This window comes from Ceratotherium simum, chromosome 25, assembly GCF_057802395.1.
Source record: "Ceratotherium simum simum isolate JZ-2026a chromosome 25, ASM5780239v1, whole genome shotgun sequence".
Taxonomy (NCBI): Eukaryota; Metazoa; Chordata; class Mammalia; order Perissodactyla; family Rhinocerotidae; genus Ceratotherium; species Ceratotherium simum.
Genome location: NC_141924.1, coordinates 3,139,333 through 3,211,421, shown reverse-complemented (window position 1 = coordinate 3,211,421; position 72,089 = coordinate 3,139,333).

The window sequence follows — 72,089 nt, the reverse complement described above, 5'->3', positions numbered from 1 at the left end:
TAGTAAAGGTGTGTAATGTTTCAAGCAGTGGTTTATTATGATTTAGGAGGCAGAGAATTGCATAGCATATGGTCAATAGAAGCTATTTGCTGCTTTCATAAGCCATTTTTCATATCATTAATTTTTTGTATATGTTTCATTAATTTTCAGGGTAATCCATATTCCCTTTTCCTGTGAAATACATCACTGCAGACTTAGATGTCTTCTCCATGGAGCCAGGGAGGGCTATGCCATCTATTGCTTATCGTATGACTAGTTGTCCAGTAATTACAGACACACAAAACTTCTCCAAACTAGAGAGTAGTGCCACAGCCATCAGTCCATCCATCCATCCATCCATCCATCCATCCATCCATTCATCCACCCACCCATCCATGCATCTATCCATCCATGCATCCCTCCCTCCCTCCCTTGTGTATTTATTCAGTACACACTCACTGGGTTTCTACTATGTGCCGGGGTCTGTGGGAGGCACTGGGATATAGAGATGAATGGGACACAGTCCCCACCTCCAGTGAGCTCATGACCATGAAGGAGAGAGACAAATCAGTTCTAATTCACCCTAAGTGCTGTAGCAGAGGTTGGTCCAAAGCGTTTTGGGAACCCAATGGAGGATGCACCAAAGGAAGTGGTTCAATCACATTGCTGTTTCCTTTGAGGAGAAATGGGTCATCAGTCTCAGCAGGGAGCAGAGACATGAAAACTCAACCGGGCAGAGCTCTTTTCACTCTGAGGAGTAGGACACTAGGAATTAGAGTGAAAGTGCGAGAGGAGAGTTGAGCGGGAGCTGATGTGGAGCATGCAGGGGAAGCGACAGAAAAAAAAAGGAAAAGGTTGATGGCCAGGTGGAGGCCACAGATGGGACTTGACGTGTGACTGAGTGGTGGGTCAGCATCCTCCCCCTCCGTTCCAACGGCCCCTGCCTCTCTTCCACCTCTCTTCTGTTCCTCATTCTGTTATTCCAGTGACCAGTGGGTTGGGTCTGACTTTCCTTTGGTCAAGTTTCCATGCTGCACACAGAGAGACCAAAAACACAAATACGACCATATCACCCTCCCCATTTGGGTGTGTCAGCAGTTCCCTTTGAGTCTGAGGATAAACCTGAAACTCCGCTCCAGGCACAAGCGCCTTGTCCGCCCGGCCCTCTCCTGTTGTCTCCCGTCACCTTCCCTCAAAGTGCCCTTTGCTTCAGCTACCGTCACCACTGGGCTTCCCCGAGCATGCCATTCGCGTCACATACCCGTGCATCCATGAGTTCACTCAACAGATCTGTATACAGCATCTCCTGTGAGCCAGGCGGTGTTTCAGCGTGGGGATACAGACGTGACAAGAAAAAGAGTGCTGCCTTTACGTGGCTTGCAGTCTGGTGGTGATGGTGGAGGGTAACTAATTTACAGGAGGAATAAGTGGATTATAAAGTGTTTCGTTGGACGATGAATTCTATGGAGAAAAATAAAGCTTACGGGGGCGGGAGCTCTGGGGTGTGGGGATGGCAGTTTGAAAGAGGGGGTCATGGAAGACCCCACTGAGATGTTGGCACTGAGCACAGACCTGAAAGAGGGGGCCAAGGGGAGGGAGCTGTGGGGACGTCTGGGGGAGGGGTGTTCCGGGCGTGAGAGCAACAACTGCAAAGACCCCAGGTTGGGAGAGTGCCCAGCGTGTTTGAGGAGCATCAGGGAGACCAGGTTTTCTGGACGAGAGCTGGTGAGGAGATAATAAAGGGAAAGGATGAGGTCAGGGCAGTAGACAGGGGCCAGACCTCGGAGGCTGTAGGCCGGCATGAGAACCCGGCTGTCTTCACGTGAGAAGGAAGCACGGAGGGGTTCCAAGCAGAGAAGAGGCGTGATCTGGCATGCATTTTAAAAGGATTGCTTTGGCTTCAGTGCTGAGAGTGGGCTGTCGGAGGAGGTAAGGGGGGAGTCGGGGAGACCAGATGGAAGCTTTGCAGAAATGAAGTGAGAGACCACAGGCTCAGATTCTTAGCCTATTTTAAGGTAGAAGCCACAGAGTTTGTGAATAGACTGCATATCGAGGATTTTGGTCTGAAGAACAGGAATGATGGGGTTGACCGTTCCTGAGACAGGGAAGAGCGTGGGGGGCCCTGGTTCAGTGGGTGAAGAGCCAGAGTCAGGTTTGGGGCCTGTGCTTGTAGATGCCCAAGGGACATCCCCACGGATGTTAAGTAGGGAGTTGAATGTGCGAGTCTCAAGTTCAGGGGAGAGACAATTGGACATTGTCAATACTTGATGGCCCTTACAGCCATGGCTGGTGAGACAGTGGAGGGAGCAAGTGTGACCAGAGAAGGGTCCAGGCCAAGCATGGGGCATTCCAGCATCCAAATGGGAGCAGGAGATGAAAAGAAAACTGACAAGGAGTGGCCAGTGAGAAATGGGGAAAACAGGAGAAACTAGAGTCTTGGGGGCCAAGTGAAGACTCGGCAAGGCTGATGGTGTGACCGTGGGCAAAACGCTGCTAAGGACTGACCACTGATTAGCCACTGGGAGGTCGTGGGTCACCTTGACAAGAGCCTTTTGTGGGCGTTTTTGGGGCAATGGCCTGACTGGAGTGGGTTCAGGAGAGAGCAGCAGCAGAGAACTGGAGAAGCCAGTGTAGACAACTCACTTGTGCCACTCCTCTGCCTGGGTGGGCTTTTCCTTCTTTCCATCCAGCTCAATCCGTGTTTTCCATCAGCACTCTGCTGCAGCCGGGCATCCTTGGCAAAGACTGTTTTGATCCCCTTCTCCTCCCCACAGAGGTCTACGCCCCCTAAACCACAGGTGCACGCATCATGCTGTGTCCTCGCTGTGGAGATGGACTTCACTTCTCTCCAGTGGGCTCACGAGCTGCTCGAGGGCAGGCCTCGTTTTCCTCTTTGAACCCCTGTACCTGGTCCTGCCCTGGACCCCTGGTAGATGCCCATCAGATGTCTGGCACGCAGCCAGAGATGATGCCCAGAGGCAGACTTGAGGATCGGTCCAGGTTCCTGACTCGGAGGGCTGGTGGATGGAGCCGTGCTGGGTGGACGCGTCGATCTGCACACGCAGGGAGTAAACGACGCTTGTCAGTCACTAATCAAGTGGGAGAAATGAGTTGTCCAGGAGTCAGACTGAGTAATGAGGGTGAATAACACAGGAAAACGAAAACTTCCCAGAAATGCTAAATCTGTCTAGGAAAAGGGATGGTGGACAACATATTTGGAAGACAAACATCTCTTTCTCAAAATTTTGCCTGAGGCCAGCTCTAATTTCTGTCTGCGCCCACAATTGTTGCTTTCAGTAGGAGAAAACCACGAATCCATTCTGTCTGCCGTGAATTCTGAAGGCTGCAGGCGGGCGTCCTTGGTGACTGAGAGGAAACAGACTGTTTTCAATTGTTTATTTGACAAATATGACTAAGTATTCAATAAGTTATCTTTCAAATTATCCTGTCAAAATAATCATGACACAGGATAATGATAAAACAGTTCTTAGAAGGAAGGATGGATGTTCGCACGAAGCAGCTGCAACCGGCCTCTGGGGTGTCGCTGATGGATGAGGCGATCGCTGGGCAAGGGAGGGAAGTTAATTCTGTTATGAGTGTGGATGCGTGCACACACTCAGACGTGCACCGCCCATCTGCGATTTATCCTCCGCGAGGGGAGGCAGGAAGCACGGGGCCGCGCTGTTGTCTGCAGTTAAGATTCCTCTGCCTGGACCACACGACATAGGCTGCCGAAGTCTGCTGTCACGTGTGGGAACAAGTGTGGCTGGATACTTTGCATAAGGGTGGGTCAAGGTAGAAATGATGTGTACCCACGTTAAATAACTTGATTGCAGGGGTATGACTTCAATCTGGAGGCTACCTGTTAAGTGCACGTTGTCCAGCATTTTAAAACCATGACTCTCCACCCAAGTCTGCATTGGATGCTGGGGGTGAGTAGGAAACAGAAATTATTGTAATGAGCATGAAATTTGAAGTCTGAGACAGCTGTTTTCATCCTCATTCTATGTTGTACTGTGTCACACTAAGTCACTGACTTTTGCTCCCTAACCTGTGAAATGGGGAAAATATCAGCAGTCCAGTATCCTAGTCTGCTGGCCAGTGAGAGGGTAAGGGACCCTGTCAAGGTTTTTCCTGGTTTATGGCCATGAGGATTCGTGCTTTGCTCTGGTGCTCAGTTTTCTCTCCTCCGCTCTGCTTTGTGGGCCAATTCCACATCCTTGTCTTAGAAGACAGAACGGCTTACTAGATTTAGTATTCTAAAAGGATGTGACAAAGTAGATGAGGTGCAAAGGCAATGTTTCCGATTGGCAGAGTCTCCTCTTCTGCCCCTGTCCACACTATGCCCCCTCAGAATGCAGCCAGCAAAGAGACAGACAGACCAGGTCTCCATGGATCGGGCACCTCCAGAGAGGTTCTGTGGGGCTCTGAGCAGTGTGGGTCTCTGGGACTTTGTCATGGGCTGGGGCAGTGGGCAGTGTGAGAGGCAGGACAGGTTTCTTACTGGCTGTCAAAGGAACCGGACTGTTGATGGTTTCCCTCTGAGGCTTCCTCCAGGAGATGAGAGGTGGGGGAGGCTGTGGAGACAGGGCATGACCCCAGCAAGCTGAGTTGAGAGTGGGGGTCAACTGGGTTGATGCTGAGTGAGTTGACGTTGGTTTTCCATGAGTGAGATGTCACGGAGTCTGCAGTAGATGCGTGGTTGATGAGTAAGTTTGGTGCTTGACTCATCAGCATTTTGTAGAAGGTCCCCTGGGAGCCATGCCTGGTACAGGCACTGGGAATTCAATAACACAACTCACCCCCACCCCACACTGGCCCTTTGGAAGCCTTCAGACCCATGGGGAGGAAGACAAATGTAATTTATGGTAAATGGGGGCCTGCATTTGAGCCCAGAGAGCTTCCTGAGCATTGGTGTCTGAGCCATCTTAACTAGTTATCAGGTCCACATAATAAAGGAAAGCATGCTTATTTACGTGGAAACCCATGTCATTCGTCTCCACACAAATGGAACTGTATACAAATGGGACCATGTTGAATGAATAGCTCCACGACTTGCTTTTTGCACCTAACAATGCCTTCGAGAACTGTCTACGTCCTTAGATCCATCCCGTAGTGCCCTGGAGCAGGCTCACACTGGCTGAGGAGAGCCGTCTGTTAAACTTTCGGGAATTTTGTGAGCTGATTGAAGTCAGGTCGGTAGCTTGAAGTCTGTTGTGGTGGAAATATTTACACTATGGAAACCATCAAACCCTACAAACCCTTCCCCAGCCTCTCAGGAGTGCCCGCGGTTAAACATTTACCAGCCGTCGCTGGCTGGATCTCATTCCTTGTGACAGCTGTGGGGTGTTCACTGTACCGCAGAGCAGAGCTCCTTTACCCCTTCCTCTCTCAGGGGGCGTCCCCATTGCTTCCCAGGGTCTGGCTACCACATGAACATATGTGTGTGGGTGTGTGCGTGTTGGTGCCCACGCATGAGCTTCTCTGTGGAACAGAGAAGTTGGTGTGACCTGAATGTGAAATGATGGGTAAGAGTTAGCAGACAGTGTGTCATGCTCGGGGACATGTTAACACTTAGATATTGGTAGAGAATAACGTTCAAAGGCAGCGGGAGATGAGACTGGAGATTTATGGAGGGACCAAACCATCAGAAAGAACGTGGCCTTTATTGGGGGTGGGAGCTACTCAAGGGTTTCATAACAATAACAATTATTAACAGTAACAATGTTAATAATAACAGTAACATAACAATAACCATTTATTATTATTAAAGTAATGTATTATTATTATTAAACCTAATGTTTGTTGGCTGCTTCCTAGGACAGTTACTGTTCTAAGTAGTTTTACGTGTATTAACTAACTCGATCCTCAGAATGCCTATGTGGGAGGTGCTATTACTAGTCTCCACTTTATAGAGGAGGAAACTGAGGTTCAAAGAGGATGGAGAACTTGCCAAGTCGTATAGCTCATAACGGGTACGCCCAGGAAGTCTGCTGCTTAATTTTAGCATTGCAGTCTATATTTTAGAAGGATCACTCTGATTTCTGTGTGCAGAGTGACTGGAGGGGATGAGGAGAGAGGGCTTTGGTGCCTTTGAATCAGGGCATTGATTTTAGGGTCAGCAAGGAAGGGAGACAGGAGATACTGAGAGGTTGAGTTGGCCGGTTTGATGATGGACTGCATACTGGGAGCAGGCAGGAGGAGAGGGGTGCCACAGAAGAGTCAGGTTTCTGTCGTGGATGTGGGGGCGGCTGTAGGGCCAATCAATCACAGACGTGGGGCTGGAGGAGGGCTGCGGTTTGTGGGAACGTAATGAACTTGGTTTTCGATGTGTGGAGTTTGAAATGCTGTTGGGCAATTCAAGTAAATCTGTCCATTGATTAACTACATGAGCCTTAAGCTCAGGGGAGATTTCGAGGATGGAGATAAAGAGTCAGGCACCGTCCTCAGCAAGAAGGCAGTTCAAACCAGCAGGAAGAGTTTGATTTCCCAGGAGTGACAGGCAGACTGAGTAGAACTGTGGGCTAAAGGTGATACCACGGGGAACACGAACACTTAAACAAGAGATCAATCCAGAGAGACATATCTTTCTTACTAATGATGCCATTTTTAGTTAGACACATGGCCTCCCAAATAGAGAGATTCCACTTATCAAACTCCTTTTTGACCAGGTGTTAAGATCAAGTTTTGGAAAACGGAATGTGAGGAGAAATTTTATGTACAGTTTTCAAATAGTACTCTCCATTCTCCATGTTCTCGGTCCTGGTGATTGGAATGCAGGTGTATTTGCAGGAGCTGTGGTAGCTGCCTTAGATCTTGAGTCAGATGCCACATGTTGAGGACAGCTTCTGACTCAACAAGATGGAAGGAGACTGAATCTGATGATTGTAGATTCCTTACATCAGCCCTGAAGCATCAACCCAGGCTTTTATGTAAGAAATAGATAAAATGTTTATCTTATTATGACACATTTATATTTGGGTCTTTCAGGTGTAAAAGCAATCTATATTATAACAAATACAAGAACCTCGAGACAGTTGTGTCACAAAATCCAAGTGTACTTATAATGACATATTTATAAGTGACAGGAACCCATTCAAATTTGCTTGTTTTTTTAATGTAAAGGAAACATTAGCTCATATAACTCAAAAGTCTGAGGGTAGAATCTCTTTCTGGTGTGGCTTAATCTGGGGACTCCATTAAAGTCATCAATTCCCAGTAATATATGTAGATACTCTGCCCTCCAAGAAGTGAAGTTTAATTTTCTCCCTACTTCCCTTGAGGATGAGCTAGATTAGAGACTTGCTTCCAAAGAACAGAGTATGGGAAAGGAGCAGAAGTAACTTGACAGAAGTGGTGAAGGTCCACATCACCCATGATGCTGTGCAGACATCAGGTACTTCCAGGTATGACGGGGTGAGAAGGCACCTCCCCTCTGTGGTCTTCTTTCCAAAAACCCAAAACCCAATCTAATCATCAGAAAAACATCAGACAAACCCAAATCCAAATTGGGAGGCAATCACGGGACACCTGGGCAGACTCCTAAGACTGTCAAGGTCCAGAAAAACTAGGAAAAACTGGGGCTGTCATAGACCAGAGGGGAGTGGGGAGAGGTGGCAGCTCAGTGCAGTGTGGTGCCCTAGACTGGATCCCAGAATAGAAAGAGGACACTAGCGGAAAATGGGTGGCATCCAATAGTCATGTCCCGATGTTGACATCAGCTGTGAGAAACGTGTCATGGGAATGTAAGATGTAACAGCGGGTAGACTGGGGGGGGGGGTTGGTATGCAAGAACTCTTTGTACTGTCTTTGCAACTTTTCTGAAAATCTAAATTTATTTCAAAATACAAACTGTATTAAAAATGCCATTGGTCATTTATTTCTTCTCATCTCTTGCTTTTGACTTAAAATTAAGCTCATTCCAGGTAAGCTTTCCCCAATGGTGGCTCCATGCACCACCACTCTCCCCTGATGCTTGCAAATTACCCATCTGTCAATCTTGGCCTAAAGGATCCCTTTTGTCGCAGCTCCAGCCCGGGCCCCAGGGTTGCTTTGAGTTGACTCCTTCTGGGCCAGGTGTCCACACTGACCCGGTCGCCACGGCTGGGGGATGTCTGCAGATGGGCCAGGCCTCTGGCACATGGCGACCCCAGCACAGCAGAGAAGTCAGCTCCACAAACCACAGAGGTCAGAATTGAGAGGGGCGTCCCCCAAAGGGAAATCAGGGCAGTGTTACCAGAAGAGAGAGTGGTGCAGGACAGGCAGCAACAGTAGCCGTCCACTATGCCAAGGAAGTAGAAACTTCCAGGAGGCCTGTGTGGTCAGCAGTGACTCGTGCATCAGAATGGCCAAGAAGGTGAGGATCAAGACATGTCTTTCAGGTGGAGTGGCATGAGGTGGTGACCTCCCTGGGGGTGGGCAGCAGAGCTGTGCTGTGGTGGGCTTCGGGATGGATGGGTGGGGCCAGACACTGGGTGTGAGCCCACAACTTTCACCAGAAATGTGGCTGAAAAGGGAGGAGAGCGGAGATGGTAGATAGTCATGAGGGCAAGATACTTACACAATGCCTGCTACGTGCCACACGCTGTTCTAAGCATCCACATACATTAACATTAATTCTCATGACAACTCTAAAAGCTAAGTATCAGGACTGGCATTATGGTCTTCATTTTTCAGGCAAGAAAACTGAGGCCCTGAGAGGCTCGTGAATTTGCCCCAGGCCACGCGGATTGTCAGTGGCAGAGTTGTCAGTCCTACCTGGGCCGTCTGGTACCCAAGTCCATTCTCTAACCACTGTGCTGCTTCTCTGAGGGGAGCCACAGTGTGAACCTGTGCAAAATCTTGGGGGAAAGACTCCTTAATGTGAGGATGAAGATGTGAGAGAGGGAGGGGACAACTGGTGGAGGGTGGTCACTGAACTAGGGGAGGGGAAGATTGGTGGGGAGTGCAAGGGGTCTCTTTGGCCTTGCAGGGGAGGAGGGGCCAGGCCTCTGGGGGTGGCTGTCATGATGCCCAGGGGTGATTTGGGCTGAGCAGGGTGACGGGGCTCTGGGAGGCTTTTGGTGGCCCCTTCCAGCTGCCCGGTCAGAAGCAGGTTGTAGACCAGGCTCCCGGTCACCCAGGGTGCATTACTTCTTGACTGTTGAACCTGCTTCCAGGACTGAAGGCCCACAGGAGGCTGCTGCTCTCAGCGCTGGGCCCTGGAATGCCGCCTGGAAATTATTGCACTTCTCCCTGTGTCTCGGCTCCTTACAGAGCGCAGACCCTGAGGGTGAGGGTGGGAGCTTAAACTCTTCTTTCGTCCTTCTCAGGGGCCCGGCGCTGTCCGGAAAGGAGCTGCAGTTGAACTGCATTGAATCAGAGGTCCGGGGCTCATGGTAAGGCTGGTCCCTGGAAACGGTGGGTATATTAGGCTCAGGTGGGTATATTAGGTATATTAGGCTCAGGTCTTTTCTTGTGAGTAACAGCGACCACCCCCAGGCAGAGACGCAGCTTGCCCACCTTCAGGAGGACTGAGTCCCGTCCCTGCCTCCTGGCACTCCAGACTGTTGGTGGTAAGAGGACCCCTCACCAGCTTCTCTCAGCTCTTGGCCCTTGTCCTGGGTTTAGGAATATGTCGTTTATTTGTCCTTCAGGACCAACTCAGGCACCCATCCTTTGCAAAGCCACTCCCAAGTCCTGATCACAGCCATCGTATAGTCTCCTGCAGCTCTATGCCAGGCTGTTGGCTATGCGTCCACCCCCCTCCACCAGAGACCCCGTCCGCAGGGCTGTGAGCTCCTTAAGTGTAGGTGTGCGTCTTTTCATCCCTGGGTGCCCCTGGGTGCCCGTGTGGGATCTGGCATCCAGAGGTGCTGAATCGCCTTCTCTGCTGCATTGAATCTGCAGGCTGCAGCAGGGACCCTGCAAACTGGGGCCAACACAGACGACATTTTCCAGATCATAGATATTTTTAATGCAAATTCACAGGAGCCCCATCAAAAACATCTACGGGGATGACGCCTTCCATCAAAAGCATGTCATAAAAATAAATAACGTGACAGAAGCCACATTGAGAAATCACTTCACTCACCATGAAGTGCCATTAGCTCCAGGGTGAACACACAACAGCTGACACCACACAGCCACCGACAGATGGCTTCCTGAGAAACAGGAGGCTGCGAGGAGAGGCGGGAAGCTGGGTCAGAGTGAGAAGGTTCCAATAAGCACGGGCGGAAGGCTCAGTGTAGTTCAGGCCCTGGAATGGCAGTGCCAGCCGGGCCCTCCTGGCTCAGCCGCATTTCTTAACAGGGCCAGGAAGCGTTACTGGTGAGGGCAGGGGCCAGACCTGCTGGCCTGAGCCCTCCGGGCAAGATCCCACTGCCTGGCTGGCCCCAATCATGGTCTTCATGATTCCCTCACTGCTCTCCTGACGGTGCCTCCTTCCAGCCGGGCCTCCTCCAGCCTGTCTGCTGCAGGCCAGAAAGTCATCCCCCAGACAAGGATCTGAATGCTCGCTCCTCCTCTCCGCCCAGGTCTACAAGGATGCCCAGGGCTACAGAATCAGGCTCGCCACTGCTCTGCCAGCTCCATTTTCAACCCATCTCTTCGATGATAAGCCACTGGAAGTCGCTGACCCATCAGGGTAGTTCATGTCTTTGTTGGGGCCTCCCTGAGTCTGAGGTGCCGCCAGTGTTGACCTGTGGAGGGTCAGGGGCTCCCCCACATGACACCCTCTGGGTGGTGGAAGCGACTCCTCCTCCTTCTGGTGCCCTCCTGTGGTTGACCACAGCCCTGATAACATTTTCTTCTGTGTTATCTTGTTTTCCTTTCCTTTCTAAGACCCTTGACTTGGTCGTCTTGGTAATCCTAGAGTCACGGGGGGTAGGGGGGTGGTCTTAGTGGCTGCTCTTTACTGTGAATGAGTGTCGGTCATTGCTGGCCCACCCACGTAGACTGTGACAGAAACATGACCCTGTTGTGGAGGGGGCGGTGGCTGAGCAGTGGCTGGGTGCTGGTGTTTCCTTATTCTGGGTCAGTGTCCCCCTCGCATTGTCCCCTTGACTGCCCGGCGCTGGTCCCTGGGCGCTTCCTGCTCTCAGGGCTGATTTGCTTGTGGCAGGAAGCCGTCTCTCCACCTGGCACCTGTCCATGTCACCTGTCCATGTCACCTGTCAGTCTGAAGGCAGGAGCTCCTGCCTCTGCTGCACAGAGCTCAGCAACTGCACTTCCACTCGTCTTGTTATTTCATACCCACATCGTTGCTGCTGATGCCTGCGGCCCTGGGGCGGGGCAGGACCCGAGACTGTCGCCTGCACTGAGAGGTCCTGGAGCAACTGCCCCGTCGCGTTTCTTCCAAGGTGCTTGCTCATCTGTGGCTGCGTTGGTCTTCACAAGCATCCTCCACCTCCAGTGGCTGGCCACACGACTCGTGTTCGTCACCGAAACTTTTACACCCACGTTTGGTTATCACAAAAAACTGCCCCCACGGGGGCCTTGTTTCACTCCCATTTTGCAGATGAGGAAACAAGCTCAGGGGAAATTCGCCATTTGCCCAAGGAGGTGCAGCCAGCAGGAGGCTGAGCAGGGAGGCACGCCCGCTCCCAGATGCCACCGCTGGGGTCTTTCCTTTTTGCCACCACAGCGTGTCTGTGAGTCCCCCTCTGTCCGTCTGTCTTTCTGTGGCCTTCCAGGTTTATCTGTCTCCACCTTCAGATGCTGGGCGGGCCGTGTCCCAGGAACTCAGCTGTTCCTCTTGATGTGGCAGAAAACACATGAAGGAGCTTTCTTTTCGCGACAGACATGTCTCTGCTTTCGTGTCTGTGAGCACAGCGGGATGACCAGGCTGCATTCTCAGTCTCCTCCATGGCTTCCCTTTCCAGCTCCCCCTCTCTGCTGGCCTGGCTCATCCCGGAGCTCAGAATCCCTCTGGGAGCTGAGTGTGGTCTAAAGAGTGTTGGATTTAGAATCAGAAGATCTGGGTTCAAACTCACATTCTGTTGCCTGCCAGCTTCATGGCTAGAAGGAATTAGCCAGCCTCTATGAATCTTGGCATCTGCATCAGTGAAATGATGGATTATGAGGAATAGATCTGTCCTCACAGGGAGGTTGTCAGCCCGAAGTCCCTGGCACAGAGCAGGCACTCAATATACCTGTTGAATTTGCATCCACATCTCTCCCCCACGCTGGTCCCAAACCAGGTCTGTCTTCCTTTCCTGCTTTTTCTGGATTTGGTCCACTTCCTCCATTTCGTTAATACTCAAACCCAGAACTTATCTTTGGCCCATTGGAGAGAGGACTGTCTACAGGAGGACCCTTCTCTGTCTGGGTTACTTGGTTACTAGCCAGGCAGGACCAGAGGCTCCTCCTGTCCAGGGAGAGGGGCTGACCACCCACAGTGCCAGCTTCCAGGAGACCTGCTGCTGGTAAGCGGTGGGCAGTGGGCACCCAGCTACAGGGGCTGGTTTGCATAGCAATGCAACTCTCAGGCTCAGCAGGGCCCCAAGGCCACTCGCTCCTTCTGAAAGGGGGAGGGGCAAAGGCAGGTCCGCCTTCCTGGAGCACTGCTCGTGCTGTGCCCACCTGTGCCAGGCCTGAGCACACACCGTACTGGAGGGGAAGACAAGAGACAGGGTGGTGCATCCTGCTGCCAACCCTCTGCCTCTGAATTCCAGCCCCTTATGCGTTTGCTCTGCCTGCCTCCCACCGTCACACTCCCCTGAGCCTGTTCCCCACCATTGGCCACTGCCCACCCAATGCATTAGAAAAAGAGGTCACAGCACACCCCAGGTCAAGTGGAGTCGACCTGCCCTCCTCGCTGTTGCCCAGTCGCCACCAGCAGGACAGGACCAGACGTGATGAAAAGTCCATTTCACTATTCCACTGCAGTCCATTTCCCTAACTGTTTTACAAGAAAATAACTGCTTATATGGACTGCAATATGTTTTTCTCCTCGTCCTCGCGTGCCCAACGCAAGCTGCTCAGCAGATCTTCACACCAGCCTGGGCAGCTAGTGTGCCAATGAACTTCCCATATGTTTGGGAACCCCGATCATGAAAATCGTTTGATTAAATCTTTAATGAACTGAGAATTTATTCTTCGCACTTCCTATGCTCTGACAGGCTCAAGTTCTTTAGGAGGACAGCAGAATCAGCCCACCCACAGGGAGATCTCGGAGGCGAGGTTCTGGTGAAGGTGCATGAGATTGCTAAGCAGGACCCTGATTCTTGAACCCTGGTCCTCCAACAGCCCAAGGATGGCGAGTCACTGGCAGCATTCTTGTTCTGGAGTGAATCCAAACTGAAGGCCGTGCTGTGGGCTTATCTTGTTAGTCTCTGGGAAGGATCGTCCGTCCGATGGGAGTTCTGGGCACTTCAGGAGCTGTCCCTCAGCAGAGGCGGTAACCAGACTGGAGGTAGTCAGCACAAGCTGCCTTGTGGGACAGCCATTTCATTTAGGGCTGCGATTCCCAGGCAGCTTCACCCTCTCAACGATGGGCAACCTGGGGAGGGACTGGATTTCAGCCACACAACATGGGGTTTCTTTTTTTTTTTAATTTTTTTTTACTTTGAGAATGGCTGGTCAATAATGATTAATTTTTCAAAAACACAGCAGCAAGTTTCAGAATACAAAGAACTTTAGGTACTGCTTTTAATTAATTGTGGAATATTTCTTCAATCATGAAGAACTGAAATGTCTTTCTTCAATGTGTGTGGCACACATTTTTCATTTTTCTTTAAAGCGGATCAGCCTAACCAGCTCCCCAAATTCTCCATAAGCATCCCGCTGCGACAGCTCTTCTGTTCTGACCCCGTTCCTGGAAGCTGTCATGGGAAGCTGTCGGTCTACCCACTCTCCCTTCTGTTCCTCGCGGGGACCGACTTCGACGTCTCGCGTGAATATGTCTCATCCCTGGCTCTCTTTTCCATACTTATCTTTGTATAATTCCCAGAATGTGTTATGTTGCCCATGTTCTCAGCTTACGTTTTTACATTTAGAAGAGTTTCGCCTGTTTCCTGCAGGGATAAGACATTTTGAGCCAACTTCAATATTCTGGCTCTGAGTTTGGAAATGAAACTTTGGACTAAAAGCTGAGTTTGTCTGAGGTTTGTCAGTGCCCTAGGTGGTTGGGTTCTGAATCCAGTAAAGAGAAAGTGTCACATACATCACATTGTCCCTCCATATTTTGGGCACTTTTAACATATTGAACTATTTTGACTGCTGGCAGTTGGGAAGATTGTTGCTTTTAATGTGTGTGTGTGTGCACGCACATGTGTGTATGTGTGTGCACATGTGTATGATGTGTGTGCATGTGTGTGTATGTGTAGAGATATGTTTTCAGTGTGTGCATGTGTGTCCCCACATGTGTATATGTTGTGGTGTGCATGGGCGTGTATGTGCATGCGTATATGTGTAGATATGTGTGCACTTGCACATGTGTGTGGTGTGTGTGCATACAAGTGTATATGCATATGCATGCACACATGTGTGTTTTTCCTGGGTGGCATGGTGAGATGCTGATGCTTGAGGTGGGAGAAGAAAGAAACAGTTAAATGGTCATTGATGATTTACAGCAAAATGGAAACTCTACACCCCCCTGGGAAGACCTCATTCTCCTGCACGCACAATCAGGAGCTCTTGTAAATATACAAAATTGCCTGTTAGATGAGAACAGCCCAGAGAATGCTCTTGTACAGAATTTTTCTCACAGAGCGTTTGCAGTGGCCAGATGGGCAGCATGCTGTGCCACTGGGTGGCCCCTGGAGGGATGCTCCCGTTCAGCAAGGCTTCCTGTTGATGGAAGGATTGCTCTCAGTCTGGCGATGGGGCAGCAGGAAAGGCCCATATGCTCTTCTGGGCTCCCAGACAGTCGGTGTCCCTCCATCTCTAGGGACCAGCCTCCCTTACAGCGTCCACAGTGGGTTCCGAGAGGGCAGCTGCCACCCATGTATGAGTCTGTCCCCGCTGGTGCAGGGCAGGGCATGCCTGGGGGTGTGGGTTGAATGAATGGCAAAGGGTAAGCATCAGTGGTTACAGGGTGCTGCTGGGAGGCTCCATGTGAAGATGGCGGTGTTACCTGCAGGCTCATCAATGTGACCAAAGCCTTCGGTGACTCACAGAAGAGATGGAGTTGGTGAATGAAAACGGCAAATTCCGTGTCAAGCCGCTGTGAAGTTGGCGGGGCAGTGAGTCTCTCCAAGTACTCAGGGTAGCCCATGGAGGAGCGCCTCTTCCCTCTTGAACTCGGGGGAGGGGGGATGCAGAACCTGGAGCTGGAAAGGCCCCAGGGAAGGAGAGTAAGTTCACTCTGGGACAGGTCGCTGGGATCCTTGAACAAAAGGAGCAGCTTCCTTCGGGTCACAGCCTGCACGTCACAGACATGCTTGGGACTGTGGTTGCTTTGTTCTTTCCCGCATTCGAGAAACCATTTCCAGGAACGAGGCCTGGCTCTTCCTCCAGGCAGCTCTGTTCACTGGGTGCAGCTCTGACTGTGAGGCAGGTCCCCCAGGGCTGACTTGAGATCTGTCACAAATACAGAGCCAGGTGGGTTCTGACTCGCCCAGGAAACGGGGGGCACGTGTTTGTGGGAGCCTGGCCCTGCCTTCCCAGGTGAGCAGGCAGGATTAGGTCGTTATTATGTGTTAGACTATATTATTATCACTTTGTTTATCATTATCCTTTGTATTCTGATCATTTGTTTTTATTTTTACAATTGTAAGTGTGTGGTTTTTTTCTGATACCAACCAATTCTCTAGTTCTCCAATGCCAACTGGGAGTCCCACAACTCAATTGCATGCTGAGACCAACTGTGCAGACCCCACAGATTAAGGGCTCAGCCCCGCAAACTGTCCCCATTTCAGACACCAGCCGCCAATGGGGTTTCCAGGCTACCCTCACTTCCACTGGGCCAACTACAACTTGGAGGGTTCCCATGACCCCCTCCTGGGGCAGTAATTTGCTAGAATTACTCACAGAACTCATGAAAGCCTTTTATTTACATTAACCGCTTTATTATAAAGGGTACAACTCAGGAACAGACAAATGAAGAGAAACGTAGGGCAAGGCATAAGGGAGGACATGGAGCTCCCACGTCCTCACTGGGCACGTCACCCTCCCAGCACCTCCATGTGCTCGCCGACCCAGAAACTCGTCACATCTCGCTGTTCAAGAGTGTTTATGGAGCCCAATCTCCAGCCCCCTCCCCTCCCTGGAGGTTGGTGGGGGCGCTGAATGTTCCAACTCTCCAATCACTCGATCTTCCCGCGACCAGCCCACCCCGAAGCTGTCTAGGAGCCCATGTGAGTCACCGAATTAGCCTAAGCTCAGATGTGATCAAAGGGGGCTTGTGATGAATAACAAAGACGCCCCCATCACTCGGGAAATGCCAAGCGTGTTAGGAGCTCTGTGCCAGGAGCCGGAGACAAAGGCCAAATATATATTTTAATACATCGCAGTGAGACATTTCTAAAACGTGACAAGAGATTTTCACATATTGGGGTAAATGAGGTAACTATTCTGATTTCAAACTGATTCGGCTTGAACTAAAAAAAGCCTGATTTATAGTCTATCAAACATACATTGTACATCTGCTTTAACCATTAAAGTAAGAACGCATACTTCCTCTCCTACAAAGCCGCTGACACCGTTTGGTAATGCCCAGATTAGTACTCCTAAAATACGTTCCATTTCTGACATCCGGGTCCTGTTGACCTGCTAATTTGCAACTGAATACCTCTTTGAAACTTTGATGAATATGTATCCTGGGTGTGTTTAATGTATGTTCTTTGTTCTAAAAAGGTATAAGACTGTACTGAAAACCATGCTTCTCCGGAATGCTTTCTTCCTTTCTGGAAAATGCCTTCCAGGGTTGTAATCCTCACTCTGGCTCAAGTAAAACTCACCTTATCTCTCTTATCTATAGAATAGTTATTGGTTATTTTGCTTTGACAAATGTTACCATGAGTTCTTCATTGTAAAATGAAGCACCCTGCCTGAATTGAGAGGTTTATGTGGACAAAAGAGAAGATAGATTTGGACACCTCTTCCCCATCCCCCTTCCAGGAACTCATATTTCAGCTCCCGGATCAACACCAGACCCTCGATTTCCTTTGATCCCCCGTGATCCGGGTGCCAAATGGCCCCATTAGTCAACGAGTTCCTAAAAATCAATAGTGAGAATGCTGGGTGAGATCTCCAGGCTCTTGCCAACTCTCTCCTCCTGTCCGAGAATGAAGAATGGCCATCAGGGAGTATTGAACCGCAAATAAGTCACGTTGATAGGGCACAAACCATTTGCCCAAGCAATTTTTTTGAAAAAAGTTTCTCAACCACCCGCCTTAGCTGCTCTCCTCTGATTTCGCTTGCTTGGCGAAATTGCTTTAAATTGCGCCTTTGCGAGCGACCCGGGGCCTGCCTTCTCCCTGAGTTTTCTCTCTCTTTTTTTTTTTTGTGAGGGAGATCAGCCCTGAGCTAACATCCATGCTAATCCTCCTCTTTTTGCTGAGGAGGACCTGCTCTGAGCTAACATCTATTGCCAATCCTCCTCCTTTTTTTCCCCCAAAGCCCCAGTAGATAGTTGTATGTCATAGCTGCACATCCTTCTAGTTGCTGTATGTGGGACGCGGCCTCAGCATGGCCAGAGAAGTGGTGCGTCGGTGAGCTCTTGGGATCCGAACCCGGGCCCCCAGCAGTGGAGCGCACGCACTTAACCGCTAAGCCATCGGGCCGGCCTCCCTGAGTTTTCTGTGGGTCGTTCTGCTTCCATTCTACTTAGGCTGTAGGAGGAAGCGAAGGAGGGAGCCCACCGTGTGGCAGAAGCTCCTCAGCTGTTGCTTCCAGTTTTGCAGGGGAAAGTGGAGATGCGCCGGGCAGCGCATTTGGGCGGGACAGACCTGGACCTGCTGTCTGCAAGCCCCGTGTTCTTTGTCATCTCTTTCCTCTTGCATAGACTGTAAATGTGGCTTTGGGGGTCCCTGATGCAGGGGTTTAATCACCATTCCCACTGTGTGGCAGGCAGGTGGTCTACGCCAGGACACGCGGGTCCGGCTGTTGCTCTGCCTCTCCCCTGCTGGCTGTCCTGGAGCCCGGTCCTTCCCTCTTTGGAGGCCCCTCCAGCTCTGACGTGTCAGGACTTCTATCCAGGAGGCTGTTGCATCTGTGGGCCATCACCCAAATCTACAAGCATTCCAGAGAATACTTCTGGGTTGGAGCCCATCACCCACCTTGCCCTTGACCACCAACGCCAGGATCTGGAATGTCATAGGGCCTGGGAAAACTGGTTGCCCCACTGGGTCTCAGCAGGCAAGCCCACAGCCCTCAGGGATGCTGACCTTGGCATCGGAGGAGACGGCCCAGGGTGTTGGGATGTCTCCTTTCCCCTAGATTAGCATCATATCTTGCATCCAGGTGACTCACCAGAAAGACCCCTACCCTGGAGATAACGCTCAGGACTCATGGTGAAGACGAATCAAAATCACGCCGGTGGAAATGTTTTGTCCCGAGGATCCCTCTGTAACTGAAAGGATTATTGTTCAACTGTTTCCAGAATAATGAAGGGACTCAAAAGGAACCTATCGTTCCTTTCATTCAAAACCGCCAGAGGAAACTCAGGAAATTCAATTACACTTGTTCCCACAACGAGGGGCAGGTGAAAACCTAATTTATTTCAACATTTCATATGGGTTCTCCAAGATTCTTCTTGGCACCAGGGGAAGAAATATAGCAATAACAGCTCACGTTTGCAAAGGAGTTTACAGTTAGCAAAAGACTGCGGCCAACTGAGGTCATGGATTCTATGACGCCCCTGGGAGGCAGGCTTAAGGGGCTTGATTCACAGATAAGGCTGGGAGACAGGTGACTTGCCCAAGGTCACCCAGATGCCAGGCAGATCCAGGGCTTTGGCCACGACCTCTGGACTATTCTCTCTGCTTGGTCTCAAGGAAGTTCAGGTCAAGCTGATGAGGCATTAAATGCCCACGTTAAAGATGGAGACATAGGGGGACAAATTCAATGCCCCAAAGCAGTCTAGGCCCTGAGCTCAGGAGAACAAGATTTGAAGGAGATGTCACGCCGAGTGTGCTGGGCAGCAGCTCCCTGCAGTTGACACCGTGCTCTCCCGCCCCGCTCCCGCCTCCCTGGCTGCTCCCTCTCAGCCTCCCGTGCTGGTTCCTTCGCATCTTCCCAGGCTCCGGACACCAGTGCCCGGGCTCAGTTTGTGGACTTCCCTCCTCTCCACTGACCCCGGGGTGGTGTTCAGGCCCCACATACCCGGTCACTCCGAGGGCAGCGCCCTGGTCCTCACCTCTCCCCTGGACTGCGGCTTCTACACACTGGCCATGTTTGTGGGTAGGCAGGGAGAACCTACGTGGGGGCAGAGCATGCTCACCAAATCCTCTAGGTGCGCCTGAGACCCTCAGCCGCCCTTGCCCTCAGACCAGGTCACGCGATGGTGCTGCCCGAGTCGTTCAGAGTCTAGGTGGTAGTGTTCCTTGGGCCTTGGGCTCCCGAGGGCATCACTGCAAGATGGTAAAGGCTGCCCGGCCTGCATGGACTTTGTGGGACTGAGGAATCAGTCTTTCCGTGTTGGATCCGTGTGTGCCCCTGAATCCAGCCTGTCCTGGTGGAGGTGTGCCTAGCGTAGCCACCACCCTCCCCAGACAAAACCTGCTGGCCCCTGAGTCTTTTCCACTCAGTCAGAGAGAAACAAACCTGGGAGTCAGCCTCCTTTCATCCTGCTTCTCATGCTCACGTCTAAACCGCCAGCGAGAGCTGGCAACACCTTCACCACAACAGCCCAGACCCAGCCCTGTCTCACCCAGCCCCGCTGCCACTCCAGCCAGACCACCCTCGTGTCCACCCTGCCTCCCCCAGGCCACTGTCCACTCAGCTCTTTAGAAAAGATCAGTCTGATCCAGCCAACTCAAAACTTTCTAATGGCTCTCGTGGGACTCGGAGTAAAATCCTAGCTCACTGTCCTGGTCCACACCTCTACCTGTCACTCTGATCTAATCTCCTGCCTCTCCCTCCCTCTCTCATGGCCTTCTCTACATTCCTTAGGCAGGCCAGGCTATGTCGGCCTCAGGGCCTTTGCACCTGCTGTCCTCTCCAGCTGACACCACCTCCCACATGTGTTCTCATGGCTGGTCCTTCTGGCCATCAGGCCTCTGGTAAAGTGATACATCCTCAGTCCCCTGGCGTTGGCCCAAAGTCCACCACCACAGCATGTCCCCACTGTCTGTCCCGACTCTTGCATTCTGGCTCATGGGTTCAGGGCCCTTGCTTCTTGTTTATCACTGAGTCCAGAAATAGGAGCCGTGTGTGCACACCATGACTGCCCAACACCTCCTCTTTGAGGGAATGAATGAGTGAGTGAGTGGATGGGCTGTGCCTAGAGAGCAGGTGGAGAGAGATGTTCTGCTTTGTGTTGGGGTCTGTATGAGCGAAGGTGCAGAGGGTCCACAGCCACAGCTACAAGGGCAGGGACAGCCAGCAGAGCGGCGATGCCTGCTGGTGCCCACAGAGTCAGGGCCTGAAGGGACGGGTGGCTGCTGGCCAAGACCCTTGCTCAACCAAACTTCAGTCAGGGCCCCTGAGCCCTCTGCCTGGCTGGGCCTTGACCTAGCCCACTCTTAGCAGGACTCCTGCCGTCAGCTCAGAGGACCCCTCCCCTGGTATCTGGTCGGTTCCTCATCACTGACCGTCAGTGTCTGGGCCCCTGACCTTCAGCAGGGATCCTGTGTAGTCAGTGCAGCAGGAGCCCCTCCCCTGACGTCTCGGTTAGTAATTTCCATCCACTCTGCCGTTGGCTGCACATCTTCCCCCCATCTCTGCTGTGCTCACAGTGCAGCCCCATCTCCCCCCTATTGTGATAGTCGTGACCCCGTTGCAATCGTCCTGGGTAAAGTCTTCTTTCCATTTTCACAAGTGTCAGAATAATTTTTCTTTAACACGAGTCATAGTTGGAAGCCACTCTCAGTATTTAGAGAGTTAGACTTCCCACAAGCTTTGGAGGTGGAAAGGGAACATCAGGAAGGTCATTTTCAGGAATCGGGGAAGTGTGAGTCTGGTGGGGGAGCCACCCCGAGTCCCAGCAGCGTCAATGTGTGTGACGATGACCAGTTGCACACCTGAGAGCAAATCCCACCCCTGCCACCTGCTGAGGCCACACTCCTGTCTGCAGCTGCCGCCTCTCCTTCTCCTTCCCACTCTCTGTGTCTCCTACTGTCACGAGCAAACTGCCCTGAGTTGCTTAAAGGAAGTTTCAATGGCATTTATTAGTTCCTCAAAGTAGTCGAGAAGTCCTTAAAATACTTTTTGTTGTGCTTGCTTGAGACAGAACATTGTCCAATAGCCAAACCGCTGAACTGGTCCAGACCAGACAGGTCCACGACAGTGAGGGGGTGCCGTGCACAAAAGAAGGCATGTGCAAAAGGTGCTGTGTGTAAGAGGGGAGATCTGCGCGTGCCCCAGGACAAAGCTTCCTCTATGCATACCCAAAATAAAAGTCACCTGCTCTCCTTGTTCAGGAAGCCACAGATTTGAGAAATTATTCCCTACGATCTCCATTTTGTTTGCTGCATGCTATAAATAAAATTCAACTTTGTGTGACAACTACTTCTGGTACAGTTTGAGTAACTCGCCAACTCACTGGACTCACTTTTGTCCAGTAACACTACAAGTGCCTCTTGTGGTGGCCTCAGACAGAGCAAAAGACTCTGGTTTGAAGAGTGGTATTATTGTGGTGGATAATCATGAGTCCTTTACACCCAAGGACAAGAATTATTCCTTCTCTTTTTTTCTGCCAGGAAGATCAGCCCTGAGCTAACATCTGATGGCAATCCTCCTCTTTTTTGCTGAGGAAGACTGGCCCTGGGCTAACATCCGTGCCCATCTTCCTCTACTTTATATGGGATGCCGCCACAGCATGGCTTGACAAGCAGTGCATCGGTGCACGCCCGGGATCCGAACCTGCAAACCCTGGGCTGCTGAAGCAGAGCGCACACGCTTAACTGCTGTGCCACTGGGCTAGCCCCATTATTCCTTTTTAAAGTGGACATTTGGGGTGCACTGTGCTAGAATCCTGCTGTGGACTGAAAGGTGTCCCCCCCACATTCATATGTTGAAGCCCTCACCTCAATGTGATGGTGTTAGGAGGTGAGGTCTCAGGGAGGTAATTAGGTTTAGATGAGGTTGTGAGGGTGGGGCTCCCATGGGGGGACTAGTGCCCTTAGAATAGACCAGAGAGCTTGCTCTCTTTCTCCACCATGTGGGGACATGGAGAGAAAGTGGCCATCTATAAGCCAGGAAGAGAGCTCTCACCAGAAAAAAAGCTGCCAGCACCTTGATCTTGGACTCAACCTTCAGAACAGTGAGAAATAAACATTGTTGTTTAAGCCCCCCAGTCTGTGGTATTTGTTACAGGAGCCTGAGCTGACGGATACAAGTCCAAAAGAAGAGAACCCAAAGATAGGTTCTTTCACTCCAGCACGTCTATTGAGCCCCTTCTGGATGCCAAGACTGGTTCAGGCACTGGGCTGACAAAGCTGAGAAGACACTGTCCCTGCTTCCCTGGAGCTCACGGTCTAGCTGGGGAAGTGACAGGCTCTACGTGTCATGGGGTTCAGGAGGTTGAGCAGAGGGGTTTCCCAGGGGGCTGCCCAGAATGCTAGGTGTGTCCGAGGATGCAGGCCAGGAGCAAGAGAAGCATGGTCCTGGCTCAGCTGGCCAACTAGGGGCCAGAACTGGACAAGCACAGAGCAGAGGGTGTGTGACGCCAGGGTGCTGGATCTCGTGCTCAGACCTGCCCCAGTGGGGGGGGGGGTGGTGCATGCTGGATCCCAGACTGGGGACACACACTGACCAAATGGGCAGTGGGAGGACAGCCGTGCAGGGGGCAGTGCTCTTTGCATTTCCATTGTGGGCCAACCTGAAGAATATGCATCCCTCTGTTGGTCCAGTGTTGGCTGGGCACCTGTGTGACAGGGTCTGTGTCTCAGCTGTGGGTCCTCGTGAGAAGACAAAGGTTTCCCTTTGGGAAGTTCTCAGCCTGGAGCATTTGACAAACAGTCAGGAAAACGATGGTCCATATGGATTTTTTTCCACAACAATTAGGAAGGTGTGGTGTTGAATCGAGCCGTTCGTCTGCCACCGCACGCTGTGCTCTGTGCTCCCAGGGCCACGCTGGGCCATCTCGCGTGCTGTGGCTGCCGGGTTCAGAACAGCGAGTGAAGCGAGCACCGGTGTGGGGTGAACCCCGCTTAGATCACCTGCCTGCTCTGGCTGACGTGCAGAACGTCAGCCCTTGGGGTGTCTGCTAGTCTTCACAGCATGGTGACCAGTCGGGCTAATTTGTACTGAACAGGACTCCTCCCATGGGGCCCCTTGTGGAAACGATGATTCCAGATTCACACAAAGGAAAATGCACCTGAGTAACCGGATCTCCAGTGCAAGCGGAAGCTATGCCTGAGTCAGTTTGAAGCCTCCCCCGTTAGGAGCCCTTGGGTTTGATCCACGTCAGAATCAGAGTAACGCAATTAGGAACATTACACTTAATTGCCCACGGAACAAACGCGTCATCGTGTGACACGGAACACACAGAGGCGATGAAAGAGCCGTCACTTGGAGGAAACACATGCTTGGTGGAGCCACACGGACAAGGAGGCCTCTGGGTGCGCTGCCCACTCGTCTCCTGAGAAGGAGCCTTTCAGGAGGGGAACATGACTTGAATAGGGCCCGTGAGTCATCACCGGCTGGTGTGCATCCACCTCTGTTCTTTCCCTCAGTCATTCACTACTCTGGCCTGGCACCTTCTTCAGGAAGGGTGTGAGGGCCCAGACGGCTGCTGCCTCTGGGCCAGGAGAGTGACTCTGTGCCATGGTCTGGCCAACTTCCTCCTGCTCCACCTGCTCCTGCCTCTTCAGACCGTTTCCATGTCAACAGGCCTAGGCTATGGGGCCTCCAGTTGACTCTTCCTGCCATGTCCCTACCCCCTGGAACACCCAAAGTCTTGTGGCACCCAGGACTCCTGTTCCTGCCTCTGCAGGGGAGCTGGAGTGTGAGAGGGCAGGTCTGCCCTCTTTAGTTCTGGCAGCCAATGGGCCCTCCCCACTCCCCAGGCACTCACTGCCTCTGGGACTTCTGCTTCTGAAGTTCAAGAAAAGAGCCTGAAACTCCTCCAGCGCCTTGCCCTCAGCCCCAACTTTGCAGCACATGAAAGATGTCGACTCCTCTCGGCCCCTTGGGGATGGAGCTCCACTTGGAGGGGTCTGTCTGGAAGACGGGTGTGGGCAGCCTCAGCAGGTCAGTGCTCAGGACAGTCCATATGATGGCCTTGTGCACAGGAACTCGGTTACCCATCCGAGGGAAGAGCCATCAATCCCAGGAGAACGCGGGCTTCAGAAGGTCGGGGAACGCCCAGTGCCTGCCCGTCTCAGGGGCTCAACAACATTGGTTGGATGAATGGTTTTATAGCCAAGGAGACCGAGACAGAGAAAGGTTAACTAACTAGAGAAGTGGCTTTGGATCATAAGTCCTTGAAGGTACTGATTCCTCATCTGTAAATTCAGGATCATAACCCACCTGTTATGGGGTGAACTGTGTCACCCCCAAAATTCATATGTTGAAGTCCTAACCCCTAGGACCTCAGATGTGACTGTTTTTGGAGATGCATCTTTAAAGAGGTGATTAAGGTAAAATGAGGTCATATGGTGGGCCTAATCCCACATGACTGGAGTCCTTGTAAGAGATTAGGACACAGACACAGACAGACAAATGACCATGTGAAGACACAGGGAGAAGCTGGCCATCTACAAGCCACGGAGAGAGTTCTCAGAGAAACCAACCCTGCTAGCACCTTGATCTTGGACTTCTAGTCTTTAGAATGAGAAAATAAGTTTCTGTTGTTTCAGCCATCCCGTCTGTGTTCCTTTGTTACGGCAGCCCTAGGGCACAGATGCAGCACCTCGCAGGGTTGCAGTGACAATTCAGTGATGCCATGTGGTAAAATATTCGTTGTGGACGTGTTCCAGGGGGTGATGGAGAGCTGGTGTCAGGAGCAGCAAGGCGCCCCCTCTGCCCAGGATCCCAGCACCCAGGGCTGGTGTTTGTTTGTTGCTGTCCTTCCAAGCGGGCCCAGCGCTCCATGCTTTCTCCTAGCGTAACTCCAAGCGCTGTGATTGCCCAATTCTGATAAGCTGTCAGACCACCCATGGACTGTCCTCCCAAAGTGCCACATTAAGTGGGGAGCCCATCATTGGGGAAAGTTGTCAGCTTCCTCTGAGTGGAACCCCTGCCCTGTGCAATTTGTCCCCTTCCTTTCTTTTCAGACGTTGTCAAATCCTAGAACATTCATCCACTTACAGTCAACCCAACAATTTCCAGAAACTAGATGCTGGCATCTGATCGCCCACTCCACAGCAGTGATAGCTATGGAGCCAACCGAGCCGTGGGGGCCACGTGGTGTCCTGCACTGCCCTCTGTCTGGACTCACTGAATAATCGGGAGTTGATAACAACGGTGCTGGCAGTAATGCTGACAGCTACCATTTCTGCCGTGCACCAGGCCCTCCCCGGAGTGGTTTGCAAACTGCCGTGTAATTCTTGCAATGATAACTAAGTGCTGCTGTCCCACTTCACAGGTGAGGAGACCGTGTCCTCCAAAGGTCAAGGTGAGGTGACCTCCTGAGGTTAAGGTCAAGGTGAGGTGACCTGCCAGGGTCACCGAGCTTGGAGGGCCGTGCAAGACCAGGTCCAGGGCTGCCCGGCTCCAAAGTGCGGTGCTTCCTCACAGCATCGCCAGATGCTGACTTATTATTAATTTGCTAATTAAGCTCTGCTATTTGGTGTGTTCTCGTGTCACATCAGGCTGCCGAGTGGAAACTCAAACAGTTCAAGCCATCTGCTCCTTAAATCTGGTTTCATTTTCCGCTAACTCTCTGCATCCCTTTCCTATTCACTGGGTGGGAATAGGAAAGGGATGCAGCAGGGACGGCTCAGCCAGCTCCCTGACGGCCAACCCCGCCTACCTGCAGACCCTCTGGGGTGCTTACCTAAACCCGCCCGGCCAGGGTGCCTAGTGAACCAGGCCTGGTTGGTTGTACGTGAGGGAAAGTGGCTGTGAGCTCAGGAGGGCGGACTGGTTTGACCGACTCTAAGACTCAGAAGAGCAGCTGGACCAACCGCTTCGGGCAGCAGCTCCTGAGGCCTCAAGGGCTGGGCTGGGGCTCAGTTCTCCCTGTGCGCCCCTCCCTTTGCCTCTCTGGGGGTCCACATCATCCTTTCTCCTACGCTGATGTCCTCGTGGAGGCTGGGGGCCAGGACCATGGGCAGAGCGTCCTAAGCTGCGGTCTGTACAGCTGGCACAGAGCTCGCCCTGTGAGCCCCCTGGCACTGGGGTCACTATGCCACCTGCTGTCTCTGCCAGTGCCCCCCTGACCACACTGGGGCTGCCTCTGCCAGGGCCTCCACCATCACCTGCCTCCTCTTGTCCCGTTGTCGCCTGCTGCAGCTCATCTTGGGGGTCTGGGGGCCAGGGGCCATGTCAGCTCCAGGCCACGGGTACACATGTCTCTTCTTCTCTTGAAGCCTTCCTTTCTATGTGCCCTTTTGCAGGAGATGGATCCCTGGGCATCTGGGTCAGGGTGGGCGCACGCACACACTTGCATGTGAGTTCGCCCCCCAGGGGGGTCTCTGAACACTCAGTTACCCTGACATGTGGCGTCCAGCCTTGTAAGCCCCAGATGTTCCTGAATATATCTAATCCCAACCTCAGAGACTGTTCCAGCCTCTACCTCCAAGAGGCCTCCCTGTTCTCATGCTCAGCGTTGGGGGTCCTCCAAATCTAGTCTCTGCTCAGGCCAGTCAGGCCTTCTCAGTGGGGGGTGGCTGTGCCCCCTAGGGCACATTTGGCAATGTCTGGAGACGTTTCTGACCGTCACACCTTGGGGAGGTGCTGCTGGTATCTGGCGGGTAGAGACCAGGGACGCCGACGTCCTCCAGTGCTCAGGACGGCCCCTGTGTCCATGGTGCTGAGATGGAGAACGTCGGGTGGACTCATCCTTGGTCCAGCCAGATGTCAATGGTGACTGTGGTGGGTGCCGGGAGAGGTCAGCTCTTTTTTGAATTTTTGTGCGTTTCTATTTTTTTATCCTTAAAATGTATTATGTTTATAATGAAAATGCACATCATTTTAAAAATTAGGGGAAGATGGAAACACCGTTCATCTATCGCCCTGGGAAGTCCTTAGTCCTGGGAGTTTCGATGCTGGAGCCCATGCCCTGGCAGGCACAGCCAGGTGCAGAGCGGCTCTCTTAACTCCTGTGTCAGGAGACCATGGGTGGCAGGTGACAGATCAGGCCCAGTCCTGCCGCTATCTCCCTCCCTCACGTCCGCTCTGGGCCTTAGGGACTCAGTGGGACTGCTGGCAGCCCTGAGGTCCCACGATGTGATGACCTGGAGGCCTGGGGCCAGCCTGCATGGCCAGCACAGCCCTGGGACTCGCTGAAGAGGCTTGGCCCATGGGGTGCTGAGCTCATGGACCTGACCACATCCCCCAGATATGGAGTGGGCTGGACAACCGCTGGGGTCGGGGAGCCTAAACCCCGCCCCACAGGACACCGAGACCCTCCTGAAGGGCACTTGGAGCCGAATCCCGCGTCTACACCAGCCTGGGAGCTCCCCATGGACCGCAGAGGGGTCTGCACTTCTAGAAAACAGCATACTGGGTGGAAAGTGCCTTTACCCCTAAATGGTTCATATTAATAACTCCTGGGTCCCTTGCAGACCAAGTTCCAGTTTGCTGGAAATGTAGCTAGCTGGTAGACCCGCAGGTGAAGTTGGTATTGCGGTAGAAAAGAGACAGGCGGCCCCTCTTCCCTGCCCTTCCAAAAGTCTAATTTCTATCAGTCCCACTTGGGTTTGCTGCCCACCTTGTTCCCATGGTTATTTTATGATTGACTGGCTGATGTAAATATAAAACACTCCAAAGCTCACACTGGCGGCAGCCCCAGCGCTTAAAATGACTCAAAAACTCCCTCTTTTAACATGGTCTATTTTAACTTATTGCTGCTGAAGCGCCTTCTGGGAATGGCATCCAACGCAGAAGGGTCATTTGTCTTCAAGGCTGAGACGGAGAGACATTTGACCACGAGGCTGACATGGCCACCCCATCCCACACACCAGTCCTCTTCCTCCTCCTCCTTCCTGAGTGAGCCTGTGCCTGCCATCACCACAGAACCTCGAGGACACTCAGACCAGCCCTGCGTCGGCTCGCTGCTCAGCAACTGTTACCCGCTCTGTCCACCCACAGCCAGGCCCGGCCACTCTCTTATCAGAGACAGGAACCAAGGTCCCTCCCTCAGTCGTCCATGTGTCCACCACCAAATGCACGATGAGTTCCTCCAGGGGCCAGGTACCGTGGGCACTGAGGCTCAGAGATGCAGAGAGAGGCGAGACCTGCCTCCTGGAGGTCATGGTCTCCTAGGGAAATGTGACAAGTCAGGGCGGGGCCCTGCCTTGCTCACTCTCTCTCATGTTTGGTAGTGTGGAAACATGCTCGTTTCACATGCCTTACTCCCATATGCTTCACTTGTCTTTCAGATCAGAAGATGGTAATTAGCCAGTTAATAATTGAAATCAGTATCTTGAAGAGATATCTGCACCCCTGTGCACTGCAGCATTATTCACAATAGCTAAGACATGGAAGCAACCTAATGTCCATCAATGGATGAATGGATAAAAAAATGTGGTGTACACACGCAATGGAATGTTATTCAGCCATCAAAAAGAGGGAAATTCTGACACATGCTGTAGTGTGGATGAAACTTGAGGACTTTATGCTAAGTGAAATAAGCCAGTCACAAAAAGACAAATACTGCATGATCTCACTTATATGTGGAGTCTAAAATAGTCAGACTCATAGAAGCACAGAGTAGAATGGTGGTTGCCAGGCCTGGGGCTGGGCGGGGGAGGGTAATGTGGAGATGTTGGTAAGAGTGTGCAAGATTCAGCTATGGAAGTCTACTGCACAGCTCATAGTTAATAATACTTTATTTTTAACTTAAAAATTTGCTGAAAGGGTAGATCTGAGGTTCAGTTTTCTTAACACACACATACACACACACACACTCTAATAATAATAAATAAAGAGGGCAGGGGGAACCTTTTGGAGGTGATGGCTTTGTTGACGGCATAGATGGTGGTGACAGTTTCATGGGTAAACACTTAGCTCCATGCTGCACACATGACACAGGTTCAGCGTTTTGTCTGCCAACCACCCCCCCATAAGGTGGTTTAAACAGTTAGCTGATCCCTAACACAGAAGAAAGCGCAGTTTGTTAAACTTTGTCATGATAGAAGTACATGATTCCCAGGCTCTACGCAGGGACCTGTGAGTGCCCTGAAGAAGAGTGGCTGGCCCAACCTGGGGTCCCCACAGGGACTTACTCGAGGGACAATGACCAAGGTGAGTCTTGCAGGACGGGTGGGGTCAGTCTCTACTTCAATTTCTGTTTGATTTGCCAAGAATCCTCCTCCAATTCCATCGGGACTTCGGTATTTAGGGCCAGCTCTGGGTGATGAATTTCTGCTCAATTTTTGAATGCCCCAGAAAGGTTGTTCTGCGTTCTGAGTAGAATCTCCTTGCTCTCTACCTCCACAGCTCCTGCATTTCCCTTCCTCAATCCTCCTCACACTCTTGATTGTGGCTTAGCATCTGTTTTTCTTTCCAGGTCTGAGTTGCTACAGGTGGGGACAGGGATCCGGCCCAGCCCCGGGCACACAGTGCTGCCCAGGGATGGGACGTGCCCCTCCATGAAGACCGGGCTGGCTCTGCCTCTCTCTCGACGTTCAGCAGCTGGAGAGGAGAGGGCTCGTTGAGGACACGCAGCAAGAGCAGAGAGACCTGGGGGCGGAGCCGGGAGGTCGGAGGCGAGGAGAGGGCTTCTTCCCCCACCAGCTCTCACGTGCACAGTCCAGGTGGGTGGGCACTCAGGATTTCCCACCTCCCTTTGATTGAGTCCATGCTTTTAATATCTTGAATTATATCTATCAGTTGTTATTATTGTTTTCCTGCTGAGCCTGCATTCTGGAGAGTGTACTTTTTCCAAAAATTGAAACTAGATGTAGTGCATTTTTGTGTTTTTAATGTTAACTGAAAATTGTTTCTGAAAATGACAGACAGACAAGGAAATTTCCACTCAACAGAATTGATGGAGGGAAGGCCAGGGTGACTTAGGGAGAGGATGCCCCAAAGCTCTGACAATGGACCGCCCTGTGGCCCCACTGGCTCGACGCACCTCCCCTCCCCTGCATGGGCACCTGCCTCTGCATGTCCCTCACTCCGCTGTGGTCTCTCTTTTCCCAGGTCTGGCTGAGCCGTGGGTGTTTTGCTCTGCCCTCTCTCCCTGGTGAGCCCACCTCCTCACAGCCTCAGCCACCCCCTGTTCACTGAGGACTCTCAAACCTCATCTTTATCCCAAGCTACAGGGCGTCAGACTCAGGCAGCACATGGCCCACTGGCCGTCTCTCCCCCTATGTGTTTATATTTTAGTTACTGGGACTATCCTTCAAGAAGCTGCCAGGGGTGGAGCACCGGAAACCATCTTTGATGCCTCTATTAACTTCAGGAATGACATCCGGTGGGCATTCGTTTTTGCTGATTCCACCTTCTAGCTCTCCCCGTCTCTCTATCTCCCTGCTTTAATTGGGGGCCTCCTGGTCTCTAATCGGGGCCATGCAACGTCTTCCTAAATGCTCTCCCTCACTCGAGGAGCGTGCCCGCCTCCTCATCGCTTGTGCTCCCATTGGGCTGAGCTAGCTGAGACCATATAAGCGTCTGCAGGCTTCCCGTCAGGTATGTGGGAAGGGCCCAGCTCCTCCCGTGGTGCTCCTGGCCCTCCAGGAACCAGAACATCCCTTACTGTCTGGCCTTACCCACCGCCCTCCCAGAAATGCCCTAGAACCTAATGGGGCCATGCACCATCCTCCCTCCTGCCCCAGCCTCCTCACCCCAAACTCCAAACCAACAGAACCAAACCCTCCACCAACCTGTGTCCTCTGCCCTCTGTAGCTTCTCTCATGGGCTTCCGTCTTAGCTCATTCTTCCTGCCTCGTCTCCCGGGACATCCCTGCTCTCCTCAAGCACAACTCAAATCCCCCTGCTCCATTCAGGGGAGCAGTGGAGCCACTTGGAGAAGCTGGTTCTGTAAACAGACAAATAAACATGGCGTCTGTTCGTTGGCAGAGAGGTTTCCGTCTAAATGGACTAAATCATGCCCGGACCACCCGTTCTGGTGGGGTTTGTGGCTACAGTGTTCAAACACATCCACTCACTGTACTTTCCTTCCCAAACTCTGTGCTTTTGTTTATTAAAAAAAATGATTGGACATCAGAATTTGGAATTCTGAAACCCCGGAGCAAAGCAGATATTGTATAACCCAGATAAGTTAAGGGTATTTCTCGTTGTCAATAAGCCACTTATGCATTGGAAAAAAATGCTGCTCAGAACACTTGATCATGCCATTCAATACAAAACCCTAGAAGGGAAATACAGAGCTTATTTCCTTAAGAAGCCTCTCATTAAAAAGTTTTAAAAAGTTATAGAATTTATCATTTTTATATATATATATATTTTTTTCTCTTTGCCAATGAGCTGTATTTAGAATCTAACTGAATATGTTCCATTAGTTTTGCGAAAAACTTATTTGCTCACCCAATATCCATTTTCCTGTTCTTTCTTACTAAAATAACTTTGGTGTTGGGGGAAGCAATGTGCCAGCTGGAATAACTATACTTCTTGATTCCATTTACAGTTAGGGGTCACCTACGATACATCTGGTCAATGAGAGGTAAATAGATGTCATTGGGGGATTCCAGGAAATCTCTTTGCCCTATCACTTTGTTCTTTTGTTCCTGTTGGAGTACAGGTGTGATGGCTGGAGCAGCCGTTACCACCCTGAGGCCTAAAGTGAAAAGCCCTGAAATCCTCAAAGTGCTGAACCAATGCCAGCCACCACTTGTCTGTGAACATCTCATTGGGGGAGAAAAAGAAGCCCCCTTTGGCTCAGTCGCTGCTTTTTGTCGTTGTTGTTGTTGTTACTCGTAACTGGACAAAATACCTCACCAATTGTCTTAGCCAACTGGGGCTGCCATAACAAAAACACCATAAGTGGATTAAACAACAGACATCTATTTCTCACAGTTCTGGAAGTTGGAAGCCCAAGATCAAGGTGCTGGCAGATTCGGTTCCTGGTGAGAGCTCTCTTCCTGAGTGCAGACGGCCACCTGCTGTTGTGTCCTCACATGATGGACAGAGAGAGAGAGAGAGAGAGAGAGAGAGAGAGAGAGAGAGAGAGAGATCTGATGTCTCTTCCTCTTCTTACAAGGGCACTGATCCCATCACGGAGCCCCAACATCATGACCTCCTGTAAACCTATCACCTCCCAAAGGCCCCACCACCTATGCCACCACATTGGGGGTTAGGGCTTCAACACATGAATTTGGGGGAACACATTTAGTCTGTGACACCCATGCACAAGGGGTGTCCCCTTGGTTTTTGGTGGAGATGTTAACAGTGCTCCACCCATGGTCAGATATTCTTGGGCAAAGCTCTGCGCTAAATACTGTTGTAGAAATTCAAATACACTGTAACATAGTCAACGCTTTGAGCATTCTGTAGTAAAAAAAGAAACATTTATTTTTACCGCTGCCTTCTTCTTTCTCTGATCTCCAAGACCCTGGCAAAGTTGCAATTTGTCATTTTTGGTTAACACAGAGTAACAGGAGTTACCCTGGATCAAAAAGTTACCCACAAACCTAGATAATATTTTGAAAGACAAAAAGCGTTCCTCGAATTGTGCTCACTGTTCTTGCATCGGAGGCTTTGTCTGGGAAGGCGGGTGGGACGCACCAGGTACAACGAAGGCTGACTTCCTGGAGTAGATGGCCCAGAGGTTTGGGCGAAGGCAGGCTGTCCTGAACACTCCAACCTGGAAGGAAGGTTTGCAGCGGGAAAGGGGCCAAGTGGAGGCAGGGAGGGGACGACCTCCTCGGGCCATCCCAGGGGGCTCTCACCTGGGTGGAGGGCCACTTCTGGGCAGCCCCACTCCCCACTCTGCTGACCCCGGTGTCCGCCCAATGGCTGGACAAATTCTGGAGACCTTTGCTTTTCTTCCTGTCCAGCTGCTCACGTCTTCTTCATGACCACACCTGTCTGGTAGGCTGCACAGGGCTCTTAGGTGACTCTTATCGACGCCCGCCCCTAATGCTTCCTTCCTCCATTTCTAACAGGAGGCGAGAAACACATTTGCGGTATTTCTTCGAAGAGTTTACTCAGGAAATTAATGTCTGTGGCTATAGTGAGGGGAGCAGAATTAAATGAAGAACTTTTCCTGTTTAGAAACTAAATAAAAAAAGCAAATTACCCACAAGGGAGTAGCGTGGCTTCAGCTGTATTTGTCGCCGGTGGGAATCATATTGTCCTCTCCACGCAGAGTCTGCCTGTTTCTTATTCCTGCAGGTAGGTTTGTCTGCTCAGCCTCAGGTTCCAGGGGTCTGGAGGGGCCCCCTCACTGGTGGTGCTGATGGACACACGTCCTCATAACTCCCCGGCTGCACAGAGGACACTTGTGTGGACAGCTGGGGGCTGCAGGAACAGAGAGGAGAGGGGGACTTCCTGGGGCTTCTCAGAGGAGGTGTCCCTGAGCTGAAGTTTAATTAAGTGTGGTAGGCTGAAAGATGCCCCCTCCCCTGCAAAAGGTGCCGACTTCCTGATCCCGGGGACCTGCGAGCGCTGCCTTACATGGCAAAACAGGACTTTGCAGATGGGGTCAAGTGAGAATCTTGAGATGGGGAGATGACCCTGGACTATCAGGGTGAGTTTTAACTGCCATCATATATGTCCTTATAGGAGGGAGGCCGAGGGAGCTTTGACGCCCAAGAAGAGAAGGAGGCCGTGTGACAACGAAGCAGAGACTGGAACGATGCGGCCACGGGCCAAGGAATGCTGGCAGCCCCCAGGAGCCGGAGGAGCTGGGCACAGCTTCTCCCCTGGAGCCTCCGGAGGGAGCACAGCTCTGCAGACACCTTCACTTTGGGCTTCTGGCCTCCAGAACTGTGAGAGAATACATTTCTCTTATTTCCAGCCCCCCATTTGTGGTCTTTTGTTACAGTAGCCGATGAAGCTCATAGAGTGAGCAGAGACTGGGTAGAGGAAGAGTATTCCACTGTCAATTGGGCGCCTGGATGACCCAGGTGGGCGCTGGACTTTGAGGATGCGCAGGTAATAGGACACAGCCTGCAGGGGTCGGGGGTGGGCTGCTCTTGGGGTCTCTGAAGCCAGGGCCTGTTGCAGGAGGGCATGGGCTCATGGGGCCTTGGAGATCCGCCACCCATCTCGGTGCTCAGCCGGGCCACGACTGTGCACGGTGGAACCCAGAGCCCCCCCACCCTGCGAGTGAGCGGCTCCCCCGCGGACACACTGGCCTGGCCCAGCCTTCCTCAGCTGCACTAAGCCCGGACCCTCCTCCAGGTTCTCCTCCCGCCCTCCCCTCACAGGCGGCTTGAGCCTTGAGTCCCCTCCTGCTCCCTGTCCCCTTCCCCTCCGGCATTGCCCCTGCACCCCTCTCACACTGTAACCCTGCTGTGGCGCCTGCTTCCTAGAGGACCCAGAGTGACACACGGCCTTTTCCGTGAAGGAGCTCCAAGCTCGGTGACACAAACCACAGAATACCAGCACATTGGTATAGGGTGTCACCCTAAGGGCAGGGCAGGCATTGCGGCCAGTTTCACCTTTTTAGGGTCACCTGGTGAAGATGATGGATGTTCTTCCCAGAAGTGAGCACACACACACACAGACACACACAAATACACACACAGACACTGCACACACACACTGCACATACATACACATGCACACACATGTGCACACATACACACACACATACCCTGCACATACACACACACCCCTGCATGAACTCCCTGTGGGCCAGCCATAGTTCTGTGTCCAGAGACCCCAACTGGGGGAGACTCAGCTGGGGGCTTATCTATGCAGCCTGGGCCATAGGGAGGGCATGAGGCAGAACAGGAGGCAGAGAACAGACGGTCCCTGAAGAGCAGGCATGAGGTGAGGAAGAGCACCCAGAGCAGGGACGGGCACGGAGAGACATGGGTTTCAGTGCCCAATCCTGGGGAATCCCAGTGAGCTTGCACACATGTGTGCCTGCGAGTGTCTGCATGTGTGTATGTGTGTGCATGCTTGTGTGTCTGCGCATATGTGTATCTGCCTCTGTGTGTGTGCGTGGAGGAGGAGTGGGGTTCAGGAGAGGCACACAGCCACCATGCGTGGCTGTGTCTAGAGCAGACGGCACCAGCTCTGAGTGCCGTGGACGCAGCAATGAGAGGGTCAGACTCTGCTGTGACAGGAGACTCCAGGAAGCTTCTCTGTTCCCCAGATGGGGTGGGTACCCCTCCCAGCACTCCCCCAGGGCCAAGAAACACACCTGACCTCAGCAGTGCCGCGGGGCTGCGGTCGCCTGCACCCCACTGGCCTCCCTCCCTGGCCTGCGTTCCTCGGGGCCAGGCCAGGGCTGACCCACCCTGGGGTCCCACACTGAGCAAGGTTCGGCTCAGGGAGGCCATCGGTGCTTGTGGGGGAGGTGCAGGTGCTGGGGGGACAGTGGCTTGTGGGCCGGTTAGACACTTGATTCTGGCAGCGGCCGGGAACCACAGGAGTGGAAGGTGTTGGAGGCGGGGTGGATGCCGGCCTAGACCTGGGGCAGCCGGTGGGAATGGGAGGGGCCCTGTCGTAGCCAGCTCGGTCTGCCACAACAGAACACCAGAGACTGGGGCTCACATAACAGACATTTACTTCTCACAGTTCTGGAGGCTGGAAGTCCCAGATCAAGGCTGGCAGATCTGACGTCCAGTGAGGAGCTTCTTCCAGGTTCATAGACGGCTGGCTGGGTCTTCACATGGTGGGAGAAGATGGGAGAGAGAGGGGGAGAGAGAGAGGGACAGGAAGCAAGCTCTCTCGTGTCTCTCCTTCTAAGGGCACTAATCCCATTGGCGAGGGCTTCACCCTCATGACCTAATCACCTCCCAAAGGCCCCATCTCCATACATCGTCACACTGGGGGTTAGAGCTTCACCATGTGAATTTGGGGACACAGACATTCGGTCCATGGCAGTCCCTGTGGGCTGACCCTCGGCCATCGTGCAGGAAGGACACAGAGATTTCTGACTCTGAGGCTCTGATTTCAGGTATAAAGGGATGAGCCCAGAAAACCCCACTGCCAGGACAAGGAGACATTAGAAGTCTCCTACAAGAGTGTTTCTGGAATTTAAAAATAGCCAACGAGGGGCCTGCCCGGTGGCGCAAGCGGTTAAGTGTGCGGACTCCGCTGCGGCGGCCCGGGCTTCGCCGGTTTGGATCCCGGGCGTGCACCGACGCACTGCTTGGAAAGTCATGCTGTGGTGGTGTCCCATATAAAGTGGAGGAAGATGGGCATGGATGTTAGCCCAGGGCCAGTCTTCCTCAGCAAAAAAGAGGAGGATTGGCAGATGTTAGCTCAGGGCCGATCTTCCTCACAAAAACAAAAAAAAAATTAGCCAGCGAACTGCGGCTTCTGGGGCACTCAGGGAGCCCTGGAGAAGCCGGCTGCCAATCCGTCAATCACATCTCAGTGCCCGCTCGTGTCCTGAGGGGACAGGAGCGCGCCTCTTGCTTCTCCCTCCCAGGGCAGCTGACGTCCGTCTCTCTGCTCCGCTGACCCTCTTGGCCCGCCTCTCACCGTCCAGCCCACACCGTCTGGTTTTCACTCCTCCATCCCTTCTTTCTTCCGACAATGACCGAGCCCCACTGCTCCCTGCCAGGCATCCTGCCAGGGCCTGGGCCGGGAAGTCAGCTCCCACACCCAGCGCTGAGGAGTAGCCTGGAGAGAAAGTCCCGGAACTCCGTGAGTGTGCCCCTGGGGGACGGCGCCTGCAGGGGGTCAGGGATGGCTGCTGTGGGAGGACAGCTGGAGGTGAGCGTCTATCGAGTTACTCGGCTCTGGGGGTGCCCTGGAGTGGAGACCTCCAGGCAAAGGGCACTGCAGATGCAAACACCTATGGTCAGCTGCTGATGGAAGGAAGGAAACCGTAGAAACGGTAGGCGGCGCGGGGGGTGCCCAGACCCACAGGCCCTCGCGGCACACATGGTGGCTTTTTGACCTTATCCGAAGAACGGTGTGTTTTAAGCAATCAAAGAGGATATGTTCTCATTTGCTGCTGGGGGGTGGGATGGGGCGGTATGCCCCCTGGGCACTTGCCAGGTGGGGGAACCACAGAAGCGAATAGGCTTTGGGGGTAGTTTTGAGGCAGGGATATAGAACAGAGACCAGCTGGGACTGTACTAATACGTTAGCGGGTATTAACTTCTGTGGGGTAGGCCACAAGAAATTTTAATTCTCTTTATTCCTCTTGGCTCTATAATGTTTCACAATAAGCATGCGTCAAGGAGAAACTGATAGATGCCATTTTAAAGGTGTATCTTCTGACTAGGTGATTTTTCTAGACTTTTTTCCTTAAGAAAGAACCAGAAGACCAGACAAGAGATGGTGGGTTGAACACATGCTCCAGCCGTTCCTGCTGAGAGAAGCCGAGGAGGGAGGGAGACAGCGCCCCAGCCGGGCGTGGGCCGGGGTGGGGAGGATCCAGATTTCGAAATGCAAGTCGTTCAACCAAATCAGTCATCTTCCAAGTTCCATGTGGACCAAATCCACAATCCCGCTACACGCCTGAAATTAAACCGATGAGGAAATGAAATGCAGGCCCAGTGTTTGCCCAAGGAATAAATATTCATATCGTGGCCCGTAGACAATACAATCTGTCTTCACCATCAGAACTCTCTGTCGAGGGAATCAGCATTAGCCTGAGAGGACGAGGGGCACAGGGGAAGCAAACACACCTCGAAAAATGAAGAGCTCTGCCGCACAGCTGCCCGGCCTTGGCCGACGTGCCTTTAATTATATTTTGCAAAACAAAGACAGGCTCCAGGATGGCAGAGCCCCACTTGCTTACAATGCAGAGATCTCAGTCTGCATCAAAACCATCCTCTTACAATGAAAAGGCAAAGCCTTCGGACGTCTCAACTCTTCATTTCATTGATTTACTACCCAAAGGTTTACCGAGCATCTACTAGGCCCGGCAGTGCGCCAGCACCGGGAGCTGGGAGGGAGCAGAGCGCATCGTCTGCGCTGTCCCAGGATGCAGAGCACCGTCCTTGGGGTGTGCAATGTTACAGCCCGGGGGCCAGGAGCTCTGCAGCGTCTCCGTTGGGGGCATCTGAACTAAGCAGAGGTCAGAGCAGGTTTCTCTGGGAAGGGTCATGCAGGACGAGAGGGAGCTAGTAAGTAGGCAACAGGCTGAGGGAGGGATGGGGGACCAGGCCTTAGGCATGGGGACAGCAGGTGTGCAGTCTCCCTGGGGGTGAGTGTGGACAGAGTGTCAGGTGGTAGTGGGGGCCGTGTGGTGGGAGATGAGGTGCAGAGCTGGGCAGCGTGGGCCCCCGGGGGGCCTCATCTGCTACATTGGGCGCTTTGCACTTTCTCCTAGGAGTGGGCGCTTCCGGCAGGGGTGACAGGACTCCACTGTGGCCACCCCAGGAGAAGGGCTGCGGGGAGCCCCTGGAGGAAGGGGAGCATGAGGAGAAAGCCACTGCCCCTCCCTGGTCCCGGGGTGGTCTTTCCTGCTCTTGGGCAGCATCTCAGGTTGTGACGTCACGTGGGTGATGCTCCTGTGCTCTGTGAGAGGAGAAAGCTCCTCAGGACTTCTCCGTCACCCCAGTAACGGTAGGGTGGTGACACCTCTGCCTGGAGGAGTGAAGGATCAAAACTCCAAACTGTTCAAGATCCAGACTTCTCCCTCCCCGGTGTGGCCGCTCAGGCCTCTGGGGGCCTCCACTCCTGCCTCTCATCCCAGCGTCTCCTCCTCCCTCCTGCTCCTCCTAGCCTTTGGGGTCCTCAGGTGAAACGGACAAGGAAAACCTTTAACACTCAGTCACTTACAGATGAGCAAAAAGGAGAAAATCCAATTGTGGCTACCTTCCTCCCCTCCCCCCCAGCTGCAAAATGATTGTTCATGTCTATCATAAAGCCCTGCCCCTCCCAGGCGGGTGCCGTCCTGGCTGGTCCGCTTGCTTGCCCACAGTCCATCTCCCTGTGGCAGCCGGAGCGCTCTTTCACACAAATGAATTGGATCCGTCACTCCCTCGATGAAGAGTCCGTGCTGTTTCCCATTGCTGTTAGGAGGGAAAACGTGCCGACTCCCCCTGTGACTCACGGCCTGCTGGATCTGGCTCCGGTGTCTGTCTGTCTCCCGCCCCCAGCCTCACCTGTGCCCTGTCTCCCTGGACCACAGGCTCCTGGCGATGCCTTTGCCCTCCCTGTGCGCTCTCTGTGGCAGGCTCTGCGCCTCCTCTTCTCATGCCGCCCGTCCTCATCAGACCTCTGCTCAGTGAGCCGCCTGTCGGAGCAGTTTCCTCCCCTCCTGCGGCTTCCCCCACCACGAGGGCGGTTTGTCCTCGTGGAACCTGGGTGCCTCTGAGCATTTATTCATGAATGTGTTCATTGCTTGTTTGCAACAGCCTCAGATCTCCGGCATACGTGCGTTGGGCAGGCAGGAATCTCACCGTCTCGTTGCTGATGTTTCCCAGGTCCAGGAGTCCTGGCACACATTGGCCCTCAGTGCGCGTTTGTGGAGCGCGTGGATCTCTCTGCACACCTGGGACACTGACCTGCTCCAGCCCCGCTGACCCTGCGCTCCAGGGGACCCTCACGTCCTTCTGAGCCGCTGTGGACCCTGTGCACTGGAGGGGCCACGAGGAGGAAAGGCAGGATGACCGCCGGTGATGGTGGACAGTGGACCGCCCGGAGTATCCATCCTTTTGTCCCAACACTGGTGTTCTGTCTGGCAGGAGCCAGCAGCTCCTGGGCAAAGTGAGGAAACAATCCAACTGGGTTTTTCCACCATCTTGGCAGATTGGGCTCTCTTCTCGCAAAATGAACAGTGTGCCTCTTCACACCTCTGTTTAGGGGCTGAAATTCCATGAGACCTTGACTAGTGGAAGAAATGGAAAGTGAGGGAGGAAGGGACAGCCCGAGCTCCCCTGAGTGGCTGAGCTGGTGGTGGGCCAGGCCTGCGGGATGCTGGCGTGTGTTCCCCATCCTGAGAGAGGCAGCGCCCTCCTCTCTTGTAGGACACACTCGGACCTGAATGCAACAGCTGCTCAGGAGTGAAAAGGTCAGAATTTAGTCAAATAACTCATTATAATGTTTTTCCTGTAAATTGACCAAATTGAGTCAAAACATTTTTGGGGACCACGACCAACTGATGGAGACTACACACAGCCAGCAGCGACTACTCAGGTTGAATGAGGCACTTTCTCCCCGGATCTGTGCCTGAGTGAGGCAGGGCCTGCCGCCGACAGAGGAGGCTCTTCTCCCCACATGGTCTCTGGCCCTATTGCAGCCAGCTGGAAACCGGCTGGCGTAACGGAATTTCCCTCTTAGGCGATGCTGTTACAAATCCAACGAATCACACTTTCAAGTAATAAGATTTCCTTGTAAGGAGCCAGGAGTTAGGGGACTGGCCTGGTTCTTCTTTTTGCAGAAATCACTGTTTCTCACACTGGGAGAAGGGGCTTGCTGGACTCATGGGCTCGTGGACGGTATGTCTGAACACGCTCCTTGCTCTCATCAAGCCAACAGCATCTCGCCACGCAGTCTGCAACACGCTCTTCCAGCCTAGGAGACAACTGCAGGTCCTCCCCGGGCGGGGAAGAAAGTCTTTCATTTCCCTGTCTTTTCTTGGCTGTGTGACCTTAGATGCGCCTCTAAATTCCAGTTTTCCCACCTGTAAAATCAGCAGGTTGGCAAGCTGACCCCGGTTGTCACGAGCTTTGATATTCTGCTTCTCTCTGATGTGACAGGCAACCCCGCTCTCCTGGTCGTGAGGACCGGAGATAAAGGTCTGCGTAATTGAAGCGGCTGGCCCTCCGTAACCCCAGAGGTGGTGGGTCCAGCCCCGGGGGCGACGTGGCCTCTGGAATCTGCGTGCCCAGTGGAGGCATGGCTGGGAGCATACCCCGTAGGACGGCAAAGGCCGTCTTTTCCAGGAAGGCCCCGCCGGATGGATTCAACCAGGCTGCGGTGAGATATCAGTCTTTATCAAAGAGAGTGCACATCAGGCAATTATGGCCAGAAACGGCCTGGAGTTAAAAGCTATTACTGGAAAATGGGGCTAGGAGGTGGAGTCAAGATGGCGGCGTAGGCAGACTCTAAACTCACCTCCTCCCGTGGACACAGCCAATTTACAACTACTCGTGGAAAAATTACCCCTGAGACAGAACTGAAAACTGGATAAGAGAAAGTCCTGCAACAACGGACAATCCTAACTGGGGTAGAAGAGGCAGAGACTCCATTCTGGAGAGGAAAACGCCGCCGTCACAAGCCGCCAGCTTCACGGCCGCCGGGAGCAGCTCACAGGTACGCAGCCTCCCTGGAGGCGCGGGGCCCTGAGCCAGGGAGCGCCCCCGCTGTGGGCATTTTGTGGACCCAGCACAATCGACACCAGCGGCATAATATCTGACTGTGCCTGCTACGAAAACATTGGGGAGCACCCCCAGAAAACCCGGTTCACAAAGAAACTAAAACTGGTTCTTAAAGGGCCCGCGCACAAACTCACCCATTCCAGAAAGCATCCTAAAATCACCAGAAAGAAAGGTGCACAGTGCTTTGGTGACAAGAGACTCACCTAATAGGCCCTGAGTGCATCTCGGTGAGGGGTGAGACCTCTCCAGGGACTGGGACATTGGTGGCAGCCACTGTTGTGGCCTGGTGTGGGCGTGCTGACACAGACGCCATTGGAGTTCTCCCTGAGGCCTGCTAGCCCAGGGTCTGCTTCACCCGCTAGAGCACCGATTTAATCCAGCTCAGCCAGGGCAGGCAGCCCACCCTAGAGACTGGCCCCACCCAACAACAAGCCCTCAGGCAACGTGTGGGCCTGCATAGATTGGTGACTGGATTCTCTACAGCCTGACAACTGAGCCGACTTGAGCGGGGCAGGGTGTGCACAAGGAGCGGGTGGAGAGTCTGGGGTGGTGGCGGAGTGTGTGGGGCTCCCGCCGTGGAGAGACTGGGTCCGCTTGGGGAGGTCGGGGCGCTCACACGGGGCAGGACTGTGTCGACTGTGTGTGTGGACCTGTGGGCAACAGGGCTTGTCAGCTGCAGAAGACTTGTGCTTCTCAAAGACCCACAGAGGAGGTTTGCCCCACCTTCCAAAGCATGAAACAATTGGGTGCTCCTGTGCCTGAGGCCAGCCCCACCCAGCTGCAATCCTCAGAGAGCTGACAAGAGACCTAATAGGCTAGAGGTTTACAGCAATTGTAAGGCCCTGAGCCTAACAACCTGCCACGCTGGGGGCCTACTCACTTAAAAGAAATACTGCAACACAAATGTGGTATTAGAACTTGTAGCCAACTGTGCTGGGGCTCCCCACACCTGATAAAGAGACTGAAGGGCCCACAACAACTACAAGCAGCTGAGCATTACAACAGCTGGCCAGAAGCATAACTCAGCCTCCCTGGGCGCCTACAGGGAGAGCTAACAGGCCACAACAGAAGGACACACGTAGCCCACATAGGGGCCACCCCTGGAACATTGAGAACTGAGGGAAGCACACTGGAAGCCTCCTAAGGCATCACTTACATAAGGTCATCTATCCAAGAGCAGGAGACGTAGCTGACCTACCTAATATGTAGACACAAGCACAGGGAAAGAGGCAAAATGAGGAGGCAAAAGAGTACATTCCAAGTAAAGGAACAGGAGAAAACCTCAGAAAAGGAACTAAGTGAAACAGAAATGAGCAACCTACCCGACAGAGAGTTCAAACTAAGAGTGTTAAGGATGCTCACTGATCTGGGGAGACGAATAGATGAACTCAGTGAGAATGTCAACAAAGAAATGGAAGATATAAAAAAGAACCAATCAGAAATGAAGAATACAATACTGGAAATGAAAAATTCATTAGAGGAACTCAAAAGCAGAGTAGAGGATACAGAAGAACGGATCTGTGAGCTGGAAGAAAGACTGGAAGAAATTACCCAAGGTGAACAGGTAAAAGAGAAAAGAATTAAAAAGAGTGAAGACAGTCTAAGGGACCTCTGGGACAACATCAAGCGCACTAACATCCGTGTTATAGGTGTCCCAGAGGGAGAAGAGCGAGACAAGGGGGCAGAGAATCTATTTCAAGAAATAATAGATGAAAACTTCCCTAACCTAAGGAAGGAAACAGACATCCAGGTACAGGAATCACAGAGAGCCCCAAACAAGATAAACCCAAAGAGGCCCACACCAAGACACATCATAATCAAAATGTCCAGAATTAAAGATAAAGAGAGAATCCTAAAAGCCGCAAGAGAATGTCAAGTTACATACAAAGGAAACCCCATAAGGCTATCAGCTGACTTCTCAGCAGAAACCTTACAGGCTAGAAGAGAATGGCACGATATATTTAAAGTGCTAAAAGAAAAAAACTTACAGCCAAGAATAGTCTACCCAGCAAGGTTATCATTCAAAATGGAAGGAGAGATCAAAATTTTCCCAGATAAGCAAAAATTAAAGGAGTTTGTCACCAAGAAACCAGTGCTACAAGAAATGTTAAAGGGACTGATTTAAGGGGAAAAGAGAAGACCACAAATAGGAAAAATTATCTATTTCCATGATTAGAACATAATGGATACAAATGCACAAAAAAGAGGTTAGATATGATATCAAAAACATAAAAGGAGGGAGGAGGGGAGTTAAAGAGTACAGCTTTCAGACAGAGGTCAAACTAAAGTGACCATCAATTCTGTATAGAAGAAGTAAGGAACAGAGAAGGACTACTAAAACACTGAGAAAAAAAAAAAGTTGAAAAATGGCAGTAAGTACATACTTATCAATAGCTACTTTAAATGTCAATGGACTAAATGCTCCAATTAAAAGGCATAGGGTGGCTCACTGGATAAAAAAACAAGACCCATATATATGCTGCATACAAGAGACACATTTCAGACCTAAAGACACTCACAAACTGAAAGTGAAGGGATGTAAAAAGATACTCCACGCAAATGGCAATGAAAAGAAAGCTGGGGTAGCAGTACTCATATCAGACAAAATAGACTTTAAAACAAAAACTGTAAAAAGAGACAAAGAAGGGCATTACATAATGATCAAGGGAACAATCCAACAAGAGGATGTAACACTTGTAAATATCTACGCACCCAATATAGGTGCACCTAAATATATAAAGCAATTATTAACAGACATAAAAACAGAAATAGACAGTAACACAATAATAGTAGGGGACTTTAACACTCCACTTACACCAACGGATAGATCATGCAAACAGAAGATCAATAAGGAAACATTGGTCTTAAATAACACACTAGAACAGATGGACCTAGTAGATACATACAGAGCATTCCATCCAAAAACCGAAGAATACACGTTCTTTTCAAATGCACATGGAACATTCTCCAGGATTGATCACATATTAGGCCACAAAACAAGTCTCCATAAATTTAAGAAGATTGAAATAATACCAAGCATCTTTTCTGACCACAACGGTATGAAACTAGAAATCAACTATAGGAAGAAAATCAAAAAATCCACAAATACATGGAGATTAAACAAAATGCTACTGAACAACGACTGGGTTAACGAAGAAATCAAAGAAGAAATCAAAAAATACCAGGAGACAAATGAAAATGAAAATACGACATGCCAGAATTTATGGGATACAGCAAAAGCGGTTCTAAGAGGGAAGTTTATAGCGATACAGGCCTATCTCAACTAACAAGAAAAATCTCAAATAAACAATCTAACAATGCACTGAAAGGAACTGGAAAAAGAAGAACAAACAAAGCCCAAAATCAGTAGAAGAAGGGAAATAATAAAAATCAGAGCAGAAATAAATGAAATAGAGACCAAAAAAACAATAGAAAAAATTAATAAAACCAAGAGCTGGTTCTTTGAAAAGATCAAAAAATTGACAAACCTTTAGCTAGACTCACCAAGAAAAAAAGAGAGAAGGCACAAATCAGTAAAATCAGAAATGAAAGAGGAGAGGTTACAACAGACACCTCAGAAATACAAAAGATTATAAGACAATACTATGAAAAGCTATATGCCAACCAATTCGACAATCTGGAAGAAATGGATAAATTCTTAGAATCATACAACCTTCCAAAACTGGATCAAGAAGAAGTAGAGAATTTGAATAGACCAATCACCAGTAAGGAGATCGAAACAGTAATCAAAAACCTCCCCAAAAATAAAAGTCCAGGACCAGACGGCTTCCCTGGTGAATTCTACCAAACATTCAAAGAAGACTTAATACCTATCCTTCTCAAACTCTTCCAAAATTGAGGAGGGGGGGAAGCTCCCTAACTCATTCTACGAAGCTGACATTACCCTGATAGCAAAACCAGACAAGGACAACACAAAAAAGAAAATTACAGGCCAATATCACTGATGAACATCGATGCGAAAATCCTCAACAAAATACTAGCAAATCGCATACAACAATACGTTAAAAGATGATACACCATGATCAAGTGGGATTTATTCCAGGTATGCAGGGATGGTTTAACATTCGCAAATCAATCAACGTAATACACCACATTAATAAAATGAAGAACAAAAATCACATGATCATCTCAATAGATGCAGAGAAAGCATTTGACAAGATCCAGCATCCATTTATGATAAAAACTCTGAATAAAATGGGTATAGAAGGAAAGTACCTCAACATAATAAAGACCATATATGAGAAACCCACAGCTAATATCATCCTCAATGGTGAAAAACTGAAAGCTATCCCTCTAAGAACAGGAACCAGACAAGGATGCCCACTGTCACCACTCCTATTTAACATAGTATTGGAAGTCCTAGCCAGAGCAATCAGGCAAGAGAAAGAAATAAAAGGGGTCCAAATTGGAAAGGAAGAAGTGAAACTGTCACTATTTGCAGATGACATGATTTTATATATAGAAAACCCTAAAGAATCCACCAGAAAACTTTTAGAAGTAATAAACGAATATGGTAAAGTTGCAGGATACAAAATCAACATACAAAAATCAGTTGCATTTCTGTACACTAACAACGAAGTAGCAGAAAGAGAAATTAAGAATACCATCCCATTTACAATTGCAACAAAAAGAATAAAATACCTAGGAATAAGCTTAACCAAAGAGGTGAAAGATCTGTACACCGAAAACTATAAAATATTTCTGAAAGAAATTGAAGAAGACACAAAGAAATGGAAAGATATTCCGTGCTCTTGGATTGGAAGAATTAACATAGTTAAGATGTCCATACTTCCTAAAGCAATCTATAGATTCAATGCAATCCCTATCAAAGTTCCAACAACATTTTTCACAGAAATAGAACAAAGAATCCTAAAATTTATATGGAACAACAAAAGACCCCGAATAGCTAAAGGAATCCTGAGAAAAAAGAACAAAGCTTGGAGGTATCACACTCCCTGATTTCAAAATATACTACAAAGCTATAGTAACCAAAACAGCATGGTACTGGCACAAAAACAGACACACAGATCAATGGAATAGAATCGAAAGCCCAGAAATAAACCCACACGTCTATGGACAGCTAATCTTTGACAAAAGAGCCAAGAACATACAATGGTGAAAAGAAAGTCTCTTCAACAAATGGTGTTGGGAAAACTAGATAGCCACATGCAAAAAAATGAAAGTAGACCCTTACCTTACACCATACACAAAAATTAACTCCAAATGGATTAAAGACTTGAATGTAAGACCTGAAACTATGAAACTTCTAGAAGAAAACATAGGCAGTACGCTCTTCGACATCGGTCTTAGCAACATCTTTTCAAGCACCATGTCTGACATTGGCAAGAGAAACAATAGAAAAAATAAACAAATGGGACTACATCAAACTAAAAATCTTCTGCACAGCAAAGGAAACCATCAACAAAACGAAAAGACAACCTAACAATTGGGAGAAGATATTTGCAAACCATACATCTGATAAGGGCTTAATCTCCAAAATATATAAAGAACTCATGCATCTCAACAACAAAAAAACTACCAACCCAATTAAAACATGGGCAAAAGACCTGAACAGACATTTCTCCAAAGATGATATACAGATGGCCAACAGACACATGAAAAGATGTTCAAAATCACTAACTATCAGGGAAATGCAAATCAAAACTACAATGAGATATCACCTCACGCCCGTCAGAATGGCTATAATTAACAAGACAGGAAACAACATGTGTTGGAGAGGATGTGGAGAGAAGGGAACTCTCATACACTGCTGGTGGGAGTGCAAACTGGTCCAGCCACTATGGAAAACAGTATGGAGATTCCTCAAAAAATCAGGGATAGAACTACCATATGATCCAGCTATTCCACTGTTGGGTATTTATCCAAAGAACTTGAAAACACCAATTTGCAAAGGTACATGCACCCCTGTGTTCATTGCAGCGTTATTCACAATAGCCAAGACTTGGAAGCAACCTAAGTGCCCATCAAGGGACTAATGGATAAAGAAGCTGTGGTATATATACACAATGGAATACTACTCAGCCATAAGAAATGATGAAATCCAGCCATTTGTGACAACATGGATGGACATTGAGGGTATAAGGCAAAGTGAAATAAGTCAGAGGGAGAAGGTCAAATACCGTATGATTTCCTTCATTAAGTAGTAGATAATAACAACAATAAACAAACACATAGGGACAGAGATTGGATTGGTGGTTACCAGAGGGGAAGGGGGGAGGGAGGAGGGTGAAAGGGATAATTCGGTACATGTGTGTGGTGATGGGTTGTAATTAGTATTTTGGTGGTGAACATGATGTAATCTATGCAGAAATAGAAGTACAATGATGTACACCTGAAATTTTTACAATGTTATAAACCAATGTTACTGCAATAAACAAAAAATTTAAAAAAAAATAAAAAAAAAATAAATAAAATTGGGCTAGATGGACCTGTATTTAAATATCAGCTCCATCACTTTCTAAAAAAAAAAAAAGAAGCTATTACTGGACTTTTGTCCCCAGCAGAGCATGGCCAGACCAGATGGGGCCTCACAGGCGAAGCCTTGGAAAGGGGCTCGGTGAGGCAGAGATGCACCTCGAAGGCCTGGAGTGGCCGTGAGTGTGGGGGCAACCTCCTGGGATCGGAGCGTCGTGCTCTCTCTGCGCCTTAAATAATTTACTGATTTGCCAAACTCGTTTTACTGCTGGTCTTAACAACAGTGAGCGTACGAGCGCCATGAGGGGACAGAGTTCCACCTGATCTACTCCAGATCCCATCTGCACACATGGTAGGCACTCAGTGGTAACTGTGGGAGGAAGGGAGGGAGGGTGGAGGGCTTCACAGAGGAGTCTGCAGTGAACTCTTCCCCATGGCTACTTCTGGACCTCTCTAGAGTCCAACTCAGCTGTCCTTCTAGGCCAACACAGTCCAGTTCTGTTGCCACGTGCCCACCAGCAGCAGCAGCCTCTAGACAAGCCCCTCAGCATGGGCAGGGGTGAGGGTGAAGATACTACTGATGAGTCAGAAAGTATTTACTCTTTCAGTTACTGAATGTCACACCCCACAGCTGTGACAGCACATGAGCCATCCCATTCGCCGTCTCTCCTGTGGCTGTGGATGCCCTTCCCACGCCTGCACGAGGACATCACTCCAGAAATTCTCTCCTCTTTCTGGCACCGTCATCTGTTCCTTCCCCACTGGATCATTCCATTAGCATAGAAACTCGCTGTGATTTCTCCTATATTAAAGCAATCATTTAGTGTCGCTCTCTCCCCTCCAGCTCCCACCCTTTGTCTCTGCTTCCTTTACAGCAAAACTCTGCACTCAAGTCGTCTACATTCACCCACACCTGCAATTCCTCTCGTCTCATTCATTCTACACCCAATCTAGTCGAGTTGGGCTTTTTGCCCAACCACTCCACTAGAACTGAGAGTATCACCAATGACCGCCATGTTGCTAAATCCATGGCGACTCTGCAGACTCCATCTTACACGGTCTGTTAATGGCACCTGACATGTGTGTTCTCTTCTTCTCCTTGAAACATCTTCTCATTGTGGCTCCCTTTGTTCCTTGTTGGTCTCTTCTCATCTCTGCTGCTAGTGCCTCCTCCTCTCCCCAACCTCTTGCCGCTGGAGCATCCTGGACTTCACCTTTGGACCCTGCCCCCTCACTCCTTCATGGTCTCATGGCGTTAAAACCACCTACACTCTAGGGACTCTTGACTTTACGTGTCCAGCCCAGACCTGTCCTGTGCTCCCCAGAGGTGTCTATCTGACTGCCCACCTGACCTTAACGGCCACACGTGTGAGAGGTGTCTCCAACTCTACCCTAAATGGGACTGCTCAGCTTCTCCCCTAAGTCTGTTTCACCCAAAGCCGTGCCCGTACAGTCAACATCTCCTCCACCTTCTAGTTGCTCAGGTCCCAACCTTAAACTCATGTCAACTCCTTTTTTTCTGAGATGTCTCATCCGATGTACATGGAAATGCCCAAGACCTGACCGTTTCCCACAGCTCCAGGCTGGTCTAAGCCACCACCAGCTCTCCCTTGGACTATTAAGATTTTTCCTAACTAGTCTTCTCGGCTGGTCCCCTGTCATCTGATCTCAACGCAATGACCACAATCCTTAAAATCCTAAGTTATGCTCCGGCTTGCACAAACCCACCTGTGGTTCTCCATCTCAATCAGAGTGAAAGGCGGAATTTTACAAAGGTCTACAGGGCTCCTCAAGATCCGGACCCCATTCTCTCCTGACCTCTCCCTCTGCTCTTCCCCTCACTCATTCCCGCCCAGCCACTGGTGGTCCCTTGAGCACTCCTGGCATATCTGTCTCTTGGAGCCTTTGCATTGGCTGTTCCTGCTGCCCAGGTCACTCTCCCTCAGACATCCACGTGGCTCATTCCAACTCGGCCTTCAAGTCCTTGTCCTGGTGTCACCTTCTCCATGTGGTCTTCTCTGACCTCCCATTGTAAATGCAATCCCTCAATACTTCCTAACTCCACCTTGCCTCACCTTTCCACATGTAACCTTTGCAATGGACTGAATGTTTGGGTCCCCCTAGAATTCATATGTTGACATTCTAACCTCCAGTGGGATGGTATTAGGAAATGGGCCTTTGACAGGTGATTAGGTTATGAGGAGGGATCCCTCACAAGTGGGATTAGTGCCCTTATAAAAGGGAACCCAGAGAGCTCTCTAGTCCTCTCTCTGCCATGTGAGGTCATCACGAGAGGTCGGTGGTCTGCAACCCGGAAGGGGCCCTCGTCAGAACCCGAACATGCTGGCACCCTGATCTTGGACTTTCAGCCTCTGGAACTGTAAGAAATAAATTTTTGTTGTTTAGAAGCCACCTGGTCTGTGGTTCTTTGTTATGGCAGCCTGAACTGACTCAGATGACCTTCTAATGCACTATTTAACTTTTCTGTAACTTTTTTATTTGTCTCCCTCCACCAGAGTGTAGGCTTGAGGGCAGGGATGTTTGTCTGTCTTGCTCTCTGCTATATCATCAGCCCCTAGAAGAGTGCCTGACTCATAGAATACCCTCGATAAATATTCACTGGATGGAGAATGTTGTATCTGGGCCTTTGCAGACCCAGTGTTGGATTCCGATGCTGGGTTGGCTACTGTGGCCTGTGTTGCAGCTTGAGTATATTTCTGTGGGAGTCATGTCTACACTGATGACAACTGGCCCCCCAGCCAATCTACAGTCAGCTTCCCTGAATGCTACATGTTGTGCCTAGGAAAAGAGACAGAGTATCATGTGCTAGGCCAGCAACGAGCAGGAAGAGACAAGAAAGCCATCGAGAGTTGCTGTCATTTTATGCCTTGGTGAATCCCAACATAGGAAATGAGAGCACACACCACAGACCTCATGAGCAACACCCTCTGTGAACAGATCAACATTCTGCTTGCATTACCTGCCCAGTGAGGATGCTCCCAAACGCCCCTGGAGCTCCCGTGGCCCCTGGAGACAGCCTGGGCCTTGAGGGGCCCTCCCCAGGCCCATGGCAGGGCTAATTCCTGAAGGCCAGCCCAGCTGCCCTGGAGCCTGGCCATGCTCAACACCGGGGGGCATCCTTTTGACATTCCATCGGCCACCCTTGGACTCAGTCTCATTTCACTGTCCTCAATCCTACTTTATGGCCTTTCGTAGATTTCTTTGTTTTATTCCCCACTAAGAAACAAGGTAGGAGATATGGTGGTAGGTGTGCTGGAGGGGGGGAAGAGCTGTCTGGGCATATAAAGGTTTAATGGTGTCTTTCTCATGCCTTCCTAACATGGAGTGGAGGCTAATTAAATACCAGTTGTGTTGTAGAACACTCTCAGGATCATTCCGATTTTAAGTATTTATCAGGTCTTTTTAGACCTCTCTGAGTGGCACTAAAATGAATAAGTTGCCCACGAGAGCACCATTCTGCTAGTTTCTCCATACAGCCAAAGCCTCCTTGTTAGCAGGCTTTTAAATAGCTAGCTTAGAGCTGCCAGCAGCTGCCTGTTTGGAATGGGCGACCTCAGGAAGAATCGAAGCCCCCGGTCCTGCTGCAAATTTCTGAAGAGAGCAGGGCAGGGGGCAGGCAAGATCGGCAACGGGTTCCGTTACGGGTGTTTATGGACACCTAGGAAGGGTGTGGGCCTGTGTGCGACAAGGACAGGGAAAAAGTGCCGTAAATCAGCCTCTTTTGTGGTGGAAGCCTTGATAAATCAGGCCGTAACGCAGATGGAGTGCGGCTTGGCCCCCACTAATGCAAACATATGGACTTGCTCATTGCCAGCCTACATTTCTGGGAGAATATTTAATAGTTTAGAGGAAACATATTGCTTTAATATGACTTGCCTCCGGAAAACCATTTTGTGGAGACGCAAAGTGCTAATCTCTCCCCAGTTTCCGTCTCACCACTGATGGGGCCCTGAGGAAGGATGTCTCCCAGGCGGCCTGCGGGGAGTACGACTAGGAAGATGGATGTCACATCCACCTCCTATGGCTGGGCCCAGCGCTTTCCTGATGGGAGGATGCTCTATGTGCTTCCATCCGTCCTGCTTCCTGGTGGTGGCAGAATGAGGACCAGCCTTGCCAACAGGCTGAGATGGCGGGGTGCTTGGAGCTGCTGCAGAAGGGGGTTGGTGGGACCTGCCCCTGGCTTGAGCAGAGGTTTTCAAATCATGATGTGTGGCACCACTCAGGGCCCTGTGGAGATGGGTACAGGTGAGGTGGGAGATGGGCACACACGGGTCTCAGACACACCTTCCCCTCACAATTCAGACCAGAGATGCTCTCTGTCTTGTTCACCATCGTCTTTCCAGTACGTACCATAATGTCTTCCACATAGCAGCTGCTCCGTTAAAAAAAAATATGTCCTATTGTTTATTTTTTTCAAAGACTAATTTTTTTAGAGCAGTCAAGATCACATTGAAATTGAAGACAAAGCACAGAGATTTCCCATATACCCTCCTCCTCACATGTACAGCCTCCCCCACCATCAACAGCCCCACCAGAGTGGGACATTTCTTACAACTGATGAAGCTACGTTGACACGTCATGATCACCCAGAGTCCATAGTTGATATCAGGGTTCATTCTTGGTGGTGTACATTCTATGGGTTTGGACAAATGTATAATGTCAGATATCCACCATTATAGGATCAAACAGAATGGTTTCACTGCCCTAAAAATCCTCTTGCTCTACCTATGCATCCCCCCCTCCTCTTTAATCCCTGACAACCACTGATCTTTTTACCATGCCCATAGTTTTGCCTTCTCCAGACTGTCATAGAGTTGGAATCACACAGGATGTAGCCTTTTCAGATGAGCTTCTTTCACTCAGTGATATGCATTTAAGGTTCCTCCATGTCTTTTCATGGCTTCATAGCTCATTTCGTTTTACCATTGAATAATATTCCATTGTCTGGGTGTATCAGTTTATTTATCCATTCAGTTACTGCAGGACATCTTGGTTGCTTCCAGCTTTTGGCAATTATGAATAAAGCTGATAAAACATCCATGTGCAGGGTTTTGTGTGGATGTAAATTTTCAGTTCCTTTGTGTAAACACCAAGGAGCACAATTGCTGGATCGTGTGGTAAGAGTATGTTTAGTTTTGTAAGAAATTGCCAAACTGTATTCCAAAGTGACTGTGCCATTGTGCATTCCCATCTGCAATGAATGGGAGTTCCTGTTGCTTCTCATCCTCACCAGCATCTGGTGTTGTCGGTGTCTAGATTTTGGTCATTCTAGTAGGTGTGTAGCGGTATCTCATTTCTTGTTTTAATTTTTATTTCCCTGGTGTCATATGATGTGGAGCATCTTTTGATATTCTTTTTTGTGAGGAAGATCAGCCCTGAGCTAACATCCATGCTAATCCTCCTCATTTTGCTGAGGAAGACTGGCCCTGAGCTAACATCCGTGCCCATCTTCCTCCACTTTATATTGGACGCCGCCACAGCATGGCCTGACAAGGGGTGCATCGGTTCGCGCCCAGGATCTGAACCCCGGGACACCAGTAGCGGAGCGCGTGCACTTAACTGCTATGCCGCGGGGCCGGCCCCTCTTTTCATATTCTTATTTGTCTTCTGTATATCTTCTCTGGTGGGTGAGATGTCTGTCCAGGTTTTTGATTCATTTTTTAATTGGGATGTTTGTTCTCTTACTGTTGAGTTTTAAGAGTTTGTTGTATATTGTGGATAACAGTCCTTTATCAGATATGTCTTTTGTAAACGTTTTCTCCCAGTCTGTGGCTTTTCTTCTCATTCTCTTGATATTATCTTTCACAGTACAGAATTTTTTAACTTTAATAACGTCCAGGTCATCAATTCCTTCTGGAATGGATCATGTTATTGGTGTTGTATCTAAAAAGTCATCACCATACCCCAGGTCATCTAGGTTTTCTCCTATGTTGTATTTTAGGAGTTTTATAGTTTTGCATTTTACATTTAGGTCTATGATCCACTTTGAGTCCATTTTTGTGAAGGGTGTAAGGTGTGTGTCTAGATTCGTTTTTTTGCATGTGAATGTCCAGTTGTCCCAGCTCCATCTGTTGAAGACACCATCTTTGCTCCATTGAATTGCCTTTGTTCTTTTGACAAAAATAAATTGACTACATTTATGTGGGTCCATTTTTATGTGCTCTATTCTGTTCCATTGACATATTTGTCTATTCTTTCTTTCTTTTTTTTTTTTTTGTAAGGAAGATCAGGCCTGAGCTAACATCTGTGCTAATCCTCCTCTTTTTGCTGAGGAAGACTGGCTCTGAGCTAACATCTATTGCCAATCCTCCTCCTTTTTTTCTTCCCCAAAGCCCCAGTAGATAGTTGCATGTCATAGTTGCACATCCTTCTAGTTCCTGTATGTGGGACGCGGCCTCAGCATGGCTGGAGAAGGGGTGTGTCTGTGCGTGCCCGGGATCCGAACCTGGGTCACCAGTAGCAGAGCGTGCGCACTTAACCGCTAAGCCACTGGGCCGGGCTCGTCTATTCTTTCACCAATACCACACTGTCTTGATTATTGTAGCTTTACAGTAAGTCTTGAAGCCAGATAGTATCAGTTCTCCAACTTTGTTCCTCTCCTTCAGTATTGTTTTGGCAGTTCTGGGTCTTTTGCCTTTCCATATACACTTTAGAATCAGTTTGTTGATATCCATAAAATAGCTTGCTGGGACTTTGATTGAGATTGCATTGAATCTACAGATCAAGTTGGGAAGAACTGACATCTTGACAGTATTGAATCTTCCTATCCATGAATATGGAATAGCTCTCCATTTATTTATTTCTTCTTTGATTTTATTAATCAGAGTTTTGTAGTTTTCCTCATATAGATCTTATACATATTTTGTTAGATTTATACCTAAGTATTTCATCCTTGGGAGGTGCTAATATATATGGTATTGTGTTTTTAATTTCAAATTCTGCTACTGGTGTATAGGAAAGACATTGACATGTGTATATCCACTTTGTATCCTGCAACCTTGCTATAATCACTTATTAGCTCCAGAAATTTTTTTGTCAATTATTTTGGATTTTCTGCATAAACAATCACGTTTTCTGTGAACAAACACAGTTTTATATGTTCCTTACCTACCTGTATAACTTTTATTTCCTTTTCTTGCCTTATTGCATTAGCAAGGACTTCCAGTATGATATTGAAAAGGAGTGGTGACAGGGGACATCCTTGCCTTGTGTCTCATCTTAGTGGGAAAGCTTTGAGAGTCTCACCACTAAGTATGATCTTAGCTGTAGGGTTTTTGTAGATAGTCTTTATCAAGTTGAGAAAGTTCCACTCTGTTCCCAGTGTACTGAGAGTTTTTATCATGAAGTGGTGTTGGATTTTGTCAACTGCTTTTTCTGCATCCATTGATATGATCTAATGAGTTTTCTTTTTTAGTCTGTTGATATGATAGATTATATTAATTGATTTTTTAATGTTGAACCAGCCTTGCATACCTGGAATAAATCCCGCTCAGTCATAGTGCAATAATTCTTTTTACACTTTCTTGGATTCATTTCGCTAATATTTTGTCGAGAATTTTCGCATCTATGTTCATAAGAGATATTGGTCTGAATAACAAAAGAAGCTCCTATCACTCAGGAAATTCCAAGAGTTATAGAAGCTATGTGCCAGGAACTGGACACAAAGGCCACATGATTTTTTTTATTATACTACACCAGACAACCATACTGGTTAAGGATTTGGCAGAGGAAGAGGAGATATCCAAAGGGGGCCAAAGGGAATAAACATAAAAATGAGAAGAAAGCCAAGAGAAAGCAGCACAGAGAATCAGAGGGAGCAGTCAACAGTGACCATTGCAGCCCCAAAGACAGACTAAGATGGGGTTCAAAGAGGCCCACTGGGCTGGTCATACAAACAGCCCACTGCCTCCTGATGAGGAGACCAGGCCTTTTGTTTCCAGGTCACTCTTTCTTTCCATCACACCTTGGATATGACAATAGACACATTTTTGGCATAGACAAGTGCTTTCTTTTTTTTTTAAGAATTGAAAACTGGCTTTCTTTTTTTTATTTTCAGGGCAAGATTCACCCTGAGCTAACATCTGTTGCCAATCTTCCTCTTATTTTTTCCCCTCCCTCCCCAGAGCCCCAGTGCGTGGTTGTATATCCTAGTTGTAGGTCCTTCTAGTTCTTCTTTGTGAGCCGCCACCATAGCGTGGCAAGTGGGAGATGGGTGGTATGGTTCCATGACTGGGAAACAAACCCTGGCTGCAGAAGTGGTGAGAGGGGCGAACTTTAACCACTAGGCCATCAGGGCTGGCTCTAGACAGATCCTACAGTCTTCTTTTTCACCCTCATGTCTCATCATTTCTCCTTTGATTTTCCCTCCAACATTCTCCCGAAGACAAGGGGCAGGGCTGAGGCCTCTGAGCTCAAAGTCCTCTCCACTGAGCTCCCTGAACATTCTGCAGCCCCCTGCCAGCCCCACTGCTTGCTCTGAGTCCTGACCAGCCAGCAAAGGGCTCAGCAAGAGCAGGTGCCAGACGAGGCTGCCTGAATGATGGAGGGAAAGTGTGCTGGAGCAACCTGACTCCCGCTCTTAGGAAAATGCCGGTTGACCATCACGTACCCTGTCAGGGCTCCCACCCCTGTGGCTCGGCCACCCCCTGGTGAAGCTCCAGGTTGCTGGCACGGAGGGGGACCGAGGCGCCCTGCTTGGGCAGATGGAGCTGAGGACGTTGATTTGACCTAACAAGCTGTAGTGATTGCCCCGAAACATGGTCTTTTCTTTCTGACATAAACACAATCTGTTTCCCCAGAAGCACTGCCATCAACAGACGCCAGGCATCCCAAACCAAGACCACACGCTTGGAACACTGCACCGTCCTGCGTTCCTCTCCAAGGATTCCTAGAAATGCAGCTTGGAGAGAGGCTGTGGATGACCTCGCCCCTCTGTGGCCATCTGCCTCCACCCTCCTCGCCTCCCTCACCTCCTCTCCCAATGCTCTGCCCCTGCAGCTGCTGCAGCCCCTCAGAACTGTAGGAGGTGCACGTACACGTCTGTCTCCCTGTAGAGCCCAGACTAGGGGTTCTCTTCAGTCTTCTACCAGCCCACGCCCCCCATGGCACCCAGCTCTGCACCTGACACACGTCGTAATAGCCGAGCACCTTCCAAGTGCCCTCAATGAAGAGGAAACAGAAGTTCAGAGAAGTCAAGTCACCGCCTGAAGATCAAACAGCTAGAAGGTAGTGGAGAAAGGGTCAAACCAGGAATTTCTGATTCCTAAGCTCATGCCTCTTAGTTCTTAGCATGAGTCAAAGGGGTCTTCCATCCAGGGTCTTTCCTTACTGAAGATGCTTCCAGATCTTCCCAAGGAGAGCACAGAACCCGCATGCATGTTTCTTTTCCTCCTCCCTGTTCTGTGTTATCCATTTTCCTCATTAAGTCTTAGCCTATTAATAACCACCCATTTGTCTTAATTCAATAAAGAGATGATTGATCATATTTGCAATGGTTTCGTCGAACTCCTGAAAGTGATGGATGGGGCCCTGCAGCAAGGAAGTCTCCAGAAAAACCATGTCCCTGTGCTTACTTGGAAGGGGTTGGTTTCCTCTCTGTCTCACCAAACATTTTGAGACAGTAATTTTTTAAAAAGTATATACAGTTAGTATCCTCAAGAATCAAATGCAAAGCAAAATCTTACCTTGAGGTATTGGTTCTGAATCTTTGATCCTGGGGTTGGAGGCTGGATTTTGGTTGGCTTGCACGGAGGGAGCTTTAGTTTACCTTTTTTTCACTTAGTCATTAGCTACAAAGCCACTTATTTGTGTGTTTACAGGAAGATCAGCGTGGTCATTTCTGCCCTGGGGGTGAAGACGTGAGGCCACTCTGTGAGTGAGGCCCAGGTTCACATCGAGTCCAAACTCACTGCCCTTCCTGCCCCCAGTACTTGCGCTTAGGAGCAGTTGTGTCCTGACACACACGTGCACCCGCCCGAGGGAAGGCCCTGAAGCAGGTGTGTCACCAACATTGTTATGCTTGTGGATACCCAACACCATAGGACCAAGACCCAGCTCCCCAGCTAAGCATCCTTGATGCCCGCCAGGCCTTCCTGATCTGACCATACCCCAGTCCACACAGCCCACTGTGGCTTTCCATTATCTACCCTGCACTCTGCAGGACCTGACTATCTGCTCTTCCAGAACCTTCCAGAGCTTTCTGCAGGGCTCTACCCATGACTCCTCACTGTCACTTCATCGGCATGTGATGTACCACTCCTTTCCCCTTAAATATAGAGGTTCTGTGCACAAGTCCCCGGACTTAGGATTCCAGTAATAAATCACCACACCCCCACCTCAGCCAGGAGACACGCACATGGCTGCCCGCCTCCCTTCCTAGCCTCCGCTCCTTTCAGCCTGCCCCCAGGTCCACTCGGGGGTCATGCTGGCCAACCTCCTGTTGTCACACCTTCCACTATGCCAAAAACAAGATCTGTGAGGACAAGAGAGCGAGCAGGGAAGCAGAGGCAGGCAGGTCCTTCCTGAGCTGGCCTCACGCGGAGGGAGAGAGGACGCTGCAAACACACCTCTTTCAAGACAGCATCCAATACTCTATTATTTTGTCCCTTATTATAGCCAACATCTCAAAACCCTGGAAAAGAGTTCTAATCATAGGCCGGGAAGACGATGAAAACCTATTACCTGGAAAGAAACAGATTATTAGGAAGATCAAAGGATAATAAGGCTCCAAGGAGAGGAGGGAGGGCTCCCGACCTCCTAGGGCAGATGTGTGCCTGTGCACGGGTTTCTCTTCCTTTGAGTGGGTCACGTGTTTAAATGGGTTCGCTTTTATGTAGCTTCCCTTCCATTTGTGTCTCCAAAGGTGAAATCAAGAATTGTCATTAGTGGTTTTTCTTTTGGTACAAGCTCCTGGACCCCGTGCGAGCACTGACTGCTTGGCTTTGTTCACAGATGTTGCGATGCCCTCCTGCCTTCCGGAGCTCCGTGCTGAGGACTCCGCGGCAGGACGGGGCTGGTCCCGGGTATTAGGTGCAGCCCCACCATTCCAGCTTTGACCCGGAGTTCTCCAGAGTAGGGGGCAAGCAGGGCAGACCAGCTCCAGCCCTGCACACGGAGCACATAGCGTGAGCTGCGCAAAGCCGACCCGAGGCCCTGAGATGGGGTCTGGGGACAAGCACAGTGTCCTCCTTACTCCTGAGGGATGGGCACAGCATCCATGCGACATCCTGATGCTCTGGGCAGGGCACAGCGGATTGTGCTTCTGGTGGAAGCTTCCAGACCCTGGACGCTCCCTGGATCACCTCTGGGTTGTCTTTCTCAAAGAAGTCTCTTCCAAATTCCGGGGAGAGAGAAGAACATCGATTAAGGGAGAATGGGGAGAGGAGGGAAGACCATCGCTATGGGATTAGACAGGGGAGTGGGGCCAGAGACGAGGGTGCTTCCTAAAACATCAGCCGGGAAACGGAGCCTTGGAGGGAGCCGCGAACCCCAGCGCCACCATCTGGGCCATGGCTAGCACTCATGTTAAGGACCATATTTGGCCAATAAAGATACTGGACGCCTAGTTAAATTTGAATTTCAGATCTGTGGTTTAACAGATAATTTTTTAGTAGAAGTATGTCCCAAATATTGCAAGAGACATACTTCTACTAAAACAGTCCTCGTTTATCTGAAGGTCAGCTGTGACGGGGCATCCTGAATTCCAGCGGGCAGCCCCCCAGCCCCCCTGGTCCCAGTGTTGAGCTCTTTTTCTTGCTTGCTGCCCGAAATGGACGGCTGAGTGAGAGTGGGGTGGCAGCCTCATCACTCACTCACTCACTCACTCACAAATGAACTCATTCACTCGTTTGTTGAAGTTCTGCCATTCAGTACGCACAGGGACAGATGTCAGGACACCTATGCGAGTAAGACAGGGTCCCATCTCTGATGAGTTTACCATCTGGGGGTAACAATCTGTTAGGGCGCTTGCTTCTCAAAGTTTAGGCTGCATCAGAGTCACCTGGAGGGCATGTGGTCGGCAGAACAATGGGCTTCCAGAGATGCCGACATCCTAATCTCCGAACCTGTGACTATGAGACCTCACGTGGCAAAGGAGAATTTGCAGATGTGATTAAGTCAAGAGTGTTCAGATGGGAGAGGGTCCAACTGGGCTTACCCTAATCGCAGGGGCCCCTAAGTGGGTCTGGGGGAGATGTGACTGTGGAAGAACTCAGAGATGCGTGTCGCTGGATTTGAAGATAGAGGAAGGGCCATGAGCCAAGGAATGTGGGCCCCTCTAGAAGTTGGGAAAGGCCGGGAACAGATTCTCCCCAAAGCCTCAGGGAGGAGGCACCCCTGCCGCACTTGGATTTTAGCGCCATGTGAGCTGGGGCAGACTTCTGGCCCACAAAGTTGTAATAAATTTCTGTTGTTTAAGTTGCTAAGTATGTCATAATTTGTTCTAGCAGTGAAAGAAAACAAAGAGCTTATTAAAACACAGACTGCTGGGCCCCGCCGCAGGGTTTCGGATTCTGTAGCCTGGAGATGGGCCCAGGAGTGTGCATTTCTAAGAAGCTCCCAGGTGCTGCTGCTGCTGGTGTGGGGATCCCACTTTGAGAACCACTGTCCTAGAGCCAAGGAAGCCCCACTCCCGCTCGCAGGGCAGGGGAGGCATTGGGAGCCGTTTCTTTGGCTGACAGTTGCCCCCTAAGGCTGGGGGGGATGTCAGGGTCCACACCGTGCACAATATGGGCCAGCTGCTACTGAGGACCCTGGCCGGGACTCCGGGTCCTTCCAGCACCAGGGGGCCCCACAGGCCTCATTACTAGACGTGGCTGCCGAGTCCTGAGAGCTGGAGCACTTCGGCCAGGACTGAGGACAGTCAACAGCAGTGCTGGGACCACGACCTGGATTCTTTAGATACAGAGACTTTGTCGGGGCCACAAGCACAGGAGAATGAAGCCCAGGTAACCCAGGAGAAATCTGAGTGCTAAGGACCCTGTAGCCCAGGATGTCTGGGAACAAAGGGAAGGCTCTTATCACCCCTGGGATCCACGCCTGTAACTTGGGGCGCTGCTCAGCCTTGCATCCCAGACCTGCCTGGGGTGTAATGACCATCGAGGTCAAACACATGAAGGGGACGGCATCTGTGAATAACGCAGACCCCCAGAGGGGAGCGAGCTGCCCACGGCTGCATAGTGGCACGTGGTGGAACAGGAGCTGGACCCCAGGGCCCCCTCCCGCCCCTGCCAGCAGCCTTGGGACAGCGGCGGAGAGGACGGGTTTGGCTGCAGACACACGTGCTTCATTCTTGTCTCCGCCAGCCTCGTTCCCTCCCATACTGTGCTGCTGGCAGTGGATTTATCTATAACAAGGTGCCCGCCCCCTCCCAGTCCATTCCAGCAGAAGCCTCTTTGAAGGTAAAATGGATTCCAGAATGATCGTTCACTAAGACACATTCATCAGTGAGATGTCCTCCATAAAACTGAAATATCATAAAATCGTACACACGTGGGCCGGGAGCTGGGCAGGAGTCGTATTTCAGCGGAGAACATGGCCCGCACAGAACACAAGCGCCTGTTTTTGATAAATTAGACCCCAGTTTACACTGTTACCTGCTTGTTGGTGAGAGTGAGATGGCCGTTCAATCAACATTCTGGCTCCTGGGACGGCAGGGACAGCAGCCACATCCACCATCAGTCACTGGCTGGGCCACGGCTCTCCAAAGGGCCTGGGGCCGCTCTGGGCGCCCAGGGAAGCCTGGCTCGGAACAGTGACTCGAGGAGACAGATGCCGTCTGGGCAGTTGGCAATTGTGAGAGCCAAGAGTGGGCATGCCTGTGAGAGCCCATCACTCCTCTGCCCCTCGGCTGCTCGGCCCGTTGTCCTGCGGCTCTCCTGGTGGGGAAGTGCCACTGGCCTCCGTCCACACAGCCCCGACACACCGGTCATCTGATCCACCTGGGCTGCGATCCACCCACTGACAGCATTGCTGGAGCCGAGAGAGGAGATGGGGGTGGGCAGGAGGGCAGCTGTAAGGAGAGAACCCCTGTAACACCCCTGGGTGACACCCTTTATTTCGCGCTGAGTCTGCAAACCTGGAATCTCCACCTGGCCGCCCTGCAGATGAGGAAACACGCCGAGGGCTTCAGTCACCTGCCCAAAGTCACAGCTGTGTTGGTGGCAAGTTTGTGGTTCAGACCCAGATGACTTTAGGGCCCGGCAGCCAAACTCTTCAAAGCTGGTGACAATCAGCCCCCGGCCTCGGCAAAGCCAGCTTCAGTGATGGTATAGTCACGCAGCCAAATAAGTAGCGACAATAGGAATAACAGCGATATTATGGAACACTTGCTGTGGGACACCCTCTGCTAAGCACCTTCTGTGTGCATCTCATGCCCCTTGGCCCTTTCCAGAGAGGTAGTCTTGTTGAGTCCATTTTATAGGTTGGAAAACCGAGGCTCAGAGTGGCCATTGCATTTGCCGCCCAGGGTGGTCACAGATAGGTGGCAGATCCAGGCTGGGGTCTGGCTTAATAATAGAAGTTTCCGTGCATTTCGGGCAGTACACCTGCCCCTGCTGGGCCAAAGCGGGCCACAGACCCCCCGGTGGGCACGGGCCAGCCACTATTCCCCGTGTCCTGATTTCCACCTGCAAAGGTCTGGGTGGGGTGCGGCTGTGAGGGTCCCACGGGAGCTCAGGACGCAGATCCGCACCTGCACCAGAGGTTTCTCCAGTCACAAAGCCAGCGCTCAGGACCTGCTCTCACCTCTGATTTCCAACATGCTTTACAGACATCAATTAAGTATTGATTGATAAACGAATGCATTAAGATCCTGAGAAATGGCTCCGGCACACAAGTAATGACTTGTTACTGTGAAAAATAGGCCTTGGAGGCACAGTGATTTCTCACCCATTGATGACCCCAATTCTGTACCTGCTCTGAGCAGGAAATAAAAATAGGCAAAGCAGGATTGTGCTGAGACCTGAAGAAATTGGACTGTGAATTTGGAGGAGAAATCAGACCCGTGGAATAGGGGAGAGTATTCTCCGGCCACTGACCGGCCACTGACTGGCCACTGTGTTGCAGCGGAATGTTCTCCCACCTTCCGCTCACCCCACGCTGCCGCTCTCCTACTGCCTCTCTGACAGTTCCTGCTTTGCCGGCTTGTCCTCTTCCTCCAGCCCCTGCTAGGGGTGAGCCCGCCCTGCCTGCCCTGCCCTGCCCTCATCCCACTCCACGCCCACCATGAGCCAGCTTTCTGGCCCACATTTCACTCTGTCTCCCCTGCAGCGACACACAGTGACCCTTGGTGATGGGGAGCCACTTCTTGACCACTCCCCTGCACTCATGCTGCCCGCCAATGGTGCCTCTCCCCAGAGGTCACGTCCTGCCCCCTGTGCCAAGTCTGGGTTAGTGAGCTCTGGCTGCCTTAACAAGATGCTATAGACTGGGCAGCTTAAACGCTAGATGTCTATTTCTCACAGTTCAGGAGGCTGGAGATCAAGGTGCCGGCTGATTCAGTTCCTGATGAGAGCTCTCTTCCTACGGGGCAGACAGCCTCCTTCTCTCTGTGGTCCTCACAAGGTGGAGAGGCAGAGCTCCAGTCTCTCTTCCTCTTCTTATAAGGGCACTAATCCCCTCGTAGGGGCCCCATCCTCGTGACCTAATCACCTCCCAAAGGCCCCATCTCCAAATAGCAACATGTCGGGGGGTTAGGGCCACAGAGGGATGAACATGAGAACCTAGTGGGCCGAGGGGACTCAGTGAGACATTTCCAGGATGCTGCCCTTCCCTCTGGGCTTACTGTCTAGAGGATGCTCATCACCATCTTGTTGGTAAAGGGTGGAGCCTAGCCAGAGCACGAACACCTGAGTTGCAAGTCCTTCCATCAAGCTGTCCCTGAAGCCTGCTCTGCCCTTGGACTTTTCACTCCTATAGATCCACACATTCCTTTGTGCCTCAGACACTTCTCAGCTGGGCTTTCCTCACTTGCACCTGGATGAGTAGAGTTAGCACACGTTACCTAAGTGACAGACTTGCGGGCTGGTCTTGAGGGACTGTCACCTCTCTCTGTGTGCCCTCCAGGAGCGCCTACCCAGCTGAGCAACAGCTCCAGGAAATGGCAGACGCGATGGACTGTGGGGCAGACGTCAGAACGCAGGACTGACATCGGGACCCTGGGTTCCTGCCTCCCTGCTGCGTGTCTCAGGGACGCTGCTGCAGAAGTGGGTGGGCCCGCTTCCTGGCCTTCCTCCCCCTGCCATCTCTTCCTGAGCTCGAGGAGCCGCAGCCAGACCTCCTTCTGGTCCAAGAAGCCGATGTGAGTTGTGCACTTGATTTTGGCAGCTGCTTGCACTGATTATACAGCTCCCAATTATAACGAGCATGAGCATGAATGTTCTGGAAAATATATATATGTATGAGATGCCAAATATGGTGAGTCATCATATTTCCCAACTTCTAGGCAAGTCCGCGTGCCAGGGTACGTGACCCATAAATCAAAGAGATGAGGTCTTTGCTTCTGGGTGGGGGGTGGGGGTGGGCTGGTGATCTGTTTCTCCGGGGATCGGAGGAGGGAGGGGATACATTTCTTCCTGTCAGAGGATGCATGAGAAGTGATGAAGACGGAGCTCGTTATCCCTATAAGAACCGAGATGGGCCTGACAAATTGTCTTTAATAAAATGTTCTCTGAGGAGCGTAACTGGGGCAAGTCAGGTCGGATCCCGGCAGCGCCGTCCGATTGACACACACAGACGGACAGGCGTGTCCACCTGCCCAGGCAGGAGTGCAGCCCCTGTGTGTGAGTGTGTAAGTGTGCATGTGAGCATCTGTGTGTGAGCATGTGAGTGTGTGTGTGAGTGTGAGCATGTGTGTGCATATGAGCATGCATGTGAGCATGTGGGATCGTGTGTATGCATGTGTATGGGTGAGCGTGTCCATGCACAGTCAAGTGTGTTGTGTGTTTTTACATGTGCGGGCTTGCTGTAGGTGTCACGTGTGTGCACACCAGGGGCCCAGGCACATGTGAGTGTGTGTGTCAAACACTGGGGAGACCCCACACCCACCAACCCGCCTGAGGGAAGAGTGGTGCAGGTTGGGCTCCCACAGCAGCCTGAGTTCTGGGTGTGCCCATATGGTCGAGGGCAACTCCAGGCACAGGCTCGCCCCACACAGGCCAGGCCACCCTCCTTCCCAAGGGTCCCCCAGCCTAGACCCCATGGACTCAAGCCAGGACCAGGGGGGAGGGGGAGGGGCACCTCTCCCTCTGCTCATCTCACAGCTGCGTCCCAGGAGCCCAGGCAGACTGCTTCACCTGCCCCCAACACCCACACCTGAGTGGTGGGCCGTCCCCTCCCACCCACCTCCCATTGTGCAGCCTGTGTCCTTTCCCTTCTGACCTGGTGGAAGTTTCAAGGCCCACATGAAATGCCCCCTTCTCCATGGAATCTTCTCTCCAAGCCCAGTGAGGCTTCTCTGGACCCCCAGGCACAGGGCTTTGTATCTGTCAAGCTGTAAGGAGGTCCTCGTTTGTGTGGCTCACAGTCCACAATTGTGCCTGTCCACAGCTCCTGCCGACAGCATCCGCCAGTGCCTCCCATCCTTCAGCAGGTGGCACAGCGTGGGGTCTGCTGCAGTGTCCAGCCATGCTTGGAGACAGCCCTGGCCCTTATGCCCCAAAGAAGGCGATGCTGTTTTGAGGACTGTGGTCCTGAGAGTCTCTGGGACAGGAGGGGGCTTTGTCACTCTGAACCCTGAAGGTCTATCCCTCCTCCTGCCCCAACTTGCTGAGTGACCCTGGGCAAGTCCTCTCTCTGGTACGCTTTTGCAGGACTGAGCTGGATTCGCCCCAAGTGCCCTCCCATAGTGAATTACACCTTAAAACCTCCGTGGAGCTTTCTGCTGGGGTCTAGAGCCCCTTAATTCTGCCCGTGTCATCCTCTAGCATGACTAGAAGGTAGCCTGAGTTCCTACTTTTGTAGCTGACCCAATATTTCATACTGATCCTGGGCAAACCCACCAGCCCTCACCTCATCTCCTATAGCCCCACAGGGGCCTATGCTCTCCTGCCGCCCACAGGGCCATCAGGGACTCAGGGCCACTCAGATCTGGAGCCTGTCCCACTGAGCCGGGGAGAAAACGGCAGCTGCTTTCACCCCTGTGAGGACGAGGAGGCAGGCTTGGGATGGGAGGCTGCCGAGGAACGGAGGGGGAGAAACAGGGAGTGGGGGTGAGGCTCTGGGGTGTTGGCCCCTGCAGCCAGTGCACAGAGGTGGGAAACTTGGAGAAGTGGGTGGGCATGGAGCTGGGCGGTCAATTTGGGGCTTCCTGGTGGAGAACGTCAGCTGCGTACCCCAAATCCATGCTCCCCTCTTCCTTAGCAACAGAGAGCCACGAGCCAACCCAGGAAGCGTTTCCCAGCTTCCTTCCAGAAAGCGGCAGGTGGAGAGAAACAGGCAGAGTTATGGGTGGGGAGGGAAACTTCTCAGGGGCCGACTGAGCTGGTGGGCCTCCTGCCCTGTGCCCTCCTTCTCTTGCTGCCTATAGCAGGAGTGTGACCAGAGGATGGAGGATGGAGATGTCAGAACAGAAAGATAGACACAGGCCAGCCCCTTGATTACTGAGCTGCTGAGCCAGCCTCAGAGAGCCCGGCCCAGACTCTGTGTAGAAAGGAGAAAACAGCCTGTCTCTAACTCAGCCCAGCATGGCCACTGACCTAACCCTAGCTGGTATAGCGTGGAGGTTCCTGGGATATAGGAGGTGGGTCCATCAAGTAGATGAGGCCACTTAGAGGTTGGGAAGAATACGATGTGCTGGCTAAGGGTGGACAGGAGGGAGAGGAGGGACCCAGGCTGGTGGTGATGGGGAAACCGAGAAAGAGGGAGTTTCTTAGGACGGGCCATCAAATGCTGCTGCGTGTCACACAAGAGTGGGGTGGCCGGCTGGACTTAGGGACACTGAGGTCAGGGCCCAGCAGAGACAACTCTGAGGATGCAGGGTAACAAACCAGGGCAGAGTGCTTGGGTAGCGAGGGGGAGTTGGGTAGTATGTGCAGAATCTGGAAGGTTCTGTTTTGAAGATGGTTGAGAGAGCCCTTGGATGCCGCTAGGGAAACGTGAGCATTCAGAAAACAAAAATGAAAAGTGATGGATGATGGAGAGGATGGGTCCAGAGCACTGCCTGGGAGTATGGTCGAAGGGGACACCGTGGGGCGAGGGTCAATGCAGAGGAGAGTGGGTTTGCATGTGCTAGTGTGAGATGAGGGGCCTCCTGTGCTGATGTCCGTTCTCTGTGAAGTTCGAGGTGTGATCTCAGCTGAAAGTGAGTTGAGTGTGTGTGTGCATGTGTGAGTGTATTGTGCATGGGTGTGTGTGAGTGTGTGTAATGAAGATTATGGAGCCCACAGACCCGGGTCCTCGGGGATGTTAGCCCCTTAGGGTAAGTGCAGTTCGGAGGTGCACAAGGAGGCTCAAAGCCATATGTCAAAGTTTCCCAGTGATGCAGGAAGGGAGCTGGAGATGATCGGCGGATCCGTGGTGATGTAGTCAAGGTGCCACCAGATGGCATGGACCTCCAAGGAGAAGGGGCATCCTTGTTGTTTGATTTAAGAGGGGGTGCAGACAGCCGTCTGGGGCCACCTTTGGGGAGCCCCAAGAACATTGTGGAGTTTTAAGCCAAGGAGTGACATATCAGGGTTTAATTTGGAAAGATATTTCTGGTGGAAATGTCAGGGAGAGACTGAATAGGTTGGGAGCAAGTGGGAAAACCAGAAGCAGAAACATATCTGGGAGGTCTGAGCCCAGGAAGCAAAGATGAGGATCCCAACTAAGGACGCCATCCTGGAAAGGGAGGAGTGGGCCGAGCCCGAGAGACATGACGGCAAGGGAAAAGAATCCACAGGACCTGTTTTGAAAGAAAAGGAACACAGGTTAGTTTCAGGTATTTTATGTTCTTCATTTAGGGGGATAAAAGAAGCTATAAAAATTGCAGGCAGGTGTGCACCACGTCTTGGTAATTTGCAAAAGATTGCTTTCAATATGATAGGCACATAAAAGATTTTAAAAGCAACTGCTTTACATAGACATTATCTGCTGCCGCTCGCGGAGCCTTATGGCACCAGGGAAGAGCTTTGCCGTTAACCACAGCTCCTTGGCAGCAGGGCAATGCCAGCAGGTAGCAAAGGGAATATGGGAGACCAAGATTCTGCACCATCTAGAATGGAGTTCTCAGGAGGCAAGATCTGCACCAATTTGCAGCCACACCTCAGACCTCTGGCTCCCACGTTTGATTTACCCACCTGGGGCAACGTCATCCTGTGATTGGACAGCGAGTACAGCACAGACCTGGCCCCCAAGAGCTCACCGTCCACGGGGAGAGAGACATGCAACGTCAAAGACACAAGCCCTTTGACCATGAAAACATCTGGATTTGTAGGGCATCGATGACATGAGATAGAGGCATTTTCTTCTGCACAACCCCCTAATTCTTTTCAGGGGAGTGAGGAAGGGGTGATGCTGTTCTTGTTCAGAAGAAATTTCTCAACATGCCTGCTTGGGGCAGGGTGGGAAATCCAAAGGGCTGGGGTGTGAGCAGATACTCCTGATCATTTTGTGAGCTGATGAGGAAGGAGCTCCCATCTTTCTGGAGGGAGATAGGGAGGCGTGGGGCTGGAGGCGGCAGAAGCCTCCACAATGTCACCCCTCCTGTGGCTCCCTGAAGCCTGTGAGGATCCTGAACTCCCAGTGGGCTTGACTTTGAGGGGGCCTGTGGGGGAAGTGGAGGCTTGTGACTTCGCATATAGCTGGTGGTGTGGACTTCACACCTGCACGTGAGTGTGAGTGCGGAGGCAGCCGGGGGCTTGCAGGAAGTCTCCCCAGATCCTGGAGGGGCAGGAAGGCCCTCCTGACATCTGAGTTCCTCATATGACTGCATGTGCACGTGATGTGATGACACAGGAATCCACACCATCTACAGATGAATCAGTAGAGCCAGTAACAGAGATTATCGATTACATTTCCCATTCACTGAGGTTCCATTTCGTTTTTCTGGAATCTGTCAATCTGTTGTAGGCGCGTCTTTTGATCAATTCCCTCTTTTTTCCCCTTTATGTGAGCTTATTTTGTACTCTGTGCATAGTAGTCAAAATCTCTGAAGTCTGGGTCTGTGCTTTTCTCCTCATTTTTTTCCTTGCTGAGATTTGCTCCATCTAGGTGGCTTGTTCAATTCTACGGTTGTGCAAATTTTAGCTATGGGCTCATATGGGTTTGGTCTCTACTGTGGAAATCTGGGGAAGGGCCTGTCTGAGGACATGAAGGGGCCTTGGATTCTTGGGTAGATTTTTATCCTTCCACCAATACCCAGGGCTGAGGAAGGCACTTGCGGCTGCTTTCTGCTTCTGCAGGACTATTCCTCCCCCACCCCCCGCACCCCCAAAAGCTCACCCTTCTCTCCTGTACCCCCTCCTGAGTCCTGGCTTCACATGGGGTGGTTTCCAATCCAGCTATCAATGACCAGGAGAGATGCATTAACATTTCCGAGATTGACTGCAGATCTGTTAGTTTCTTCTTGTTTTATGTCAGTAATTTCCTTATATATTTTTCAGCTAGATTGTTATGTGCATACAAATTTATAATTTTTATACCTCCCCGGTAAAACACTTACTATTTTCATCCTCTCACTTTCCATCCAGGTTGATGGTGTATGTATGGCAAGTAGGTCTAATCCTAGCTCCGCTGGGGGATAACGAAAAGGAGCCATTGTTCCACATGCCCATTGGTGGACAGAGGACACCAAGTTCTCTGAGCCCAAGTCCTTGCTCTGGCCTCCTGTCTGCTGTGTCTCTCGTCCTGTCAGAAGGCATAAGCCCCTCAGGGCTCACCCACCCACACAGCCATACCTGTGAGCTGTGTGTTTACAAACAGCCTGTCTCCTGGAAATAAATCTTTGCACTTTTCCCAGGAAATATGGTCTATAAATCACTGTGACATTTGAGATGAGGATCGCCTGCTCCCGCTCCTCTGCCCTTCCCTCTAGAACCCCCCACGCTTTCTGCAGAGCCTGGGCAGTGGCCAACCCAGCCCATGCTGGGTGATGTAGGGACAGTCAGCTAAAGAGGAAATCAGTGACATCTTCAAATGTCAGCTTTGTCACTATGGAAATGGCCTTGCACTGCAGTGGGGGGAAGGGTGACTCTGATAATGTTAAATTGGTGAGTTGCTCCTACTCCTCATTCATTCTAGCTTTAGCATGCCACTGACATCGCAGATCGTGTTCACTTAATGCTGTAATGGTTAATCTTAGGTGTCAACGTGGCTGGGCTTTGGTTCCTGGTTGTTTGGCCAAATGCCAGTTTAGATGTTGCTGCAAAGGTATTTTTTTAGATGTGATTAACATTTAAATTAGTGGGTTGTGAGGAAAGTGATCACCCTCCATGGTATGAGTGGACCTCATCCAATCAGCTGAAGACCTTAAGAGGAAATGCTGAGGTCCCCTGAGGAGCAAGGGATTCTGCCTCCAGATTGCCTTTGGACTCAAGACTGCAACGCTGACTTCTGCTGGAGTTTCCAATCTGCTGGCCAGCCTGCAGACTTCAGACTTGCCAGCCCCACAATCACATGAACGAACTCTTTAAAATAAGTCAATCTCTCTCTCTCTCTCGATAGATAGATAGATAGATGCCAATTTTAAACGTTTGTAATGAGGTAGCTTGAAGGAATGACATTCTAGGTAATTCACTCAAGGCCACAGGACACCAGACCAAGAAGAGAAAATAAAAACAATGCAAGGCAATTCTGATTGTGACCTTTGCCTCTGAAGTCCTTCACATCTGTCACCTTGGTGGCTTAGCGGACTCTCACTGGAGACACCCCACCCGCGCTCCTGCTTTATGTTCTTTCGTGTTCTCACTGCTCTCTAACATGCTTTGTGTTTACTTGCTAAACTGCTTTTATGTGTTTCTCTGAGAGGAATGTGAGGACCTAGTGCCTGTCACACAGTAGGTGCTCAATTCAGTTTCTATTGAAATTGATGCAAATAAATGAATTATTGTCATGAGAGAGCCAGCTACAGCTCAGGGAGTCAAAGTGCTTGAGAGTCTGAGTTTGGGGAGCAGTCAGATTGGGGTTCAAAGCCCGGCTCATTCATGTCTTCAGTCATTTAACCTCTCTGTGTCTTGTTTTCATGTACTGATGAGTGTAACATCATCTACCATGCTGGATGGGGTCCGGGATTCAACTAGATAAGGATGAAAAGCATACAGCACAGAGCCAGGTGCGTAGCCAATGCTCAGGGTGAAGGATGCATATTATTATTGTTGGAGCCCGCAGCACTCTGCCCGCACCCTGGTTAAAGCACGTTCCCCACCTTAGAGTTGTATACTTTGTTGTGTGTAGATGCTTCTGTACTTGGTTAATATTTACTATTGTATTACAAACTTTTCCTTTTCTCTTTTCCACCCACCGTGGTGCCAAGTTCAGGCTGACGCATATTGAATGCTCAGAGGATGTTTGGTGAACGCACGTGTGAATGGAGGGACAAATGGGTCAGTAGACGGCATGACATGGTTCCTCTACATCAGTTTATCTAGATGCAGGTCGCCCTGTGTGGCAATCCTCCTATGGTAGATTTTAGGCAAAACTCAATTTACAAAGAACACAAGAGTCAAAATCCAAGTCAAATCTGCGTGTGAGTACCAGCAGTAAGTGACCAGGCAGAGCAGCACTTTACACAACTTTCAAAGTGATCACTCACTTTGATCCTCCCAACAACCCTGTGAGCTAGAGCTGATGACTGATCCCAGGCAGTAGGATAGGGAGCCAGGGCCATCTGGGCGGTAAATTAAGGGCCTGGGGAAGCTTGAGTATGGTCTGTAAGGAGAGCTGTAGCTCTGGGTGGCACACCACTTCGCCATTCAGACTTCTTGCTCCAGGGAAAGAGGTCTCATGGAAGGAGGGTAGATGTTCCAAGGGCGCTGGTCCCTCTTGCCCAGATCTAAGGATGGTTCTGCATCCCAACAGAGAAATTGCTGGGAGGGTGTTATGGACTGAATGTTTGTGTCCCCCCAAATTCTTATGTTGAAATCCTAACCTCCAATGTGATAG